The sequence below is a fragment of the Eretmochelys imbricata genome, chromosome 17 (assembly GCF_965152235.1).
Source record: "Eretmochelys imbricata isolate rEreImb1 chromosome 17, rEreImb1.hap1, whole genome shotgun sequence".
In the NCBI taxonomy this organism is placed as follows: domain Eukaryota; kingdom Metazoa; phylum Chordata; order Testudines; family Cheloniidae; genus Eretmochelys; species Eretmochelys imbricata.
Genome location: NC_135588.1, coordinates 26,430,366 through 26,501,766, shown reverse-complemented (window position 1 = coordinate 26,501,766; position 71,401 = coordinate 26,430,366). Strand labels below are relative to the sequence as shown.

The following is a 71,401-nucleotide window of genomic DNA, read 5'->3' as shown; positions in this document are numbered from 1 at the left end:
AGTATCTAAAAGGTCTTGGAGGATGATTCCATGAGGTACTAATTATATGCAGTGATCGGTAATAAATGTTTGATTTTTTAGTAATTTTCATGAACCAATCTCTACAAACTCAGTAGGAGCGAATCTGGATTGCCGGAGTCTTTACCACTAGGTGCTTGTAAAGAATGATTTTCGTTCTTTGAGTAATTTGCACAAACCGATCTGTTCCAACGCACCAAGAGAGAATGCAATTGTTTTTCCGGTGGATGATTCCATGGGAAATTCATCAGAAGACGGGTGAGGAAGGAATTTTCTCTTTCCTACTAATTTTCACGAACCGATTTTATTCACAATCACCAGGAGTTAATTATCAAAGGATTTGGGAGGATGATTCCAAGTGTCATTAATTACTAACATTGGTCAGGAAGAACTGTCTCATTTGGAGTAATTTTCATCAAATCATGAACTGATAGCTACCAAATCCCAAGAAGCGAATCTGAAAGGCTTTTGGGGGATGATTCTATTTGTCACTGATTTATTGCATTTAACAGTTATAACTTTCTCATTTTTAGCAATTTTCACGATCAATCGCCACCAAATGCTGAAGAGAGAATAGACTTGTGTTTTGGTCGATGTTTCCATGAGAAATAGATCAGGATACCAGATCAGGCATGTCTTTCTCATCTGGAGTAATTTTCACGAACTGCTCTGTACCATTGGACGAGAAGTCATTCCTAGGGTCTCTCAGGAAGATTTCTTCTCCAATTTATCTGTCGCGCACATCCAGGATGAATTCCTCATTTTGAGTATATTTCAGGAACTGATTTCTTCCAAGTCAACAGGAGCGAATTGGAATGTACAAAGGAGGCTCATTATGTGAGGAATGAATGACTACCACGAAGCCGTTCAGAATTGATTATTTTTCGGAATTTTCGAGACTCGACCTATCACCAGAAATCACCAGAAGCAAATCTGAAAGGATTTTGGAGGATCATGCCAGATGGAGTTAATGACTAGCAGTGATCAGTAATTACTGTTGAATTTTTGTAATTTTCATGAACCCATCTCTACCAAAGGATCAGGAGAGAATCCGAATGGCTTTTCGAGGAAGCGTGCATGAGACATCAATGGCTACATCTGATTCGTATTGAAGGTCTCCTTTTTAGCAATTTACACTACCCATCTCTACCAAGTGACCAGCAGAGTATCTATAAGATCTTTGGAGGATGATTCCATGAGGCACTAATTACTTGCACTTTTCCGGTATACCTGGCTCCTTTGTAGTAAGTTTCACTGACCGATATTCACCAAATCCTCAGGCGAGAATCCTTATGATTTCTCGGATGACTCAATGAGAACTAGATTAGAGGCCCTGAGAAGGCATTAGTTTCTCATTGTTCAGGAAATTTCAGGAATGGAGCTGCAGCTTGGAGCAGAAGTGAATCCTACGGGCTCTTCAGAGGATTCTTTGAGAAGGTTATCAGTCGCACACATCGATGATGAATTTCTCATCTTTAGAAATTTTCACGAACCGATTACTTCCACATCATCCTCAGAGACTGGAAAAGAGTGTTGTGTGAAAGCAGAATAAATTGTATTGAAATTATAAGTCTTTAAAGATATGCTGTTTGAAGGCTTTCTTGAAATAGAGTTGTCAGGAAGAGAAATATTAAGGCCTGTGAGTCCATGGGTCCTCAAACTAATTAAGTTAGAGCTCCCCCTGAGGTAGGAGACTGGTAAAAGTTCGTGTGAAAATAAGATATGTATGTAAAGTTCTCAGTTTCCGCTTCCTTTTGTCTCCTATGTTAAACTGGTTTAGAGTAGCTATATAAATAAGTTAGCTTGAGTTTTGGAGGAGACTCACATCTGTCTGGGTGCATTGGCAATGCGTTTTGCTAATATACAGAGTGGTCTGACAAATTCAGTGAGTCTGGAATCTGACTTTGACAGTTGGAAGATGATTGCTGGAGTCTTTATCACTAGTACTTGTTAAGAATGATTTCCTCATATTTAGTCATTTTCACGAAGAGAGCTTTACCAAATCCTGAAGAGAGAATACAATTGTTTTTTGCTGCATGATTGCATGAGAAATATAGCAGGAGACCTGAGGAGGAATAACTTTCTGATAGGAATTTTCACAAACTGATCTGTAACATAGCGTGAGAAGTGAATCCTCGTGGCTTTCAGGAAGATTCCCTCTCAAATTTATCTGTCGCACAGGTCAAAGATGAATTTCTCTATTTTAGTATATTTCAAGAAACGATTTCTTCCAAATCACCAGCAGGGAATCGAAAAGCGTTTTGGTGAATCATTCGAGGAGAAATTGATCACTAGTACTTGTCAATAATGTCTGTCTCATTCTGAGTAATTTTCTTGAACAGATCTCTACCAAATGATCAGGCGAGATTACGTATGTCTTTTCGAGGAAGAGTGCATGAGACATCAACGGCTCCATCTGAATAGTAATCAATGTCTCCTTTTTAGCAATTTACACTACCCATCTGTATGTCTGACGTGTTCTGTGTGTGTGTGCGTCGGTGTTGTGCTGTGTGTGTTGTCTTGGGTGGCCACACAGGGTAATGCACAAAGCATTCCTCTCCTGGAGGAAGAGTGACACGACGTGGCCACTCAGGAGTAACACACAAACAATCCCCCGCCTCCCCCCCCAACCCCCCCACCCGGAGCAACAGTGATGTGTGTGGCCAATTCTGGTCATGCACAAAGCATTTCCCTCATGGAGCAACAGTGACACTGGGTGGCCAGTCAGTGTCATGCACAAATCATTTCCCTCCTGGACCAACAGTGACACTGGGTGGCCACTTGGAGTAATGCAGAAAGCATTTCCCTGACGGAGCAATGGTGACACTGCGTGGCCAATTCAGGTAGTGCTCAAATCATTTCCCTCCTGCAGCAACAGTGACACCGGGCAGCCCCTTGGAGTAATACACAAATCATTTTCTCACGGAGCACCAGTTGCACAAACTGAGTTGAATAATAATAATAATAATAAAAATAAAAAAAAATAGACAGGTAGATTTTCAGTGATTAGAAGGGAGAGCAAACAGAAGAAGGCCGATTGCTAAGCAGCTCCAAATAGGCACGCATACTGAGCCTAAGATCTTCAAGAGACTGGATTCAAGAAGTAATTTCATATCCTACATTCTTTCGGCAACTTGAAGAGTTTCTGTAGCTTAGATTTCCCGTTGTTTCTCTTTACAGACGAGACTCCTATTTTTGGCTGGACTTCCCCCTTCTCATTTCCTTTGTCTCTTCTGGTACTTTCAGCAGCCTTTCTACTGCCCTGCATGATTTTCGTCCGCTCCGACTTTTCCATGGCTCCCGAGACCTCCCTTGTGGGAATGCACACCTACCCGTGTCCTGTGAAGGGACACGGCACGAGGAGAGAAGAGGAGAGAAGAGAAAGGGAGAGTTGGCGAACACAGGAGAGAAAACAGAGAAACAGGAGAGCAAGGCGAGCAACTCACCACCTGGAGTCATCCTCTTGGATCCAAGCAGCCCGGAGCAGCAAGGACAAAAGTGGCAGCAGCTCTTCACACCCCCACCCCCAGGTCCCCGTGCGGAAGGGGCAGCTGTGTGACTGCTGCTGCTCTCAGTGGGGTTTGCATGGCTCAGGCCAGACACCTGGGCTGGGGACCCCCCCCCCATATCACTGGGAGAGCGTCTGGGCCCAGGGTGTTCACATCCCGTCCTCACCCCTCCCTCAGCCCAGCCTGGCTCCTCCCCTGGAACAAAGCAGTGGCCTCCATCGGCCTGGCTGCTGCCAGAGGCCCAGGTGCTGCCGCTGTCCCAGGCTGAGCTGCCGGTGCTGGGACAGGGACCTTCCCCCTTCTGGCCGGCGGGGGCTGGAAGGGCCTCAGAGAGCGGGCAGGGCGATGCCTCCTGATGGGAAGGAGGGCTGGGCTCCTGGGGCCGCTGCTGCCCACACAACAAGCCCCAGAGCCACCCTGCCCGGCGCCCCTCCTGGGCTGGGTCCTGTCTGCCAAACCGCAGCCTGGGCCAGCTCCACTGGGGCCTGGTCGGGGCCTCTCCCAGCTCGGCGCCTGCGCCGGGAGCCGGGGTCCTTTTCCAGAAGGCCGGGCACTTCCGCCGTCTGGCCGGGACGGGAGCTGCTTCCCCGCCAGCAGGGACGCAGGGCTTGCTCTGCCCCTTGGGAAGACGGCAGCTGCTTCCCTCAGGCTCTGGGGCCACCTGCAGAGCCTTCCTCCGCAACATCCGCAGGAGCCTGGCCATCCTGGAACCGAGCGGGGAGTAGGTGTGAGTCTGGGTTCAAGGCAGCCTTCCACTCATGGGCCTTTTCTGTCCCTCCTCCTCCCTGCTCCAACCACAGCCGCCCCCTCTGCCCCCACAGGAGTGCAGGGAGTGCCATCTACACACACGGGCAGGAGTTCATTGCATGATCTGCTCCCAACGTTCCCCCTTGTAATCCCTGCTGCTGCAATATCCAGGAAGTCTCATCCTTTTTGAGCAGTGGGGTCAGTCCCAAACACCACTGGTTCCTCTGGACAAGCAGCCTGCTCCTATCATCCCAGACCACTCTCCCACCCGGCTAGAGAAGGAAGAGAACCCAGGAGCCCGAACTTCTCCTGGGAAACCATTCCCCACATCAAAGTCACAAAGAGCCAAGGCACAGGAAGCCCAGGGCCCTCCTCGTTCCCCATTGATTTCCAGGCTCAGCAGCTCACAGGGTCTGGCCCAGCTCCGAGACTCTCAGCCTGGGGAACAGTGTCCCACAAGGGAAGGACTAGGAGCCCCATTGCTGGAACCTTTCCAAACACACTGGAGACGGCTCTGGAGAAGCCCCTGCCTGGCCTAAGAGTGAGGGGCTCTTGGGGGCTGTTTGCAAAGGAAATCCCCCTTTGGAGATAGTCTCTCCCCTCTTTTCTGCCTCTCCCCAGACAGACAGGGGAAGCCACCGAGGAACCCGAATGCCACTCACTTGCTCTCAGTGATGGGATAATGGATGGCGGATGTTCAGGGTCAGCAGACGTCCCTCGCCCTCCTCCTCACTCTCCAAGCCCAAGGCAGGCTGGAGAGGGTGGTGACCTCAGGAGTTACCCTGCCCAGCCAGCAGGCAGGGTGATGACACGAGGGCGATCGACTGGCTGTGAAAACAAGAGTCTGTCTGATTGCCAAGGGACGGAGAAACTCAGCCAGCAGCAGGGGGGTGCAGAACACGGCCCTAGGGCGGAGGTGACAGCGCCTCCAGGATCCTGACATCCCAGCACTTTACACACCTTCCTGGAGCCTCCCAAGCCCACTGGACTGTAGCCATGGGACCCCAACCCTACTGATGGCAAACGGGCCTCAGCTACCGGCTCAGGGTCACACTGAGTGTCAGAGCCATGGATGGACCCCTTCACTAACCACGGCCGCACACTCCCTCCCACAGCTGGCAATTGCAACCAGGCCCTAATGTCTGGTCCCCCTGCCTTTGAGAGGGAGTGTCACTCCTGCTTCCATTGCTGCCTTTTGATCTGTGGGACTTTGGGCAAGTTGCTCCCCCTCTCTATGGCTCTCTGGGACTCACATCCCTGAATGGGCTTTAAAAAAGACAATGGTTCAAGTTTGGCCCCAACTAGTTCTTATTTCTCGAGACTAGCCATTTTAGCAAAGTTTACAATTCTTGACATTCAACACCTGGAAACATCCTCTTCTCCTTCGCAGATGGCCTTAACATCCTTTATCTCACCCAGGCTCCCTGCTGCCTGGAGTTAGAGAATTGACCCTGTTCCCATTGGACCTACCCAAGGTGTCACACAGCAAAGCGGTGACGGAGCCAGAAAGAGAAGACAACAGTCCTGACTCCTGTTCTAACAGACAACAACCCCACCCCACCCCGGAGGCAGGGATAAAGCCCAGGAAATCAGGTGTGAACATTTTCATGGAAACCGTTTTCTGTCAGAAAATCCATTCCGACGAAACCACTTTGTTTCTTGAAATCATAAGAAGTAGGATGAAATTTCTTTGCAAAAATATTTGTTTGCAAAACAAGACCATCTCCTGTTTGTCACAGTGCATTAAACTGTCTCGTCATACACAGAGGGGAGACACTATGATCTAGCAAAAAGAAAAAGGAGTACTTGTGGCACCTTAGAGACTAACGAATTTATTTGAGCATAAGCTTTCGTGAGCTACAGCTCACTTCATCGGATGCATCTGTAGCTCACGACAGCTGTAGCTCACGAAAGCTTATGCTCAAATAAATTGGTTAGTCTCTAAGGTGCCACAAGGACTCCTTTTCTTTTTGCGAATACAGACTAACACGGCTGCTACTCTGAAACCAACTATGATCTAGAAAATTAGACGAGATGCTTCAGTCTGAGCTAAGTAGTTGCTGCTCTTCACAATTTCAAAAGAATAAAATACAAATCCATTTGAATATTAGGTCATAATTGGATATGGCTCAGTGTGATAGGACACCCCTAGTCTGCACTGCTCCGAGTGACACTCTTCAGTGGATCCCCAGCATCCACCCATGGCGAGGTAGGTGGGAGAGGATTGTTATTCGTTCTTGACAGAAGGAGAAACGAAGGCTGAGAAAGGAGCAGGGACTTGTCTTAGCTGATGCAACCAGTCAGCAGCAGAGTTGCTCTCAAATGAGCTACAGACCAACAATTGTTCATAGTGATTATTCAGCAAGTATTTCAAAAGAATTGGAATGTTGGAGAGGATCATGAACTGCTCCAGGACAATGAATGGAGACCAGCATCAACATTGGTCAAACATTTAACTGGTTGTGACTTATTTGCTTGGTCATAAAAGAGAACAACAAAGACTAGAGTTTCCTCCCTGTCAATAGCCCCCTCCTCAGCCAATCAAGGTTGAGACTTTGAGGGGTGGGAGGCTAAGGGTTCTCATCAAATAGCCCAAAGAATGGCCCTGGTTACCACCGAGGGGATCACTCTCAGAGCACTATTCCAGTTTCACCTCTCTGTGTGGGCCTCCCACAACCCCCCTCCCCTCCCCCATCCAGCCCCCGCTCCACACACAGAGCTCCTGGTTGTGGGAGGAGAGCAGAGGAAAAGGAAAAAGGAAGCAAGAAGAGAAAGGTAGGAGGGACAGAGAAAAAGGAGAAACCCCAGTGATTCTAAGGGACAAAGTCCTAGGTCGGAAATAAAATACTGCCCCCACAATCTAATGTTTTCCTTTCCCAAAAATCAGCCGGCACCTGATGGATCAGACTGAACAGGTTCCAAACCTCTCCGAGGCTCTTACCTTCTATATAGGGACGTCTGCTTTCGAGTAAAACCACTAAAAGAAAAGGAGAAAACTCCAAAGAGGGTCCTCCTTGCGCTCACGTACGTGAAAGTGAATGCTCTCTCAGTCCTCCAAGAGAGACCTCGAGAAGGAGACGTGCTGAAGCAAAGCCACAGGGATCTCCGAGGTTGCCCCTGTCCTGCACCCCTGTCCTGCCTGGTTGATGTCAAGATCTCTCTGTGAGGTCATCACCTCCCCACCACCTTTGTCCAATAGGCTGAGGTCCTGCCAAAGGCCCTTGTGATGTCACTGCCACACCCACCCCTCCCCTGCAGTGCTGATGTCCTGCCCCTGTCCAGCCACACTGGATGTTTCAGCTGCTTCCCCTGGATCATCCCACTCAATGACTCTTCCTTGTGAGGTGACACCGACTACACAGTCGAACACAGAGGTTCTTCCCCAGGCTGCAATTAGGTTTTCCAAGTTTCCAAGACTTTATGGCTAGAAGGAACCGTTAGAGCATTTAATCTGATCCCCTGCGTATCCTAAGGCCTCCTGTATGTCAGAAGAGCTGGGCTTTTCTTTTACTCAAACGTTTTCCAGAAAGGCATCTAGTCTTTATTCAAAGAGATCAAGAGATGGAGAAGCCATCATTTCTCTTGGTTCTTTGTGCCAATGACGAACCACCCTCTTACAAATCTGGGTCTTATTGTCATTATACTTTTTCTGATTTCTGCTTCCATCCATGGGGTCTTGTCATGCCTCTGCTACATAAAAAGAGCCATTTACACTCAACATTTTCTCTCCATGAAGTCAAGCAACTCACCTCTCATTCTTCTTTTGTATATACTAAACAGATTGAGCTTTTTTAATGTCTCATTAGAAGGCATCATCCCCATCACTCACTTACGAATCTTTTCTGTACCCTCTCCCATTGTTTTAACATAATATTCAAAATGTGGACACAAGAACTGGATTCAACATTCCAACATCAGTCTCACCAATGCTCTTTCACTTCCCTTTCCATCCTCACTACTCTATCCAGCCAAGAATGGCTTTAACCTTTTTTAACACAGTTTCACACTGACAGATCATGTTGAGCAGCTCGTCCACTATGGCCCCGAAATCCTTTTCAGGGTCAATGCTTTCCAGCGGATTGTCCCCCATTCTGTAGGGTGCCACCTGACTCCTTTGTTACTGGAGCTATGGGGTTGCATTTGGCTTTATTAAAACCTAATTCTTTAGTAAGTGTTTTAGAAGAACTAGCCCATTAGAGAGAGAATCGTGAATTACTCCAAGACAATGAATGGAGAAAAGCGGCAAGAGCAATCAAATACATGTTTGGTTACAGCCTATTTCCTTGGTCTTAAAAGAGGGTAACAAAGACCTGAGCCTCCTCCCTCACAATAGCCCCAACCTCCCCCAGTCAGCATTGAGACTCTGAGAAGCAGAAAGCTGAGAGTTCTCACCAGATGTCCCGGGTCACCACCGGAGGGAGTCACTCTTAGAGCACCATTCCAGCCACACGTCTTTGGGAGGGCCTCCCGCAATGAGAGTTGGAATGCAACCCCCCCCACCTCCCCTCCATCCCCAACTCCACATGCACAGACAGGTCCTGGTGGTGAAAGGAAAGCAGGGGAAAGGGACAAAGATGCAAGAGAAGACGAGAAAAGAGGGAGAGACAGGAAAAGGGAAAACAAAAAGGAGAAACCCCAACTTCCCCAGTAATTCTAAGGGACAAAGTCCTAGGTCGGAAATAAAATACTGCCCCCACAATCGAGTCTTTTCCTTTCCTAAAAATCAGATGGCACGTGATAGATCAGACTGAACAGGTTCCAAAACTCTCCGAGGCTCTTACCTTTTCTATAGGGACGTCTGTTTTCGAGTAAAACCACTACAAGAAAAGGAGAAAACTCCGAAGAGGGTCCTCCTTGCGCTCACAAACGTGCAAGTGAATGCTCTCTCAGTCCTCCAGGAGAGACCTCGAGAAGGAGACGTGCTGAAGCAAAGCCACAGGGATCTCCGAGGTTGCCCCTGTCCTGCACCCCTGTCCTGCCTGGCTGATGTCAAGATCTCTCTGTGAGATCATCGCCTCCCCACCACCTTTGTCCAATAGGCTGAGGTCCTGCCAAAGGCCCTTGTGATGTCACTGCCACACCCACCCCTCCCCTGCAGTGCTGATGTCCTGCCCCTGTCCAGCCACACTGGATGTTTCAGCTGCTTCCCCTGGATCACCCCACGCAATGAGCGTTCATTGTGGGCTCAAGCCAACTACACAGTAAAACATCAGAGGCTTCTCCCCATGCTACGCTCAGTTTTTCATACATGAGCAGACTTTATGGACAGAAGAGACAATTAGAGCATGTCATCTGACCCCCTGCATATCACATGCTTTCTGGAGAGCATAGGAGTTAGTTTTTGACTACACACGTTCCAGAAAGGCATCTCGTCTTCATTAGAAGACATCAAGAGGTGGGGAATTCCCACCACTTCCCTTTCTAGTTTGTTCCTTTGGTGATTCATCCTCACGGTTGAATATGTATGCCCTCTTTCGAATACGAATTGGTCTCTTTTGAGTTTCCAGCCACTGTTATGCTTTTCTCTGCTAGATTAATGAGCCCTTTCATACCCGATATTTTCTCTCCATGAAGTCACTTCAACACTTCAATGACATCACTTCCCAATCTTTTTTATCATCGAAACAGGCTGAGCTCTTTCAATAGCTCACTCGCAGGCATTTTTCTCCAGCCCACAAAACGTTTCATTGCTTTTTGCTGCCCCATCTCCAAGATTTCCAAATCTTTTTTCAAAGGTGGACGCCAAAACTGAATGCAGGACTCCATGATCCGTCTTCCTCATAGTGTGTCACCTCCCTATGCTCCTCACTGCTCTTTTCATATATCTAATGATGGCTTTAGCCCTGTTCACCACAGCATCCGCCTGGGTGCTCATGTGGAATGGCTTGCCCAGCATGGCCCCGAAATCCTCTTCACGCTCAGTGCTTTCCTGGATACACTTCCCCATTCTGTAGGTGTGGCTTGCATGCTTGTCGCTAGCTATAGGACCCTTCCTTTGGTTCTTTTCCAACTTGTTTTCTTTGAATGGCTCCAGCTTCTCAAGGGATGCGATTGCTCTGTGTCACTGCCCTCTCCTCATCATTAATTACCACTCTGCTACTATTTTATCACCCACCAATGTTAGCAGCAGTGATTTTTTTATTTGGGTTGCAGTTCTATTTGGGGGGGAGGGATAGCAGTTCTATTTGAGGGGGAGGGATAGCTCAGTGGTTTGAGCATTGGCCTGCTAAACCCAGGGTTGTGAGTTCAATCCTTGAGGGGGCCATTTGGGTCAAAAATTGGGGATTGGCCCTGCTTTGAGCAGGGGCGTGGACTAGATGACCTCCTGAGGTCCCTTCCAACCCTGATATTCTATGATTCTTTGATATTTATTTTCAAGAATTAGTCCTTGAGAGCCTCTTCGTATCCCTCGTGCTCAGAACCTGCTCCGCACAGCACAGCGAGAAAAGGCCGCCCAGCCCAGCTGTGCCCTAGGGGCTAAGCACAGAACAAACATAGGGACCTTCTGTCATCCACAGCTTCTGAACAACATGTGGGGGCCATCAGCTTACAGATACACTCTAGACCAGTAGCGTAGACAGGCCCCAAATGTATCTAAGTGTCCCGCCTTGAAAAACAGGAGAGAAAAAAACATAATCTTGAGTAACTTTATTTTATAGTCGTGGAAACTGAGGCACACAGAAGCAAAGAGATTCGCTTATGGTCAAAAAGCCAGGAAGAGAAAACGGCAGATCTGCTGATAGTCAGTCCTGGGCCCTAGCCGTGTTTGTCCTGGCCTCTCTGCTTCAGCTCCAGTAACAACCCGAGTCGAGGTTTTCTTCTTCTCTGTGTCCTTTAACTTCACGTCACTGGAGAAGAAAGATTTTTTCTGACCAGCTGGCTCTAATGCTTGGAGATGTCTTTCCAGAAGTTGTGCTCTGGCTCAGTCCCACGTAGTAGGTTTTCTGGAGGAAGCACCCGGTGACGTTCTAGGGCTTGTGTTACACAGAAGATGGACAGAATGGTCCTTTCTAACCTTCAATTATTTCTTTCGCTAGGAGGATAACGCTGGACATTTTCTCTCATTCGCTTTCCTTTGGAATAATTTCAATCCAGTCCAAAGGATTTCCTCTTCCATTGCGTCTTCAGCTCCTTTCCTAGCAAACAGTTACTGTTCGAGCACAGGTTTCCAGTTTCAGGCTGCCCCAGGGTGAGATGGCCATGAAAGGGGTAGTAGCTCAAGTGAACCTATCCCCAGGTGAAGGGAATAAGTGCAGGGGTCACATGAGAAGGAGCAGCATGTAACTAGGTTCCAAGCCTGTTGGACGATATAAGAACAGCCTGTGCTCGGCCAGGAGAGAGACCCACAATGGGAGCAGGCCTGGGAGGGGCTTGGATAGTCCTTTCAAGTCAGTTTCGGTACACAGTAGGGCATGGAACAGCCAAGCTGCTAGGGTTGGGAGCTGAGCCTATCGTTGTCACTATCATTGACCCCATTTTAGAGGTGTGGAAACTGAGGTCCAGAGAGGGGTCTGGCCTTAAACCTGAATCTGAGCCCAGGTTTACTATGTGGTGTAGAATCTGTCGACTGTGTGGTTCTTCCATCTTCCTCAGAGACACCTGGTGCCGACTGCTGCTGGAGACAGGATTCTGGTGTAGTTGGGCCCTGGATTTGATCCAGCCTGGATCAGCATCACTATGTTCCAGTGACAAAATTGAGGCAGCAGAATGAGTAGCCCCATTATAGACACTAAACCAAAGCAAAATCGGAGGTGGATTTAAGCAACTTTTTACACATCAGTTTCATTCCTCTCCTCAGACAGACAAGGTTTAATTTCTGCCTACGTTCCCCACCCCTCCAAATCACCCAAAACAAGCCAATCTGCTTTGGGTCGGCACCGGTCCATGTCCGTCATGCCAGTGGCCGACCGCTAGTACAGCCGTAATACCACCGGACCCCCAAAAAACCCCCCTCAACAGCGCACCACCCCACCAGAAATGCCCCAAGCATCACTAGCCAACAGCGGTGGTGCTGTGCACGCCACTCCCTCCCCCCACAACCCCCAAACCCAGCCTGGCCACTCCCCAGTCCTCCCCGGCCCCAACTTGGCCCAAGCTATGCTGCAGCTTTGCAACACCCTGTCACCCACTGCCTGCGTCCCCCCTCCCCCATGCAGGTGCAACACCACCACCAGAAATGCACCAACAGAAAGATCACTGACCACAGCCCACTGTTATCAGCTCACCCAACCCCCTGAGCAGTCCAGGCAGGAGGCAGGCAGTGGGGAGAGAGTAGGCACTGCAGGGCACGGACACACACACACACACATGCATGCAACACTCTCACCGCGAGTACCTCACTTAGGGAAGACGAACCCAACCCACAGCTGACTGAGCTGGATTCCAGGTTCCCTCCTTCATCTGTAATGCCCTATCGGGCTGACCTGTCTCACTGGCCTCTCCCCCATTGGCCCTGGGCACTGTCAGTCTCAGAGTCCTGGTTTCTTCCCCTCTCCTTGCTTTGGGTGTTGGGAGAGGGATTGGGCAACAGGGAGCCAATCATGTTCTCCGGCAGGACATTTGGGGAAAAAAAAAGAAGCAGCCAAAAAAGCCCCCAAAGAAGCCATGTGAAAAATGCCCTGTTGGGGTTAAGCCACATCTTAGATCCCTGTGACACTGTCTGCAGGGAGCCATGGCTGCAGTGAATCCTCTGAAAAGCTTCTGAGATGAAGCAACTTGCTCCATCTGTCTGAGTTTTTATAAGGATCCCGTGTTTTTAGATTGCGGGCACAGTTTCTGCCAAGCCTGCATCGCCCAGTGCTGGGAGGGATCGGATACAGCTGTCTCCTGTCCTCAGTGCAGAGAGACCTTTCCCCAGAGGACCCTCAGGCCGAACAGACAACTGGGGAACTTTGTAGAAATTGCCAAGCAGCTGAGTTTCCAAACAGCAGCAGGAGAAGTTGGTGCAAGGTGCACCAGGAGCCTTTCAAACTCTTCTGTAACCAGGACCAAATGCTCATCTGTGTGATCTGCAGAGAGTCCCGGGCTCACAGTACTCACAGCGTGGTCCCCACAGAGGAGGCTGCCCAGGCCTACAAGGTAGGAATCTGCTGTGCAGGGTAATTACTTCGGTTTGGGCATGTTTGCAATTTTTATTACAATAGCTCCTAAAGGCACCGAGATCAGGGCCCTTGTTGTGCGAGGCTCTGTACAAACACACAGAGAGTCTAAACCAGTGGTCCCCAAATTTTTCCCCTCAGGCTCTCCCTTACCCTGGCTTGGCCCCCCACCCGCAGCTGCGGTTAGGAGCTGTGAGTGGGGCCACAGTCAGAGGCTGGGGCCACAGCTGTGGGGGTGTCTTGGTGTTGGAAGTGGGGCTGAGCTGGGAGTCGGGGGCTCAAACTGGGTTTGGCAGCAGAGCCAGGGTCAAGACTGGGGCTGGGAGTGGAGCTGGGGTAGGAGCCAGGGCCAAGGGGGCCATAGCAGATCTGAGGGGCACTCCCTTCCTGCCCCTTGTGGGGGCTGGTCTTGGCCCTGCCATGCTCCCTCAAATGTTCCTCTATGCTCCAGTTTGGGGACCACTGATGTAAACAGTCAAGGTAGACAAAGGCTGGGGATTCTGAAAGGTACTTAAGGTGTCTATACCCCAGATTTAAGTGGATAAATCTGGAGTTTAGGCACCTAAATGCCAAAAGTTTTAGGCTCCACTGCAATCCCCAGAATTCCTGTAGGAGCCCAAAAAGAAAAGGAGTACTTGTGGCACCTTAGAGACTAACCAATTTATCTGAGCATAAGCTTTCGTGAGCTACAGCTCACTTCATCGGATGCATAAAAGTGGAAAATGCAGTGAGGATGTTTTTATACACACAGAGCATGAAAAAATGGGTGTTTATCACTTCAAAAGGTTTTCTCCCCCGACCCCACTCTCCTGCTGGTAATAGCTTATCTAAAGTGATCACTCTCCTTACAATGTGTATGATAATCCACTTTTATGCATCCGATGAAGTGAGCTGTAGCTCACGAAAGCTTATGCTCAAATAAATTGGTTAGTCTCTAAGGTGCCACAAGTACTCCTTTTCTTTTTGCGAATACAGACTAACACGGCTGCTACTCTGAAACCTGTCATTATGGAGGAGCCCAGACTCACTCAGTGCCTGTGTATTCAGGGTACAACTTCTTTCAGTGCCTGTGTTTCTGTCTCTGGGCATGTGCACAGCTGCCCCCCATGGCATCTGGCTGCCTGTCTCCTGGCCACACCCAGAGCAATCCATGAGCTGGGGAAAACCAGGCATTCTGCTTCTCTCCTCTACGGGGCCTGATCTGGTGGGCATGCTCGGAGACAAGTCAAAGGAGTGGGAGTGAAACAGAGGCACAGAAGCGGCAGTGACTTAACCAAGCTCACAAAGCAGCTCAGTAGGAGAGCCAGGAATTAAACCCTGGCCTCCCCATGCCCATCCTAGTACCCTAGCCACTCGACCACACCGCCTCTCATCACTCCTGTCATGCAGTTCTCTACCATCACATTACCAACATCTCAGCACAGCTGCAGACTGGAGGCGTAGCGCCCCAGCTTGAGCATTTCACAGCTGATGACCGCTGCTTTCAGGCGAGCCACAGGAAAATAACACATGGTCAGCAGTGTTCTCAAGGAGTTTGTTCTCTGCTACTTTCTGACGCATAAGGTGCCCTGAAAGATTTCTGTTTAAGAAACAAAGGTTAATCTGCGTAACTTTTTCCTCAAGGAAAAACCAGGATGATGAATTCCCATTTTCCCGGGTTTGCTGAAGGATGGTCACTTTGCTGCTCCTGAAGCAGAAATCATGGGCGACGGGTATGACGGGCCAGGGGAGGCACAGCCCTGCGTGGCCCCCTCCACCCCCAGACTCCCTCTTGCTTCCTGCCGGGGATCTGCAGCTCTTCCCCCATGGCTGGTCCGGGGGGGCCTCTGGCAGAAGGGGCCGGACTGGGGGTTAGCCTCCCTGAACCAGTGGCTCACGTCCTGCCCATACAACCTTTGAAGTTTTGCAACATTCTAGGGCCCATGAAGCCCAAGTGGACTGGAACCTTAAAAAGCCTGTTGGACAGAGCAATCCCCTCGGGGCAGAATCCGCTGTGCTGTACGCCACTCTAGCTGTAAGGACGAAGTGGGCTGTAGTAGTGCCACAATAAGATTAAAGGAAGAAAATGGCTGATTCCCAGGACCATGTTGAACAAGCCCTTTCCCCCATGCCGAACAATCGAGCACAATATTTATGCACCTTGTGAGTGTGTTGGATTTTTAACCAGGAGTCTCTTTCTCCCAAGAGTTCATTAGGCACCGGAGTTTAATGTACTATTTTTTTTTTAAAGTGTGTTAAACATTCTTACCAAAACTCCCTTCCCTTTAAGTTGCTCAGCTTTAAGTCTCTGATGTCCAGCTTTCTTCATATAGTTTTCTCTGTCATTGCCTGGGAGCAAGGCACCCTACCCTACACTGCTGCAAAATGGATACGACTTCAACCCTTTGCCCTGCAGCACTTGGAGGATTTGCTGGAGGCAAAGGGCTGTTCTAGACAGAGTCCCTAGGTCTCTATATTAGGTCTGGTGCCCCCAAAGGCCTCTCTCTTTCCTGGCAGCATGACATATACAGCATAGAAGGAAAGTAAGCAGGGCTGAGAATGGGGCCTGAGATGCCCAGCTGCCATGAAATGAACGGGAGCTGTGCTTTTAAATCCTCTCTGTGGCTCTGCAACACCTCACCCCCGGGGAATTATAGAAGAAGATCCTTCGAGCACATTTTCAAGAGCACCAACTGACTTTAGAGCCGAAGTCCCATTTGCAAAGGAGATTTAGGCCCGAATCCCCAAATGCACTTGGGTGTTGTGATGCTCAGCACTGCAATGCCTAACTTTTAGACACCTAGAAAATCACTAAGGACATAAGAACGGCTGCACTGGGTCAGACCAATGGTCCATGTAGCCCAGTATCGTGTCTTCCAACAGTGGCCAATGCCAGGTGCCCCAGAGGGAATGAACAGAACCCGGCAGTTATCAAAGGATTAATTCCCTGTTGCCCAGTCCCAGCATCTGACAATCAGACAAGCCCTTACGGTTGCCGGCCTGTAATTGCCAGGATTTCCTCTGCAGCCTTTTTAAAAAAGCTGGCTTTCCATCAGCTATCCTCCAGTCATCTGGTACAGTTTGGAACAACAAATCCTGAATTAGGCATTTGGGGGGAGAGAGGCATCCACAAAAGCCAGCATGCTAGCTGGGGAGACTAGCCCTCCGGAGATACTGATGAGAGGGGTGTGTCCTAAGCCCCAACTCCCTCAGAGTTTGGTGTAGGAATGGGCCTGTCTCTGATCCAGACCTGGGAACCCCTCTCCTGGAGTCGAGTTGCTTAGCTACCTAAGCTGTTTCATGCAAGATGGAGTTCTGCACCTGTGTTGCTCCGCACAACGTGGCCGGGGAAGAATCATAGAATATCAGGGTTGGAAGCGACCTCAGGAGGTCATCTAGTCCAACCCCCTGCTCAAAGCAGGACCAATCGCCAATTAAATCATCCCAGCCAGGGCTTTGTCAAGCCTGACCTTAAAAACCTCTAAGGAAGGAGATTCTACCACCTCCCTAGGTAACGCATTCCAGTGTTTCACCACCCTCCTAGTGAAAAAGTTTTTCCTAATATCCAACCTAAACCTCCCCCACTGCAACTTGAGACCATTACTCCTTGTCCTGTCCTCTTCTACCACTGAGAATAGTCTAGAACCATCCTCTCTGGAACCACCTCTCAGGTAGTTGAAAGCAGCTATCAAATCCCCCCCTCATTCTTCTCTTCTGCAGACTAAACAATCCCAGTTCCCTCAGCCTCTCCTCATAAGTCATGTGTTCCAGACCCCTAATCATTTTTGTTGCCCTTCGCTGGACTCTCTCCAATTTATCCACATCCTTCTTGTAGTGTGGGGCCCAAAACTGGACACAGTACTCCAGATGAGGCCTCACCAATGTTGAATAGAGGGGAACGATCACGTCCCTCGATCTGCTCACTATGCCCCTACTTATACATCCCAAAATGCCATTGGCCTTCTTGGCAACAAGGGCACACTGCTGACTCATATCCAGCTTCTCGTCCACTGTCACCCCTAGGTTGAAGACTTTCTTCATAACCGTTAGCCTGGGGGTAGGGCACTCACCTTGTATGTGGGAGACTCCAGTTCAAGTTCTCCCTCTGCCTGGTGAGGAGAAGAGATTTGAGTCTCCCACCTCTCAAGAGTCAGTTGTGACATTGCCATGAGCACCGTCCTAGAGCAACTTGAGAGGGAGATGGAAAATCAATGGTAGGTGAGAACCCAACTTCATGAGACTTCTTTGAAAATCCCAGCTTCAGATAATGAAATCAGCACTGCAATGTATATAAATTGCACAGAGGACAGACTCCTTAGCAGGTTGACCTTCCCCCCCACCCCCAACATTGTTTTACTTGCCTCAGGAACAAATTCAAACCCAGTTGAACACACTGAAGCAAGAGAGAGGAGAACTTCTGGAGTGGAAACAGGATGCAGAGACGCAAAGCCAGGAATATCTGGTAGGTCCCCATTGTTATGGTCCAGAAGTTACATCAATCAGGGGTGATATTTCTCTCTGTGGGGAGAGTGTCAGCCCTTGTCTACACGCAGCACTGCTTTGATTTAGCTATGGCTACATCTACACGGCACACCGCTGGGGGCACCCTGTAGGGTATGTGTAGCTACACAGCACAGTGAGAAACAGGCTGTGTCCACACCGTCATGTGTAGCTACATGTGTGAATAAAAGACTCAGGGGGAGGCAGCAGAGCAGCCGGAGCCTTCCTCCACTCCCTGGAGCCTTTTCCTGTGGTGGGGAAAGGCTCTGGCACTGGGGAAGCAGCGGGACACTCAGTGTAGATGGGGGAGGCCCTGCTTGGGGGCGTATAGAGCCCTGTGTGTAGGGTTTATACCCAGACGGTTCAGGCATATCGCGACTCTACTTGCTTAAGCCATGCCTCGCCATCTACACTGCTATTTATGCCCATGTTAGCGGGTGCATATAGTGTACGTCCTCTACACACCACCACAACATTTGTGTAGTACAGATGTACCTTAAATCACTTTTTAATGTAATGTCTTTATTCTGGTGCAAGGCCCTCACAGGCAAACATTTTGAACCTAGTTTAATTTGACCCTAGTGTGGTGTGTAGGGTTCACCTTGTCCAGTTAAACTGAGATAAAATGTGCTAACTGGGAGCAAGGTCAAGTTCAGATCAGGGTTAGCTGTGATGTAATGGGGACCGAGAGACTTTGTCCGTTGGACCATATGAACTGGAACCATAAACTCACTGAATGTTAAATCTCACAAAATGAGGGTCAGTCCATCCTCATGATTGTATCCACTCATTATATTCCACACCTGAACATAGCTATTATATGAACAACGTACCCTCATGTCTCAATGTCTGTACTTTGACCCCTTAACCTCTTACCCCCAATCGGGGATATTGCAGAGTATGTATTCCTTACGCCACTCGATCTGAAACCGAACTTTGCTCCTCTTGATAATCCGTACATTATTTCCTGGTATCCAGAAACGTCTACTCCGGGGGTTCTCAAACTGGGGGTCGGGTCCCCTCAGGAGGTCGCAAGGTTATTACATGGGGGTCGTGAGCTGTCAACCTCCACCCCAAACCCCGCTTTTCCTCCAGCATTTATAATGATGTTAAAAATATTCAAAAGTGTTTTTAATTTATTAGGGGGGTCGCACTCAGAGGCTTGCTATGTGAAAGGGGTCGCCAGTAAAAAAGTTTGAGAACCACTGTTCTACTCTGTACCGTTCACGGTTTTTTTTTTTTAAACATCATCTTGATAACCTCAAGCACTTTGTCTCTTGTTGAGACACCCTTGCAGGGTGTGATCATGTTTATCTTTGTTTATCATCCCTCTGGGCTCATTCCTCCACTGGCTTCCAGTTTCAACTCAAAACACTGATCTTATTCCCCACACATCCAGCTACAAACACTGATTTCAGGGGAGATTTTCAAAGGCACGTATGGTGATTAGGTGCCTAATTCACATGGACTGTCAGTAGGACTTAGGCACCCAGTGGCTGTTTTGTATCTCAGAAATCTTCCTCCTGAATCTCCACCAGGCACAACTGGTTTCCTCTGGGACAGTGTAATTAACAGAATGCCAGATGAAACATGCAAAAGCTGGAGAAGAAGCATTTTGCATGGTGTGTTTTGTAACTGGTGTTTTATGTGGATAACCAGCAGAACCCTTTCCTTCTTCAGTCTTCTCCACAACTCTCTGCCAACGTATTTCTGATTCTGAGTCAGACCTCCCCCCTTCCAACCTTTCTGCTATTGGAAGATTCTAGATGATCAACAGAATATATTAAGCCACTCAGACCTGAAAACTCATCATTTTAGAGAGATTGGGTGACATTTTCAGAAGTGCCTAAGTGATTTTGGAGCCTAGGGTTAACAATTTTGCAGGTGGTTAAGGGCCAGATTCTCAAAGGTATTTAGGAGCTTAAAATGCAGGGAGAGCTGTCCCATTTTCAAAAGTCACTTTCAAAGAAACTTAGGCTCCTTAGCATCCAAAGTGACCTTTTGAAAATGGGAACTGGAGGCGTAAGTCCCGAAGGCACTTCGGAACATGTTGTTCATTCAGGCCAGCTGAGAGACTGTCAGGCATATTCTCCTGAAATCTCAACCATGTGTTTGTAGTAGGTTGATATGAAAAGAGGGCTCTAAGAACTGTTCCTATCAGGGACATGGGGAGAGTCTGGGATGTCCAACTTTCTCATTTGTGAAAACCGGATGCTGAGCACCGGAACCTGCCCTGTGCCCTGCCGCCACTTTCCCTCGAGGCCCCGCCCCCCACTCCTCTTTCCCTCTCCCACTGTCGCTTGCTGCTCTCTCCACCTCCCTCCCCCTGCCAGCTGAGCAGAGCTCTAGGGGTGTGGTGGAGGTGACTGGGGCAGGGTGGGAGAGGGAGAGCCACGCTCCAGGGGTGGAGGGGTGATTGGAGCAGGATGGGGGAGATGCTGGTACTTTTCTCCTCCCCATGGAGCCATCCCTAAGTGCTCCTCCAGGCTCCAGCAGCAGCTGCTGCTCTTCTCGCCCTCTGGTGGTGGAAGCCAGTTACTGTGGGTAACCGGACTTCTCATGTCCAGTCAGCAGTGCTGACTGGACACTGCCAGGTTTCCCTTTTGACTGGACTTCCCAGTTGAAAACTGGACATCTGGCAACCCTTGTCCTTGATCTGTCCTTTCCTGTTCGTGTCCCTTCATTATAGGGAAAGATAGAAGCTGAGAGGCAGAAGATCATGTCTGAATTTGAGCAACTGCGGCAGTTCCTGGACGAGCAAGAGCGACTCCTGCTGGCCCAACTGGAAGAGCTGGACAAGGAAATTGTGAAGATACAGGATGAAAATGTCACCAAACTGTCTGAGAAGATTTCCCGTCTCGGTGACTTGATCAGTGAGATAGAAGAGAAGTGTCAGCAGCCAACAAGTGAATTCCTGCAGGTGAGACAGTTAGAGACACCCAGATCCCTGCCCAGGGAAGGGAGAGATTCTGATTGATTAGCTTTGGAGTTTATTAAGTTCTTGGAGAGGTCCTACTCCACAATGGAGACTGTCAGTGTGTCCTTTAGCGAAGCGAGGGAAAACAAAATGTGACATTTCTAATACTTCCAATGTGGAAACAGTTTTGCTATTTTAAAGGCAGATGTTTCAGGCCTTTTTGAGACATCCTGTGTAAGCCCCTTCATTTTCAGTTTAAACCAATTTTTACCAAAAAATTTCTGGGTTTTACAAAAAAGTATTATTCAGGTTTTTCTGATTTTCATTGTACTTTTGTATCATTCAAATATACGCAAAAAAACTTGTTTTATTAAGAAAATACAATGCATTGCATGAGATCTCTGTATTCCGATAATACATTAGTCTGTGTGTACATGCAAAGCTGCCTGCTGAAGTAAGAACGTATTGTTCTAGAAGATGCACACAATAAACCAACAGGCACGCACGCAAGCTCTGAAGTGTGTGTGCGTCTGAACCTACTGATAAATCACACGCCCACCAAGTACACATTTCAAACTGTTAGTAGACAATGGGTTAAAGATTTGACGCACTAAAATGGGAAGTAAATGAAAATGTACATCAGAATACATTTCAGAACACAAGGAAGTATTCAAAAGGGCTAAAGAAACAACAACAGGAGAGAAGGATGAAGTTGAGTGTATGCGCTGCAAATGGTATGGCCCAATTATCAAATGTGAATATTTATAGACTAATTGTTCTAATCAAAGCTTTTGATACGGTCTCCCACAGCTTTCTTGCCAGCAAGTTAAAGAAGTATGGGCTGGATGAATGGACTATAAGGTAGATAGAAAGCTGACTAGATTGTCGGGCTCAACAGGTAGTGATCGATGGCTCCATATCTAGTTGGCAGCCAGTGTCAAGCAGAGTGCCCCAAGGGTCCGTCCTGGGGCCGGTTTTGTTCAATATCTTCATAAATGATCTGGAGGATGGTGTGGATTGCACCCTCAGCAATTGCACCTGCAGATGACACTAAACTGGGAGGAGGAGTAGATACGCTGGAGGGTAGGGATAGGATACAGAGGGACCTAGACAAATTAGAGGATTGGGCCAAAAGAAATCTGATGAGGTTCAACAAGGACAAGTGCACTTAGGACAGAAGAATCCCATGCACTGCTACAAACTAGGGACTGAATGGCTAGGCAGCAGTTCTGCAGAAAAGGACCTAGGGGTGACAGTGGATGAGAAGCTGGATATGAGTCAACAGTCTGCCCTTGTTGCCAAGAAGGCCAATGGCATTTTGGGATGTATAAGTAGGGACATAGCGAGCAGATCGAGGGATGTGATCATTCCCATCTATTCGGCATTGGTGAGACCTCACCTGGAGTACCATGTCCAGTTTTGGGCCCCCCGCTACAAGAAGGATGTGGAAAAATTGGAAAGAGTCCAGCGGAGGGCTACAAAAATGATTAGGGGCTGGAGCACATGACTTATGAGAAGAGGCTGAGGGAACTGGGATTGTTTAGTCTGCAGAAGAGCAGAATGGGGGAGGATTTTTTGATAGCTGCTTTCAATTACCTGAAAGGGGGTTCCAAAGAGGATGGATCTAGACTGTTCTCAGTGGTAACCAGATGCCAGAACAAGGAGTAATGGTCTGAAGTTGCAGTGGGGGAAGTTTAGGTTGGATAGTAGGAAAAACTTTTTCAATAGGAGGGTGGTGAAGCACTGGAATGGGTTACCTAGGGAGGTGGTGGAATCTTCTTCCTTAGAGGCTTTTAGGGTCAGGCTTGACAAAGCCCTGGCTGGGATGATTTAGCTGGGGAGTGGTCCTGCTTTGAGCAGGGGCTTGGACTAGATGACCTCCTGAGGTCCCTTCCAACCCTGATATTCTATGATTCTACACCAGTAACCTGTTTGTTCAAATGAAACGTTTTATTTGGGGATTTCAGATATATTGTTTTCTTAAACTCAGGGGGACCCTTGTGCTTTGAGTTCTGTTTTAGTTCTGCAGCAAACCATAGGGATGAACAGAATTCAAAGTATTCATCTACTGAATACTTTTTCTCCCTGTCTTTCCATCCACCAAAACAAACCCCGATATTTAACCAGAAAACTTAATAGTTTTCTGCACTGATTTGCACCTGTTTTTATTGTGGTAATAAACACTGATAAAATCCCAGGAAAAATTAACTAAAATAAAAACAGAAAATGAAGGGCCCTAATGATATGAAAGCAATAAAAAGCACAACTCCACTTTCTAGGAAGTGGGAGATTAGGAAAGCAAAGTTCTTTGCAGGGCCTATTAAGAAAGGAGAATGAATCCAGCTTCCAGAACTGCTGAGCAGAACTGCATACATGGAGAAAGGCAAATGCTCTGGACACAGCAGTTGCATGTGGCAGTCAGGGATTCATGCGTCTGATCAGTCTGTTTGAGCAAATGCCATTGGCACAGGCAAAATAGAATTTAGAAGGAGAAAACCCACAATCATGGTGTGTGCTTAGGGGTCCCATTCCATCAAAATCTGTGAATGGACTTTTGAAGTTGCTAACTGCAGAGAACTGCATCTCGAGCTCAACTAGGGATGGCAAAGCAAGTCCCCTGCAGAGCAGGAGCGATCCGCATCTTGTGGCACTTGGGACTGAACTCTTTCTCTTTTCTAGGACATCAAAAGCACCTGGAGCAGGTACGTGACTCCTTCCCACTCCCCCTCACGCGTCGTGATGCTAGAAGGGGATTTCCCCCCAGGGTCAGATTTTGCAGGGCATTTAGTCACCTGAGACGTAGCTAGGTACTTGGTGGGGTTTTCCAAAGCAGCTAAGCAAGTTAGGCACCTCCCATTGTGATCAGTGGCAGTTGGGAGCCTGACTTGGTTAGGTGCTTTTGAAAATCCCAGGAGGCACCTTTAAAAATCAAGCCTTAAGTGACTTGCCCAAGGTCATGCAGGGAGGCTGTGGCAGAGCAGGGAGTGGAACATAGGTTTCCAGAGTCCTACAGCAACCCCTTAACCACTGGAGCATCCTTTCCCGTGAGATTAGGCCCTTCTCTCTGAGGGGCAGCTTGTGGACCCCTTACTCTCTAATTCCCATTGGAGGAGCTAGGCATTTAAAAACTCCAGTGAGGAGATGAATTGTCTCACCAGTGGGAGTTAGAGGCTCTCATTGAGCCCACAAGAGAGCAGCCTCTGGTAGCTCATTCTCAAGAAAGAAAAGATTTAGGGTGTTTCCCCTTTCCCCCCCCAGGTGTGAGAAGGTGAAGTTCGAGAAACCAATGGCTGTGTCACAGGATGTGAGCGAGAGAGTTGGCGTCTCTTTCCAAAGAAATATTTGTCTACAGGAGGCTCTGAAGAAATTCAAAGGTAACTTAACAGTTATTTGGGCTCATGATATGGTGATGGCACATCGAGATGTGCCTCTGACTGTGGAAGGAGTTGGACTCTGGCCTATTAGTTCTCAGCTCGTCACAGCTAGACGTCTGTGGGTGGGATGGGGAGGGCTCAGGGCTGATGCCAGTTCGCCAGGCCTCCACTTGGATTGTCTCAGACCCAAACATGGGTGTCAAAATTGGCCACTCAGCATTTCAGAGACACACAATCGCCAGATGTTTTCGAAAATGTTGAATTTCACCTCCATGGCTGGGATTTTCCGAGGGACCTAAGGGATTTAGGCCCCATCTCTCTCTGACGGTCAATGGGAGTTGGCCACCACGTGGCCTGAGCCCTTTTGAAAATCCCAGACTCTGTACCTCAAGTTCCTCCATCTTGAAAAAGGAGGAAATAATGGCCAACCTACCTTGTTGTGCTAATTAGTGAATGCCACCGAGTGCTTTGAGATCGTTGGAATAAGGCAGGAGATGGACGATATATTTTGGACGATGATTTCACTTTAGTTTGGTCTCATTGGAAAGGTCTCCCCATTCCAATCTGCCTCTTGTTCTGTGGTATTTTCCTTTGGGCTGTCTCTCAGAATTACAGCACGGTTCCATGCCGTGCTGCGACAGCCATGTCAGCCCCAGGATATTAGACAGGGTGGGGGAGGTCATAGCTTTTATTGGACCAACTCCTGTTGGTGACAGAGACAAGCTTTCGAGCTACACGGACCTGAAGAAGAGCTCTGAGTAAGCTCCAAAGCTTGTCTCTCTCAATCACGGTTACATTAATTAACGGTAGAAATGTCACCAGAGTCAAGACAACATGAAATCACCTCTCTTCCAATCCTTCCTTTCTCTTGAGACCCGGCCCTATGAACTGAGCTCAAATGCAGAGAGAAGGGGTATGGGCTAGATTCACAAAAGGACTTGGGGTGGGGGTGGGGGGGTCTACTTGCCATTTTAGGCACCTCAGTCCCAGAATCAGACCACACTGGGATTCACAAAGACCCCCACTCAGCTGCAACCAAACCTTGTAGGTGCCTAAAATTACTCATCACCTCTATTTTTGCGGTAAAAGTCCCCTAGTCACCTATGTTTCTGCCTCTGTGCATTCGCACTGCAGTTCCAGTCCAGCTACCAAGACACCTAAGCCCCAGAGAGATACACGAACTGGGAAAAGAAAGGGGTTCCTCCTCCTAACTCACCTACAGGGCCACAATCTGAAATGCCTGCTCTGAGCACGCTTACTGACTCAGGCCCTATATGTGAACTTACCCAAAAGAACCAGGCTCTAGGGAAAGAGGAGCTCCCTTATAATGTATAGCTCTGTGATTAGGGTACTGACCTGGGATGTGGGAGATCCCCAGTTCCAATCCTCTGTCCCCCCGAGGGGAAGAAGGGATTCCAACAGGGGTCTGATATAGGCCTCTCTGTTGCCCCTTTTGAATCTGATCCACTGTGTAGAAATAATTGAGCAGCGGGACAGGCTTCTGGGCGTCCCTCCCAAGAGCATGCTCTAACCACCTGGGACGTTCTCACGATTTCTCTCTGCCTCTGGCCCAATGAATTATTAATTATCCCCAGTGGAACCTCTCCCACAGGAGAGCATGTGGGCACCCCACATCAGACAATCGTGCAGCCCAGAGATTAGGGCGCTCCTTGAGAGGCGGTAGATCCCATTTCAAATCCCTGCTCCCTCAAGGCTTGACTTGAACCAGGGGCATTTCCCACTGGCTGGCGTAAGCAGGGAGTCGCCTAGCATGCTGACTTTTATGAAGCTCATTCCAAGGCGCATCTCTCTCCCCATTCATGGTGCAGATTGCCTGGGAGCCTGACTCTGGCTTTGTGAATCACAGTGACTTTCTAGGTGCCTAAGCGTTGGGTGTTGTGATGCTAAGCGTCAGCTTGTCTAAGTTTCTTTGTGAATCCAGCCCCATTTTCATGAGGCTATTTTCCTACAAGAAAGGGGCAAATCACCTCTCCTCTGATCTTTTCTTCCTCTAGAGACCCTGCCCTATCAACTGAACTTTTTGATCTCCAAGGCAGAGAAAGAGGGTAAGTTTCCATAAGGATATTTTCCTACAACAATTATTAATTAAAATCTCCTGATTAATTTTTTAGAAGACACTTCTGAATTCAAACAGGAGAGGTTTCCACCAATACAGAGTCTTGGATTCCAAGGTTAGAAGGAACCATTATATCATAACGGCCAGACTGGGTCAGACCAAAGGTCCATCTAGCCCAGTATCCTGTCTTCCAACAGTGGCCAATGCCAGGTGCCCCAGAGGGAATGAACAGAACAGGGAATCCTCTAGCCCATCGCCCATTCCCATTCAGTGATGTATGAACGTGCACATACTATTTACAATTGGAAAGTAGGGTACATTTTTTAGGTCCAATAATCAGCCTTTAGGGCACACTCAGGTCACATTTTTCTGCTTCTCTCGGCAATTATAAGGACTAGAAATTTGCTCTATTTTTATTTTTTATATGAAAGACAAGCTTCACTACTGGAAAACATCATTAACACAGAGTGCAGGTTGACCATCAGTGCCTTGTACTCTCCCAGAACGTGAAAGGAACCCATATTTCTACCTCTGAAAACTGGGAAATAAAGAGTTAAGGAAGTGTCTCCCACCAGTTCCTATGCTATACTTCCCTCTCACCCTAGTGTCAGGAGCATGGACTCATGTGCTGGGCTCTATCCATCCCCAGCTGGTAGAAGGTCCCTTGCGGGGAGACCATGCTAAGGCCAGTACTGAACCAGGCAGAGAATCAGGACTGCAGCGGCAGTCAAAAAAGCAAACAGAATGTTGGGAATCTTTAGGAAAGGGATGGATAATAAGACAGAAAATATCATATTGCCTGTATATAAATCCCTGGTACGCCCACATCTTGAATACTGCGTGCAGATGTGGTTGCCCCATCTCAAAAAAGATATATTGGAAAAGGTTCAGAAAAGGGCAACAAAAACTATTAGGGGTATGGAACAGCTGCCATATGAGGAGAGATTAATGAGATTGGGACTTTTCAGCTTGGAAAAGGGGCGACTAAGGGGGGATATGATAGAGGTCTATAAAATCATGACGAGTGTGGAGAAAGTAAATAAAGAAGTGTTGTTTACTTCTTCTCATAACATAAAAACTAGGGGTCACCAAATGAAATTTCAGAGTAGCAGCCATGTTAGTCTGTATCCGCAAAAAGAAAAGGAGTGCTTTTGGCACCTTAGAGACTAACAAATTTATTTGAGCATAAGCTACAGCTCACTTTGAGCTGTAGATCACGAAAGCTTATGCTCAAATAAATTTGTTAGTCTCTAAGGTGCCACAAGTATGCCTTTTCTTTTTTCAAATGAAATTAATAGGCAATAGGTTTAAAACAAACAAAAGGAAGTATTTCTTCACGCAACACACAGTCAACCTGTGGAACTCCTTGCCAGAGGATGTTGTGAAGGCCAAGACTAACAGGGTTCAAAAAAGAACAAGATAAATTCATGGAGGATAGGTCCAGGAATGGCTGTTAGCCAGGATAGGCCGGGATGGTGTCCCTAGCCTCTGTTTGCCAGAAGCTGGGAATGGGCAACAGGGGCTGGATCATTGGATGATCGCCTGTTCTGTTCATTCCCTCTGAAGCACCTAGCATTGGCCACTGTCAGAAGACAGGTCCATCAGTGGCTATTAGTATCCTATCTTCCATGAATTTAGCCATCATTCAAGGAGTATTGTCTCTCCCTGGGGGTTGGTGCTCCCTGTGGTACTGGGAACTGTCCCTTTAAGTGGTTTGGCTTCCCAGACAGGAAGGAGGAGCATAGCAGAAGCTCTGTGATACAGAACCCTGGATAAAGAGGGTTTCATTCAAACATCATGCTCCCAGCACGATTACTGAACACCACACTTGCAACCGTGTTGTGTCCCCATCCTTGTCCCATGAGCACCACTGGAAGCTGGGCAAGGGGCTCTCTTCGGATCTCACAGTTACCTATCTGGCCCCCCACAACTGCATCTGAATACCTGGCATCTTTTATGCCCATTTGACAAAAAGGGAAGCTGGACTGCAGAGAGAGGAAGGGACATGCCTGAGGTCACACGGCATGTCAGTAGCAGAGTGAGGAATAGAGCCCAGAAGTCCTGGCTTCTAACCTCTACACCATGCTCCCTCCCCGAAATGCGTGTAGTGCATTGGATGACTGTTACACATCCCTCGGGTGTGGACATTTAGTGCCACCGAGAAGTCGAATTCCCAGTGCACCAGAGAGCCCAGTGTCTCTCTAGCAGGGCTGCTCGCTACTTTCTCCTGGTCCAAGTGGGTGGAGGGGTTCTCACCCCATGTGCTGTACTCTTGGGCTGGGGACTTTCCACCAGGAGATGAGGGATGAATAGGGCAGCATGGAAATGCATGAAAAGCTGAAGCTGGTGTCCCTGTTAACATCCTCTGCCTGCTGTCTGCTGCCTCCCCTGCTCTGTTCTGTTGCTGGATGTGGAGCACCCCCAGCAAGGGCGAGGGATCGGGGGAGGAGACCGAGATCCCCTCTGCCACGGATCCACAGGATTCGTGCTGCAGCCCCCGCTTTGGAACAGTCTCTGGGAGGAGCCCCTTCGATGGGCCAGACCCCCAACATCAGCCCCCTCTTCCTCCAGGGTAAGCCACGTGGCTTCACCGACTCCTTAGGCTGGACCTCTGGGCCTTCAGCTCTCCTGCCTCACAACATGAGCTGTGTTCAGTGCGTCCACCTGAGACCGACCCCTGCGGGAGCCCTCTGTGATCTCAGGGAGCAGCACAGCTCTGCAAGCACCTGCAATGGCACTCAGCCACCACCGTCACTGTCAAGCCCCTGGGGTTATTAGTCCCCTGCTCTGCACCACAGCACAGGAAGACCTTGGTTAGCTCAGAGAAATGAAGGTTACAGTATAGTCCATTCTGGGGAGCCGGTGCCCAGCCCTGCAGTTCAAACCCCGTGGTTCAAGCTCTGTCTCCCTGTCCATCTGATCTGCTTTCTCAGACTCCCAGGTGTGCCCCCCACCATAGGTGCCGATTCTGTAGGTGCTCCGGGGCTGGAGCACCCATGGAAAAAAAATAGTGGGTGCTCAGCACCCACCGGCAGGATCAGATCCTCCCCCTCCTCCCCTCCCACCCGCTGGTGGCCCTGCCAATCAGCTCCTTCCCCTCCCTCCCAGTGCCTCCTACCTACCATGATCAACTGTTTGGGCAGGGGGAGGAGCAGGGGCAGGAAGAGGTGGGGTAGGGTGGAGACTTGGGGGAAGGGGTGGAGTGAGGGTGGGGCCTGGGGCAGAGCAAGGGTCAAGCACCCCCAGGAAGTCCACTTCTCTGCCCCCCTACTGCTTCCTGCAGCCAGCACGTAACTTCTGCTTCACCCCTCCCCCACCTCTAGTCCTTTGTTCCCAAGCCGGGGCAATGCAGCTCAGCCACAGAGGCGGGGAAGGCCGTAGCTCTCCGGGTTGCTGATCGTTATGTTTCCATGTCCGGGCAATTGGATTTGCCATTGTCTGCTGAGGACCTCAGGCCCCAGACAGTGACATGGGCAGCTTAGCCTGCCCTGAGAGCAAACACTCCCATATCACCCACTGGGTAACAATGCTGCATATTGGGAAACTGAGGCACATATAGGTTTCATTAAAAAATTGCAAAAAATCCCAGTTTCTCACACCCTCCTAACAATACCTCCTTGATGCCTGGCGGGAACCATGGGGAATTTCCTGCTCAGCTTCAGCCAACAGGCAGCTCCCCAGGACTGACACTCAGGGCCCACCCCAGCCAGCCCATGGCTACTGGGGAGCCTGAGAAATGGTCCTAGCCTCCCCCAGGGCTGAGCTCTGCCTGTAAGGGTCTGTCTGCACTGCAGAGTGAACCCTGGGGCTCAGCACCCAGGTTAGCCTGGGCTGGGTGCAAGGAGCCATGCTGCTGAGCCTGACCTCACTTACTGGGTCCTCATGGGTGCTGCTGTGGCTCTAGGACTCTGGGAGCACATCCCCTGGCTGACCAGCTATTCTGAGTTTCTTTCCCAGTGATTCGTGGGGTACCCAGTCTGTCTTTCACGGGGGAATTGGGGAAGGCACTGGAGGGCTATTTTCCCTCAGGTCAAGCTGGCAGTGGCATTCGGGGGGAGGCTTTTCACCTTCCTCCGCAGCATGTGGCTGCGGGTGATGTGCCAGGATTATCTGGGGGTATCTCACCGAATCATTTCCTTGCATTGCGGGGGCCTCGGGCACTGGTGACCCTCGGTGCCTCCTCTTCTCTGCCTGTGGCACATCATAGCACGGTCGGCTGTAGGCTGTCAGGCTTTGGGCTAATGTTGGTTGTTGCGTTAGGTGGGCGCTGGGTGGAGTTGGTGGCCTGTGATATACGGGGGTCCGATTAGATGACCTGATGGTCCCTTCTGGCCTCAGACTCTCTCACTCTCAGCACTGGAGTGGTTTAGCCTGCACAGAGGTGCCGACTTCCCCAGTTCCCAAGGGGGTGCTTGACCCTTGCTCTGCCCCGGGCCCCACCCCCACTCCACCCCTTCCGCCAAGCACCCACCTCTGCCCCATCTCTTCCTGCCCGGCTCCATTCTGCCCCCTTCCCCTGCCTCTTTCTGCCCCCACTCCTCCCTCTTTCCCGCCCCCCCAGAACCTCCTGCCCACCGCTGAACAATGGATCCGTGGCAGGAGGAAAGCGCTGGGAGGGAGGGGGAGGAGCTGATCAGCGGGTGGGAGGTGCTTTGGGTACTTAACACTCTCCTCCTGCCTCTCTCTCCTCTCGTGCAGTGCAGGCCACTCCGGATCCAGACCTGGGGATTCCCTGTTCCGTCGTGTCCACAGATGAGAGTGTGATACAGAAATACCAAGAAACGGGATATTTAGTGACACAGAACAGGTTTTACCCTGCTGCCTGTGTGCTGGGCTATAAGGGCTTCACCTCAGGGAGGTGTTACTGGCAAGTGGAGGTGGGGAACAAACGTAATTGGGTTTTGGGCATTGCCAAAGAGTCTGTGATACATGAGGGAGCGAAAAGCCGTACACCAGAGGAGGGGATCTGGGCTTTGCAGAGTACAGAGAATGAGTACTCGGCCCTCACCTCCCCTGAGACTGCTCTGGCCCTACCTCATAGCCCCAGTAACACTGGGGTTTATCTGGATTATGAAGGGGAGGAAGTTACATTTTATGACGTTACATCTTCTGGCAGAGAGACGATCTTTACTTTCACATAGAATCATAGAATCATAGAATATCAGGGTTGGAAGGGACCCCTGAAGGTCATCTAGTCCAACCCCCTGCTCGAAGCAGGACCAATTCCCATCCTCTTTCCCTGGGAAGATCATCCCCTTCTTTGGGAGCCGGCGTGTAGAATTTGAGTTCACTGGTAAGCATACCGTTATGTGTTCACTGGCCGACATATTGTTAATCCCTGTGACAGAGGAGTAGGGATCACTCAATATGAGATATCTAAAGTAGAGCAAAGACATAGGTAATATATAAATTACAGCTATCACACTTTGCCATTCTAATCACAGTCTTGCCAGCCTGAAGCATTCAAAAAGTGTGTCAGGCTCCCCAGAATCATGAGATTGGCTGAAACATCTTTTTAAATATTGTGTCATTTTCTTTGCCTTCTGGTTTCCCAGCTTTTGGGGTGTTCTTGTTTCCAATTTTCAATCTTTGCTACACAAATGTGAAGGCTGGAAATGTATCTGTAGTATAATCTGAGGGTGCCTTGCAATCTACCTACTCCAGCTGCTGGGACTTTAAGAAAAACACCAAGTGCTGCGAGACTCACAATAAAATGATGAGAGAGGACAAGACTGACTTGCTTAGCATTATACTGGTGACAGGAGTTTCCCGACCCTCTTACATGCCTGTCTCTGTAACTCTGTGATCCTCCAGGCACACAAAAACTGGCCAACCAGGAGCCACTCTCAGGGTCACAGCAGAGCCCGTCTGTCTTAGGGCAGGTCTACACTTAAAATACTGCAGCAGAACAAATGCACCGGTGCTGCTCCGCCGCTGAAATGCTTAAGTGAAGACTCTCCTATGCCAACAGGAGAGCTTCTCCCATCAGTGTAGTTAATCCACCTCTGAGAGGCGGTAGCTATGTCCAGGGGAGAAGCTCTCCCGTCAACGTACCGCTGTCTACCCCAGGAGTTCAGTCGGTATGACTGCGTTCACTGAGGGGTGTGGATTTTTCACAGCCCTGAACGATATGGTTCTACCAATGGACGTTTATAGTGTAGACCTGGCCTAAGTTCTGACTCATTTCAGGTCATCCATCAAAGTCCTCTGCTCTTTACTTCTGAATATAAAAACCATAGTGGTGTTTCCCTCTCCCTCCAATTCCCCAGCTCAATGCTCCTATTTTGCTCTGTTTAGTTATTTGGATGCTGTAGATTCAGATGAGTAAATTCACAGCATAAAGTTTATTTCAATCTTCTGGTCTTGGACTTTGTCACAAGGGTACTAGATCTGCACGGCTCTGCCCTGAAAGGCTAGACAGACCCACCAGCAAATGCCTTGAAGGGGCTTGAAGAAAAGCAGCTGGGTAACTTTAAGCGAAAGCTCGAAAAGCAAAGCTTGAGGAAAGAGTAAATAAAATCAAAGCATCAAGCGATGCTTTCCTCGGGCAAGAAAAGAAGCAACAACATCCTCACTGTGAAAGAAATCTGTTGGCAACTTCCAGCTGCCGAGGAACAGAAGGAAACTGGCAATAAAGTAGCCAGCTCATATGATCAACTGCAGTAATATTATGGGCTGGAACCTGGCCGCACCATGGTGCTGCAGCAGCGTTTCTTTCCCAAACCAAATTATCCCTTTTTCTTTAAGTTCACATTCGCAGTCTGAGGGGCTAGAAACCTGATCCACCACCTGAGGACAGTGGGAAGGGTCAGGGGTACAAATCTGGAGTCATTTGGTCAAGGGGTGCGTGAGATGCAGCCCTTCCCAACACGAGCTGTTTCCAAAACTGAGCTAGGCTGGAATACCAGCAGAATCCTGGCCAGGGCTGGGTGAGGGAGACTCCCAGCACACCCTGGAGCCAGCCCGGGGCTGGAAGGCAGAAGAACTCAATCTCTTCTGCAGCTGTTTCTCAGCAGTTTGTCTTGGCTGAGGCCTCGCACCCTGGGGGAGGTACCTGTGCTTTGCAGATGTGGTAAGAGGCTGCAGAAGGTGAACTCAGACAAAGCTGGGACGATGTTTCATGGATTCCAAGGCCCGAAGGGGCCTCTGTGATCTTCTAGACTGATTTTCTCGTCTCCTGTGTCACACAGGCCACGGAACTTACCCCAAATAATTCCTAGAGCATCATTTTGATTTTTTTTTTTCTGAATTTGATTTAAAACTTGTTAGTGACAGAGACTCTGCCTCGCCCCTTGTCAAATTGCTCCAGTGCTTAATTACTCTCACCATTAGAAACGTACACCTTCGTGCCAGGTCTCCGTCAAATACAGCAGACCCACACCTCAATCACTGAACCCCGCGGCCTTTGGAAATGAACCTCCCAGCTCAAGTAGCCCCACAGGCCAGTGGTGCATGGCCCAGCTGCACAACACTGAAACAAGGTTGTAGTTGATTCAGGCTTGGAGCATGGCCTAGACACCCAGCCTGGGACTGGGGGCAGGTGAGGTAGCTGAGAATAGGTCGGCTCTGTGCATGTCCCAGGCACACAGCAGTGCGAACAGGCTGGGAGAGCCGACAGCCGGCCAACTTGGGGCATGGCAGACACACAGCGCTGAGAACGTGCAGAATTGGGGCATGACACGGACATAGCACTGACTGGGGCGGGGGGAGCTGCAAACAGTCATGCCTAGTGCTTGGCAGAGACACGTGGTGCTGGAAGTGGGGTAGGAGCAGCCACGCTCTGTGCATGGTGCAGACATGCAGCGCTGATAACACAGAATCAGCTGAGACTGGGGTGGCTGATGAGAATGGGCAGGCTCGGTGAATGACACAGACTCTGTACCTCAGTTTCCCCATCTGTAAGCTAGCTGGGCTCTTCCAGGGCAGGGCAAGGCAACCTCCTTTGGCTTGCTTGGAGGACAAGAAATAAGTTTGTGTTGTACAGGGCTCTGGCGGGGGTTCCACGTTCACAATCGCCCCCTGTTGGGAAGTGAGGGGAGGGCGCGGTGGGGTGCATCAGAAAGGAGGACACTGCAGGGTTGTGCTTGGCGAGACGAATTTTGGATGATCTTCATGTGGCCTTCACTCAGAGTAGCGAGGAAGGGAAATTGCATCTTGTTGCAACATTGTATCCCTCTGCAGAGCCATCCTTGTAACCAGACGGGTCCCCAGCGGTGCTCCAGTCACTGCTCTTTTCCCACCATGGTTACATTACATGTTCTGGGCCCAGGTGGCTGCTTCTCCGAGGCCCCCTCAATCTGTCCCAGGATGCCCCCTCCTGCAGCTGGAATAGACAAGGGAGCTGGGAGACTCTGTGTAACCCCTTACCTGTACAAGGCAGGGGTCCCAGTACCAGTTCCCTTCACATACACTTTCCTGGGCCATTGGTCTTGTGCCCTGACCTGGGCTGAATCTCATAGATTCATAGATTCATAGATATTTAGGTCAGAAGGGACCATTATGATCATCTAGTCTGACCTCCTGCACAACGCAGGCCACAGAATTTCACCCACCACTCCTACAAAAAAAACCTCACACCTATGTCTGTGCTATTGAAGTCCTCAAATTGTAGTTTAAAGACCTCAAGGAGCAGAGAATCCTCCAGCAAGTGACCCGTGCCCCATGCTACAGAGGAAGGCGAAAAACCTCCAGGGCCTCTTCCAATCTGCCCTGGAGGAAAATTCCTTCCCGACCCCAAATATGGCGATCAGCTAAACCCTGAGCATATGGGCAAGATTCATCAGCCAGATACTACAGAAAATTCTTTCCCAGGTAACTTGGATCTTACCCCATCTAAAACCCATCACAGGCCATTGGGCCTATTTACCATGAATATTTAATTACCAAAACCATGTTATCCCATCATACCATCTCCTCCATAAACTTATCGAGTTTAATCTTAAAGCAAGATAGATCTTTTGCCCCCACTACTTCCCTCGGAAGGCTATTCCAAAACTTCACTCCTCTGATGGTTAGAAACCTTTGTCTAATTTCTAATCTAAATTTCCTAGTGGCCAGTTTATATCCATTTGTTCTTGTGTCCACATTGGTACTGAGTTTAAATAATTCCTCTCCCTCTCTGGTATTTATCCCTCTGATATATTTATAGAGAGCAATCATATCTCCCCTCAGCCTTCTTTTAGTTAGGCTAAACAAGCCAAGCTCCCTGAGTCTCCTTTCATAAGACAAGTTTTCCATTCCTCGGATCATCCTAGTAGCCCTTCTCTGTACCTGTTCCAGTTTGAATTCATCCTTCTTAAACCTGGGAGACCAGAACTGCACACAGTACTCCAGGTGAGGTCTCACCAGTGCCTTATATAACGGTACTAAAACCTCCTTATCCCTACTGGAAATACCTCTCCTGATGCATCCCAAGACGACATTAGCTTTTTTCACAGCCATATCACATTGGCAGCTCATAGTCATCCTATGATCAACCAATACTCCAAGGTCCTTTTCCTCCTCCGTTACTTCTAGTTGATGCGTCCCTAGCTTATAACTAAAATTCTTGTTATTAATCCCTAAATGCATGACCTTACACTTCTCACTATTAAATTTCATCCTATTCCTATTACTCCAGTTTACAAGGTCATCCAGATCCTCCTGTAGGGTATCCCTGTCCTTCTCTAAATTAGCAATACCTCCCAGCTTTGTATCATCTGCAAACTTTATTAGCACACTCCCACTTTTTGTGCCCAGGTCAGTAATAAAAAGATTAAATAAGATTGGTCCCAAAACCGATCCCTGAGGAACTCCACTGGTAACCTCCCTCCAACTTGACAGTTCACCTTTCAGTAGGACCCGTTGTAGTCTCCCCTTTAACCAATTCCCTATCCACCTTTCAATATTCCTATTGATGCTCATCTTATCCAATTTAACTAATAATTCCCCATGTGGCACCGTATCAAACGCCTTACTAAAATCTAAGTAAATTAGATCCACTGCGTTTCCTTTATCTAAAAAATCTGTTACTTTCTCAAAGAAGGAGATCAGGTTGGTTTGGCACGATCTACCTTTTGTAAAACCATGTTGTATTTTGTCCCAATTACCATTGACTTCAATGTCCTTAACTACCTTCTCCTTCAAAATTTTTTCCAAGACCTTGCATACTACAGATGTCAAACTAACAGGCCTATAATTACTTGGATCACTTTTTTTCCCTTTCTTAAAAATAGGAACTATGTTAGCAATCCTCCAATCATACGGTACAACCCCTGAGTTTACAGACTGTGTTGGGGTGATTTCCTGCTGGTGGCCAGCCTAGGAGCTCTCTCTGCACAATGCAGGCACAAGGCAGGGCAAGCTGCCCTCATGCCGCCTGCCAGTGTTACCTCTTTCTAAAGGGGAAAAAGGAGCTCTGTCTGCACGGTCCATTGAGTCCCTGACCTCTCCGCTGAGCCTCGCACAGAGGGGCATGATCAGTGGAGAGTTTGCTGGTTACCTCGGCGTGTGATGGAGATGTCTACACCCCGAGAACCAGGCTGAGATCCCAGCGCATTTCATGCAGCCCCCTGAGCAGCTCCCCAATGGACTTTCAGCCACTGGCCACATGGGCAGGATTTGGGTTATTAAACTGAAACAGACCAGCCAGAAAGAAGCATCTTTACTTGGTCCCAACCCCAAGGCTTTGACACTCACTTTGTTTCTCCCCAGAACAAGGGGTTGGGGGATGGCTGAATCTTTCTCAGGTGCCTCTCTGAAGGGAATCCAGAGAGAACTAGGTCAGATGTAAGTCGAGCAGGGGAAAAGAGGGGAGGTGGGCAGTGGGGCCAGGAAGATGAGCCCAGGAAACTCCTGTTTACAGATTGGCCTTAAGATGTTTGTTTGGGCCTGCGGAGCTATGTCTTGCTGCCCCATGGCTGTTCACTATTGCCTAGTCTTTCTAAGGCTGCTCTGCAGAGGGATGGACTAATGATTTTGCATCTGCCCACACAGTGCTCACTAGGGCCTCACTGGTGTAACTGTTCTCTCTTTTCCCCTGGCTTTCTAATGAGTTTGTCTTTTAAAAATGCTAGCATCCTAATGGGGATTTTCTGAGCTGTAGCTGACACTAGAGATTGACAACATTAGCTCCAGCATTTAGTCAAGCTTGTCCCTGTGAATTTCACACCACTCCTAGGGCATGCTGGGTTACAATTCTTACCATAGCCTGCAGGGGCTGTAACTTTAACTATGGCCTGATTCCAGCTCAGCAAATGTGAGTCTCTTCCAGGGTGTAGGGAAAGCCCAGTGTTTACTGCATACGGAGTTTGCGTCCCCAGCAGAGGTTGCATGGGATCCAGGAACAGCTCACCCTCACCTTAACCTGTCTACCGATCAGAAAAGTGTCAGACATGAACACACACGACAGGGCCTGCCCAACAATTCTGAGAGATTTAATTCTGCTGTGTGCACTGGGCTCTGAAGGATTCCTGGCAGGGAAACATCACTGGGAGATGGAGGTGGGGAATAGGGAAAGCTGGACCATTGGTGTGGCCAGAACATCAGTGAAGAGAAAGAGATGGTTCTGTGTAAAACCTGAAGAGGGCATCTGGGCTCTGAGATTCTGCTGGAAGCAATTCCAGGCTCTCACCTACCCACGGACCTCTGTGACTCTGAGCATAAGACTCACAAAGATCAGGGTTTATCAGGGCAAGTGGCACTTTACGATGCTGATAACAAGACCCCAATCTTCATGTTCAATTATTCTTTCACTGAGAAAATCTTCCCTTTCTTTTCTCTTCAGCCTCCGAGATCATATCTTAAAACTGTGCCCCTGAAAGCCAATAAATGGATTTCATTGGGTGTCATTTTTTCCCTACTGTTTACACAAGTCTCCAAGTTACTAAACTGGAAAGAGAAAGGATTTGAGCAACGTTAAAAGAAAGACTCAGATTCACAAAGGGACTTAAACAACTAAGGCCTGGTCTACACTACAGAGTTAGGTCGAAGTCTGGCAGCTTAAACGCCGACCTAATAATGTCAGCGTCCAGACTACAGTGTACCTCCCACCGACCTAACTCGCCTGCTGCGTCGACTGAATAACTCCCCCTCCAAGAGAGGTGCGGCGCTTACGTCGACATAGTTAGGTCAACGCAGTGTATACGCTGCATTGCCTACATCAGCTTAAGTGGCCTCCAGGAGGTGTCCAACAATGCCCCATTGTGACCCACTCTGGTCACTGTTTTGAACTCCGCTGCCCATCAGCCAGGGTCACAGGAACAAGCCCCTCCTGTTTAAGGACTGGGAGTTTTTGAAATTCCATTTCCTCTTTGCTCTGCATGGAGAGCTCACCTAGCAACTGCCCAGCTGAGCAGGCTCCAGGCTCCCAATGCTCTGCTGCCGGCACCGCTCAGGGGGTGGTGGAGCTCCTGGGTCTGTGGGGAGGAGAGGCTGTGCAGGCCCGGCTCCGATCCAGCCTAGAAATGTGGACGTCTATGAGCAGATTGCTCGGAGCGTGGGGGAGAAGGGCTAGAAGAGGGTCCCGCAGCACTGCCATGTGACAGCCACGGGCTGCGCCAGGCGTACCAGGAGGCGAGGGAGGGAAGCAGTCGATCTGATGTGGCTCCACAGACATGCTGCTTTGACAAGCAGCTGCGCGCTGTCCTCTGCGGTGATGCCGTGCCACCCCCGAGCCCCATGGGTACCGGAGGAGTTGGAGTCATGGGCCACCGCAGCCAACCCTGAGGATGAGAATGGGAGACAGGCGAACAGGGGGTTGATTTTCAGATTCAGGGCTTAAATTCAGCTGGAGCTGTCCGGAGTGGAGCTCTAGTAAATATTTTCAACCCCGATGGAGTTTTTATCGCATATTGGAGGAGGGCATGGGGGGCTCCGCGAAATACACTACAAGAATGTAAACCCTGATCAGATTAAACTCTGTGTTCTAATCTGTAATGGACCGAGACTAATAAGAAATAACACCGCCTTCATTCTGGGGTTTACAAACACTTGCCCTGAGGTTTAATGCTGTAGAACATGTTTCCCAATCACAGAGGTACTTTATTTGTGTCCAGATTTAAAATAGAAATGTCACACTCCTAGCAAATGGTGACAGGAATGCCCCCGTCTGTCATAACGCGCTGCCCCTGGACCAGAGCATGAGGAAAGGGAGAGGTAGCACTACTGTGATAGGGGAACCCCCATCATCGCGCTCTGTTACCCCTGGGCCAGGAGATGGGGAAAGGTGACAGGTAGCAAATTGCGATGGGAATGCTCCCTCTGGACGGCAGGATGGGGAAAGGCAAAGGCAGCAAATTGTTTCATGGCAGTAAAAGGGAGAATAGAGATGTCAGTAGCAACTACAGGTTGCAAATTGTGCAGGCAGCAGTTCGTAGTGTTGAACTAACAACTTAAAATGCCTTGTTCAAAAATTTTAAGTAACACTTAACTTTCAAATGCCTGAACAGCAAATGTAACTTTTCTTGTCTGCAGAGTGAACATTGGCATTTTTATCTGTTTGAATAATCAAAGTGGTGCTTTCCGTGCCTTCTGGGCTGCAAAGATTTGAACTGCTTCCTGCTGAAGGTCCACCGTCTGGGCCAGCTCATGCTCTATTGAGATGGTTGCAAGGCCGACCAGCCTCTCCTGTGTCATTGTGGAGCACAGATGTGTTTTTATTAACTGCAGCTTGGAGAAGCTGCGTTCTCCACTGGCAACTGCTACAGGAAGTGTTAGAAGTATGCGCAGAGCAACAAAAGCATTTGGAAAGAGGTGGGTCATCTTCTTTGTGCACATATATTCCAGGACAGCCTTTGGAGTTGATCCTGCTGAAATGTATCTTGAAAGGGCTTTCAGTTCATCACCTAAATCACTCGCATCAATATCGCGCATGTCATCATGTGTCAACACTGTCTTTAGTGCCCTGCATTGCTGGTGTAGGTCTTCTTCAGGTACAGTGAGGAGTTTTGGAATATTATACAACATCCCAAACTTACTGCTGTGTTCCTTGAGCTGCATGAAATGTTCTTCAACTGACTGTATTGCACAATCTAGCACCTGGTTAAAGAATTCAACTTTGAATTGTTGTTTGGGGTCTCTGATGGGATTATCCCGTGCCTCGTCATCAAAATGTCTTCTTCTGCGGTGACTCTTGTATCCTTGAATGGGTGGGAAAAAAGCTTCAGTGTCAAGTTCCTCTAACAACTTCTCTGCACTTTTCAAACATTTTGAAATCCCTCATCTGAGCAGTAAAACTGTAGGTATGACTTTGCTTTGTCCAGTTGTTCCATTGCTCCAGATATGTCAAGGTCAACACCTTGGAGTTGAAGGGTTCATGTAGCGTTCATGCACCTGGAAACAGTCATGGCACACCCTGACTGTTGTGTAGGAGCAATGCACACATTGCTCTGTTCTGTCCAAGGACATGGACCATGAAAACATGGACCATCTGGGAAGTCAAAATAAGGACATCAGCCGTGGGAAGCTTCCTCGGCCGAAGCTCAAGGCCTGAGAATAAAGATTGTAGTAGATAGAGGCTAGTAAATAGGAATATTAATCAAAGTCATATTATTTCCTTTGTTGATGCCTTTTGCGGTCGGTTGGGGTATGTGATGCGCAGGGGGGGGAGAGAAATAAAAGAGGTGGGAAAGCTGACAGGGGCGATCCCATCAGCAGACCAGCCTGCTTGCTTGCCTAAAGCCGTGTCCTGTCTTATATTGAACCGCCACAGGAGTCTCTTGCTTACAACATTTATTTCAAACATTATGTCATGCCACAACACTAAGCTACACAGAAATTTGAAGTTATGTATGTTTCTGGTGATTCCATTTCCCTCTGCCACTGTTCTCCCACAAACAGTTCCTGTCATAGCATTATCCTCCAGAATAGCAACTATGGCATCATCTATCTTCCGAATTTGGTGTTTGATAGGCTTTATCGCCTCCACTCGACTTTCCTATTGTGTGGCTGTCACGGAGTCCCTGGGTGATGCTCTGGAACTGCTCCCTACGAAGCCAGTCAGGACTCTGGGGAAGTCTCCTTTCTGGGAGCAGACTGTCTGCAGGACACACAGCTCACACAGCTTCCACCTTCCTGCATCTGACCTCAGAGCATTCAGCATCCTCTGCCACTCCGTGCGCTTCCCACAGCGAGTCCGCCCAGGCAGGCTCCTGGGGAAGCCAGAGGGTCCTGCACTCCAACTCCGCAGTCAGATGTGACTCTCAGCCAGCCAGTAAAACAGAGGTTTATTAGACGACAGGAACATGGTCTAACACAGAGCTTGTAGGTGCAGAGAACAGGACCCCTCAGCTGGGTCCATTTTGGGGGGCAGTGAGCCAGACAACCACGTCTGTACTTCACTCCATGTCCCCAGCCAGCCTCAAAACTGAAACTCTCTCCAGCCCCTCCTCTTCTGGGCTTTGTCCATTTCCCGGGCCAGGAGGTCACCTGATTCCTTTGTTCTCCAACCCTTTAGTTCTCACCTTGCAGGGGGGAAGGGCCCAGGCCATCAGTTGCCAGGAAACAGGGTGTTGGCCATTCTCTGTGTCCAGACCGCTGCACATACCTGCCCTCTAGGGCTCTGCAACGATCATATGCCCTTATCCCACCACCTAGATACTTAAGAACTGCCTAGGGGAAACTGAGGCTCCCCCACAATATTCAGAGGAAACACTACAAATAGTCCCGCTTCATCACAGTGGCACACTGTGGTTTCAGTATCAGAGAGGATGTTCCCAGATGTTGCTTCAAAATTTGCCATCGATGAGTTGATGCCGAGAAAAATACATAGACGCTTTGAATTACATTAAAAAATTCAGCAGCCTCACTAGAAGCTGATGCTGCATCACTGACCACCAAGTTCAATGAATAAGAACTGCATGGGACAAAAAAAGCTTGAGGGTTTTACTCTCGGATCCGTGTCTGTACTCCTCTGTTCTTTCCTCTCATGTTGGCACCATTATCGTAGCCCTGACCTCTCATGTCAGCTATCGCAATTCCCGTATCTTCCAGCTTTTTAAGAAGCACATCTGTCATACCAGCTCCTGTGGTATCATCAATGTCAATAAATTCTAGAAAATGCTCTCTGACAGTCACCATTGCAGGGACATTTTCACTAGGTTCTGTTGTTGTTACAAAACGCACCATTAAAGTCATTTGTTCTGTATGGCTGATGTCAGGTGTGCAGTCCAGAATAACAGAGTAATATCTTGCTGACTTCAGATCTGCCACCATCTTCTGTTTGACTTTTGTTGCCAGTAACTGTATGATCTCATGTTGAATTGTTTTTCCAAGGTAGTGGTGTGTACACGTTTCTTGGGTGGTGACTCTTCTTAGCTGCTCCTGGAATACAGCATCAAACTCAGCCATCAGCTCCACAATTTTAAGATCAGTTAAGGTTAATTTCCATTGTTTGGCACATACAGCTGATCTGAAGTGCCACGCAGTGCTAGGTTTTGGGTAGCAAGCATTCTCACAATGGCAATGAGCCTTTTCACAACATTTTGCCAGTAAAGACATTCTGATGCAATCTTCTCTTGATGCTGATCATCTATGGTGGCCTTTAACCTTAGTCTCATCTCATGCTCTTTCCACCTATGGAATGCTCTCTGGTGATTTGCTGCCTTCTCATGGCATGCCAGATTTCTAGCCAGATTTTTCCAGTCCTTTGTTTCTGCAGAACCCAATGTGGCTGGAACATTAGACGGGAAGAGTTTGCAACAAAACCAGTATGCAGCATTCTGGGTTTTTGAGTACATAAGCCATGGCCTCTCCACTTTGTCACCATTGGGGATTTCACACCAGTAAAGTGTTGGATGGCAACTTCTCTTTTCATTGTCTTTGGGGAACATGAAGTTTTTCACTTGTTGAGGCCAATGCAGTACAAGGAAGTCCCTCGGGTTACTGCTCAAGTGGGTCCACAGTCCTGGATCATCTAGACTTAAGGAACTTAAGCAGGAGCTGTTTCTTGTGCCTCCACCACACTCTTCTCTGATCTACACTTTTCTTCAGGAATGTGCATGGTTACATCCATTTGAGATGGAGATATGGATGCTGCAGTAGCTGCCAGGTCACCTGCACTCTGACTAACTGGAAGATCAGGCATCTCCTCACCACTCACATCCTCACTGGGGCCGGAAGGCTCACCGTGAACATTTGTGTCTGTGTATCTCAGGAGAGCTCCTTCCTGCTTAGATAGAAAAACTTCCTTCACTTTCTTTCTTTTTCTGAGTGCTGCCCCAGAGGGGCGTTTTCTTCTTTCACTCATGACTGCTGTTCTGTGCCAGCTATAGTGGCTCTCAACACTCTGTTGAAGGGGACAAATAAGCAGGCTGGTAACAGGCCTGAGTGAGGGAAGATATCAGCATCTTAAGGGCCTAACTGGCTCCTACTGCTTCAGTTGACTGCTTGTTCTCCCCAGGTGGGTTCAGGGAAGCAGCAGGAAACAGGAAGCTGCCTGAGAAGCTGGGGTTAATCAGTCCAGGCTCCTGGGGGTGCTAGAGAGGTACATAAGAGGCTCCTTCTCCTCTTTCTCCCTGCAGCTCCTGCTGCTTTCTGCTATTCCCTCTCACCTTTTCTCCTGCCTGCCTGTTAGGTCTCTCGTGCCCTCCTTCCTCCAGCACAGCACTCCCCCATCTCTGGGCATCTCGAGCAGAGAATACAGATGCACCAGCAGCAGACACAGTTTTCTACGCTCTGGGTCCTAGTGGTGCCTCCCCACAGCCTGGCACCTGAGGCGGCTGCCTCAGTTCCCCTCATGGTCAGGCCAGCCCTGCACCCTGCCCACCTCCCATCCAGGGCTTAATTTGTCCCCCAGCTTGCGGGGTCTGAGGAAGGCTGCTGTGCAAAGTGATATTTGGATGTTTGTTAATCACTTTTCGCTGCCTCCCAGCTCGCTAGCAAGTCTCCTGCTGTGAGACGTGTTATTAACAAACGTACAAACATCACTTTTCACAGCAGCAGACTTACTCGCTAGCAAGTCTTTAAAAAAGCAACCAAAAAAGCAAAAGAAACAACAATTAAACAGAGACAAGAACATGCAAAGCACCTTACTTGTGTTTCTATTTGGTGTAGGTCCAGTAAAGAATAGAGGCAACTGTACATTATTTTTATTATTGAGTATGAAAACAACCCTACATCAATAAATTGCAATGATTTGGGCATGGATAAGGGCAGATTTATTTATTCCTAAAGTTAATTAAGTATTTTAGACCAAATTGTCAGAGTGGCCACCAGTGGTAGTTGGTGGCCATGCTGTGAGGCCACCAAAACATTTGTTGTGAGAACCCCTGCACCAGAGAGCTAACTGGGGCACGGCTGCATCAGTGGCCATGACCTAAGAGTGCTATTGAATATCTTGATTTATTTTTGGCCTAGCACTTAACTCAGTGGCACTGGTCTGTTTCCATGGCTGCAGCAGATCAATTCCAACATTTCAGGGGATTTTCTAGGTGGCCATCAGGAGAAGGCGGATGATTTTGGTGACAATTGGAAAATGATGAGGGGGAAACAGGTGACAAACCTGAGTGGGCAGAGCACCAGTCCCTGACCCAGAGAAACAGGAGCTTCGCTGCTGACATCCAGGTGCCCGATGGGGAGCTGCAGTCAGTGCCCACAGGGGGGGAGCCAGCCAGGACATGGGCAGAGGGGATCCCTGAGAGGGGGCAGACAGGAGGGACGTTTAAATAGAGCCCAGGGGTGGGTTCATCTGGACCTACAGGTAACCAGAGGAACCCAGGGGCAAAGCTCTGACAGCTCCATGACCCGAGTGAGGGGAGCAGAGCTGGGAGCCCAGGGCTGGTCGCCAGTGAGCCTGGTGTGGAGAGAAGAGACCAGCTCTGACCACCTGCTCCCTGTGCCAGTCTGTTACCAGAGCGGATCACACACAGAGTGTCCCCGGCTCCCGTCACCCCTGGATCCTCTGGAACTACCTGGAGTCTCCCTAGAAACCCCCCTTCTCCCCCCGCCCCGGGATCTGCACGTCTCCTTTCTGTCCCCACAGTGATCCTGTGGCTTCTAGGCAGGACGCCTACATAGGGCTGGGAGAAGCTGCCCCTCCCCAGGGGAGGTGGGGCCCCAGGGGGCAGGGTCTGGGGCAGGGGGCTGCGTTGATCGCTAGGACCCAGGAGCGGCTGGGGGGCGGCTCTGGGGGGAGCGATCACGGGGCTCAGGCCCGGCCGCAGGAAGTGAGTCTCAGCCGCTGCGGGGACTCTGGCTCCCAGGCTCCCGGCGAGATCCCCGAGCCCCGGCGGCTGGTGCTGGGAGCCCGGGCTGTAGCCGGGAGAGGGGAACCTCCAGCCGGGCCCTGCCCGCTGCTCCCCGGGAGCCTCCCCCAGGGCAGAGCCCCCAGCCCGGCCAGGGCCCCTTCCCGGCCGGGCCCCTGCCCCGGGGGGCTCCGCTCGGAGGGAAGGTAAGAGAGACCCGCCCCCCGTCCCGGGGTGCAGGGGGCGGGTTTGGCCCCGGGCTGCTCCCCACGGAGCTGGCTGCAATTCCCTGCCCCGGGCCCAGGAAAGCTGCCGGAGCTCCCGGTGTGCGGGGCGGGGGGAGCCCGGCCGGGCCGCGCTGGGGCAACACGTGGGGGCAGCCGGGAGGGGTCTGGAGAATCCTAGACTCTCAGGGTTGTCGGGAGCTCCGGAGGGCATCTAGTCCAGCCCCCTGCTCAAAGCAGGCCCGATCCCCAACTAAACCATCCCACCCAGGGCTTTGTGGGGTGTAGATAAGGGGAATTGAAGGGGGGGGCAGGGATGTGTGAGGGGGCAGGAGGCGGGTTGGGGCCGCACTTCTCAAGGGGCCACGCTCGGGGCGGCACTTCTGAAGGGAGGGCACTCCCCCCCCCCCCTTGGGGCGGCAAAAAAACTAGAGCCGGCCCTGGTGCAGGGCGAGTCCAGGGCAACTCATTCATCAGGTGTTGCCACCAGAAGACTCCAGCTCTTGCTAAGCGGGAGGAGGAGGCTGCTGGTGTGTGTCTCTCTGCTCAGGATACAGCTCTGGAGTTGAGCTGCCTGGATCAGAAGCTGCCTCCTGCATTTTGACCTGGGAACCCAAACTGAGAAGCTGCTGCTTATCCAGCAGAGGAGCGACCTTTGTTAAACCCCCTCAGTGCCCCGCTCGGGTGGGGACTTTCTCCGGTGCCTGGAACCAGCCCTGGGGCAGCCCCAGGCTCTGCTGACACCAGCCCCTGAGCCGGAGCCTGCAGGTGAGGGGAGAGACCTGGGGCAAAGTGCTGGGGTGGGTGTAGTATGAGAAACTGCTCCCTGTAGGAATTTGCTACATGTAGCAGACAAGTCCTACTTTGCTAAAAACTGTAGCAAATTTCTACAGATAGATAGCAGTTCCTCACACCCTATAGTGTGAGAAACTGCTATCTGTAGAAATTAGCTAAGTCAGCTAGCTACTCACCTTTCCTGTCTTCTGGGACAGAGGTAGCAAATTGTTAACAGTAGCAGTTACTCATACCTAAGAACATTGTTCTTATGGGCTGACTTGTCGTAATTTGCTGAAACTTGACAGTGGCAAGGGATGGAAGCATAAAGTCGTCGGCTTCCAAACGATCCTGCCTGGTGTACAGATGTATCAATTACCTCTTAATAGAGGATTGTAAAAAATAGGGAGGTCATTGAAACACCACTCATTTTGCAGCGTCACTTGCTGTGCTAACAATGTAGCATCCTGATATTGATATTTCCGTGCAACTGTGGGTTGGATTCATTGTAGTGGGACGCGGGACACATGGAGGATAATTTAAACTCTGGGCTGGTGCGATCTCTGACCGTGACCGTTCATCAGCTGAGCGGGCAGGCCCAGGCAGCAATGCCCTTGTCCTGGTGCCTTGACTGAGAAAGGTTCTGATCCAAGGGAGGGTAGATTCCCGCCAGCTCCTGGGGTAATGTCTCACTGGCGATGAAAGGGCTTGTTCAGACAGAGATTTTGAAATCTGTAGGGTAAAGATGAGCCAGATGGGTTTGTCTTCATGCAGGTGTATTTTAGTCTCTGGGGGCTGGGTAGAAAGGAGAGAGAAATATGTTGGATTTCCTGTTTCCCTTACTGAGGACAATCTATGCTCCCCTGACATTTTTCCTGGCAGAAACAATTCCTATCTATTTGTTACAGGGTCAAAATATGGCTGCCATCACACAGAGCCATTAGTGGTCGTGGAGGTGAGAAGAGGGCCAAGAAGTCCTTTCCCTCCCCAAACACTCCCATGCATGTGGAAGCCGCAATGTTGCTGCTGCCGAAATACCCTGATGGCAAACGGGTGGGGGCAGAAGGCACTGCCAGCTGTCCTGAGCAGCCCAGAGGAGCCATGCACTGTGTGGAGTGTATGCTGCTACACCTATTCTGTACTGGTGAGGGCAACCCTCACTCCCCAGTGCTCCTGGTGGCCCCAGGGCTTCCCCTGGCTTCCACCAGCACAAACACCGCACCTACCACCATGGCTCGAAGATGTATCACCTTCTGCCCCTCTGGAGGGAGGGGGGACGACCGATGACCGGTGAGATTGTTAGGGTGAAGGTGGGCTGTATGGCACCCTAGTAAAAACTGAAAAATATTTCACAACCATTTTATTAGATTTAGCTCATTTTTAAATCCTCACACAAATTAAAGTTTGCTATACAAGCCTACTGTGCAAACTCTGTTAATGAACTTCTCAAATGCAGGGCATTCATTTTTGGAGGCTTCTCATGTGTCAGATACTTCCTTCCTTCAAGGTATGCTCATGATCAGATAGAAGACAACTTCTTTCAGAACACACAATTCTATTCAATGAGGAACAAGAACACTCAGCTGTAGCTCTTGTGACTGAGAGTAGGAAGAGGTGAATTCCTACTTCTTTCATCCCAGGAAACACAGCACAAAAATTGGGTCGAACCATTAGTGATGATGATGATGAAGAAGTTGAAATCAAATCTTCGTTTGTTCATCATGTGATATTCCACTCTGTGTTCATATTCTCTATTCTGTCCTGATCACATGGCAGCCCCGTTGCTGGGAGTGCCTCACTCCACTCAACTGTCGGTGTTTTATAAGACAGGCATCTGTAAAAGCAACGTAGAGGTTGATAGAATCCAAAAGTTGTTGTAGAGATGTAAGAATCAAGTCAATGTACTGTACTTGTCAGCTGGACAGTGCACTTAACATTGGCCCCCAGTTTGTACAATGTGGTAACTCTTGCTTAAAGAGAAAGTGTGATGTGACAGCCATGTTTGTTCGCATAAACTGTGGTGTGTCTCCAGCATTCTTAACACCTCTCTAAATTCTTCTCAAATTAGCTTTGGCAATGACTGGCTTATGAGGCTTTCTGCATGTCGATGCAGTCTAGAGGATTGGTGTTTTGCAGCCTTTTCACATAGTTTGTCAGCATTGGCTTTGCTGGTCAGTCTGGCAAACCAAGCTCCTCCACTTTTACTTTATAAATCCATGGAACACTCACATCTTGAACACTGTGTGCAAAGGTACAGAGAAGGTAACTAAAATGATGAGGAGTATGGAACAGCTTCCATAGGAGGAGAGATTAAAAAGACTGGACTTTTCAGCCTGAAAAAGAGAGGACTAAGAGGGAATATGATAGAGGTCTATAAAATCTTGACTGGTGTGGAGAAAGTGAATAAGCTCCCTCATGTAACCCAGAACAAGGGGTCACCAGTAACATTAATAGGCAGCAGGTTTAAAACAAACAAAAGGAAGGACTTCTTCACACAACGCACAGTCAACCTCTGGAACTGTTTGCCGGGATGGGGGGGCGGGGGGAGAGGTTGTGAAGGCCAAAACTAGAACAGGATTCAAAAGAGACCGAGATCAGTTCATGGAGGATGTGTCCATCAATGGCTATTAGCCAGGATGGGCAGGGATGCAACCCCATGCTCTGAGAGCCTCTAGTTTTCCAGAAACTGGGAGTGGACGGCAGGGGATGGTCACTCAATAATTGCCTGTTCTGTTCATTCCCTTTGAAGCCTCTGGAGTTGGCCACTGACAGAAGACTGAGTACTGGGCTAGATGGACCCTTGGTCTGACCCAGTCTGGCCGTCCTTACGTTCTTGTGCAAAAATTAATTATAATAAAAATGTTTAGTACAGAAACTCCCAACACCAGCCAAAATTGATCACTTGGGCACCGCAGCTCTGTCTGCTGGATACCTCGGCAGAGTAGGTGAGTTCATGTAAATACAGTCTGGTCCTGAAGCCTTCCCCCTACCCCTGGCTCATCACTCGCTGCCAGGGGAGCTCATTCACACCTTGCTTACAAATCATCATTTTAAATGATAAGGTTGGCCAACATTGCCGAAACCAATGTGCCAACGTTGTCAGAAAAAACAATGGCTGTGTGAGGAAGCCAGTCTTTGTTCAGACTTTTCAAACCTATTATACTTTCAGGTACAAGTATTTGATCATACACTGTATGTGTATTTTAAAGTGTGCATTAATGTTTCAATTTCTATTCCAATTTCCAACCAATGACTAAATTGGCAACACTGCGGGTAACTGGTTGATCACTGCGGGGCGGGGAAAGAATGGGCGGGGGGGGGGAGGGGGGGAAGGGAAGTCCCTGTTTCACTGAATTAAGTCTCCTGCAGCACCTTAGTAGGTTACATCAGACAGAGAGGAGCTCCAGTGGCTAGTCATTGGGATACCTGTGCCCTTAAGAACCCAGCCCTGGGAAACCCATGCTGACAGGAGCTGTCTGTGAGAGGAGAAATAAAAAAGACCCTCTCCCCCCCACACACCCTATTTTTGGAAACACTGGTGTCTCAGTCCACCGGGGTAACTCTTACCCCGTCTGCCCCTGCCTCTGCCAGGGTTTTACCCTCTGTCACCTTCTGGCAGCGCCTTACCCCTGGGCTTAACCCCAGCTCCTTCCCCCCCATTCCTGATTTTGCCCTTCAGCCCCTATCCTAACCCTGCTTCCAGCTGCTTGACCCTCCTGACCAATGAATTTTTGCCCCCTGCTCAGAATCTGGCCAACACCTCCCTCCTCCGATTTGCCCCCTTTCCTCCTTTTTAACCCCTGTAAAAACAGTCTGCAGAATCTTATCTTATGGGTAATAAGGGCAGGGTGAAGGGCAGTGACTTCAGCAGATGTTACTGAGTGTGCTCAGTTCACGTCAGCATGCTCAGTGCACCCTAAGTAGCAAATTCCTACAGGGAGCAGTTTCTGCTCCTCCACATGGCAGGAAAGTGACTCTGCACAAAGGGCCCCTTTCAGGGACCTGCTGGCGAGTTTGAAGTACAGGAGGGAGGGGCTCCCCATGTGTCTGTGAGTCCCAGAGCTGCTGTCCTCATGGATACTGCTAGGGTTCAAACCCCTGTTAGCAGTGTCAGTGGCTGATCTCCCTAAGGAGAGCAAAGGCCCACGTCAATGGAGCAGTCACCAGTTCTCCAGGGAGAGGGAAGATGATAAAAAGGGAGAGTGGAGAGACTGGAAGGAGCAGCAGGAAGAGAAGTTCCCAGATCTGCCCAGATCCATTCCCTGCATTATCCCGGGCAGACTGACTCTCCTGAGCACAAGGAAAGGAGCTGAGAGAGGAAAAGCCAGTTGCTGACTGCCTGGAATCACTGCGTTGCTTGTAGAGTGGAGGGACAGGCGCTGCCTTTGGGGACAGTGTCAGAGGGAATCCCCAAAAGTGGCTTTTCTGGTTCTGCTCTTTTTCCAGCATTTGGCTCAGAGACACTGTTACAGGGAGAGTTTCAAAGAGTCCCGGTGGGTTCAGTTCTGCTGGGAGGGGGCTGGCCTGGGTGGTAATAACCTAACTGGGTTTCTTCCCAGCATGGCAAAGTCCAGAGCGTCTGACTCAAGGGAAAGAGTCTGGGGGGGGGGGAATCGGGGTGCGAAATGGACTCAAGCCCCTTTTGAAACCCCCCCATCGCCCCTCTCACCCTGACAGGCTGAGGAATCACGTCCAGATTTTGCTCCAGATCAACCCATCTTCCAGGAGAAAGGGAAGGAAAATGGCCATGATGGAGCCAGCTCAGGTAGGGGATTTTAAGGGAGCTGCTGGGGGGAGGAGAGGAAGGGAGAGGCAGGGAGGAAACAGGGTGTGATAAACCTGCTGTTAGGGGGCTTATTCCTTCACCCACTTACTTCCCTGGTCCTTCTCGCATGAACAGAGACCAACAATACCCGAAGTCCAAAGGTGCAAACAATTCAATGTTTATTGGGGTGAACTTCCAGCAAGCATGCTTCCAGTTTCCTTCTTTAGTGTCCCCCTTCCCAGCTCTGACACCACAGAGCCTTGCCTGTGTCCCTGTTCCCATTCCTGCCCTTAGCCAAACATGATTGCAGTTTCCCCACCCCTCCACACTCACTTCCTGATTGACTGCAGACTAGATAGTAAAACTTGAGTTCTGCTTAGCTATACCTTAACCAATCATTTTCCTGAAATTTAACTAACCAATCCTAACATATTGTAACATGAGTATGTAACCAATTATATCGTGCCACCTTAATTAGTTTACACCCAGCAAAATTAATTATACAGCAGACGAAACAATCTCAGAACCAGACAGAGACCATGCAAATAAACAATAGCAAAGTGGGAACTATAATGACAAAACAATAGAGAAGTGAGGATTTCACATCCCAGCTATTGATAAGTGGGTTCTTGCCAGACAGGATGCTATCAAACTAAGTTTCCTTTTACATTTTGTAGGCACTTCCCTTTCTCTGGAGGCGATGGGCACTATCAGGACAGGATTGTATTCCTAACAGCCCAATAGCACCTTATTTCAATGTGACTAGGTTGAAATGTGAGGAGGTGACCGGTCGCTTCCTGGCTTATGGCTGCCTCTGCTGCTTAGCCAAAGGCCTTAGCCTAAGCACAGGGCCTCAGACTGTCACAGTAAGAGAGACTTCCACCCGCAGACAGTGATTTTGATTCTTTCTTTTATACCACTAGAACTAGCCAAGTGATAAGAATACACCTAAATTCTTAGAGTATCGGCCTTTACAGCCAGGCCTGCATATCTGCATCCTCACACCTGCTGCTTTTCTGAATAGGCCCATTGGCAGCAGGGGAACTTTCCTCATTTATGAAACAGGAAACAGGGCTTGGAACATTTTCCAGACTCCCAGTGCTGGAGCCTGACTCCACTGGCCAGAGGCTGCTGTGAAATACGAAGGGAAGCTGTCGGGATTCCTGTCCCCGGCTCAGAGCTCTGCTTCCCGTATCTGCCTGTGGCTGGCAGGCGTGTGGGAAATGAGAAGACCCTGCCCTGCTCTGTGTGCTGAGGGGACAAGGAGCTCTCACCTTCTCCCACCCCCTGAAGCCACATGGCTGCTGCAGGGTGGGAGAGGGATTCTGCTTCTCTGGCCCTCCCAGAGCTTTTTTTTCTTCCTTTCCCGTGACTAGTGGGATTGTGGCTGGAGCAGCAGGTGCTGAGTGGGGGACTTTTGTTGTTCCAGATGCCGGTGACCTTCGAGGAGGTGGCTGTGTATTTCACCCAGGGGCAGGGGGCTCTCCTGGACCCCGGTCAGAGAGCCCTCTACAGGGACGTCATGCAGGATAACTACGAGACGGTGACCTCGCTGAGTAAGCGATTCCCGTTCCCTCGGTTATTAGAAAGTGTAGGGCCTGCATTTCTGACTCTGGTTACGTTCTTCCCTGGTCAGTTAGATTGGAGGAGATTTTGTTCCATAGTCCACAGTTGCGGCGAGAGAGACTTGCATCTCTGTACCCTCTCCAATGGGACCACAGTGTCAAAACCTAATGGACATGTGAAACCATTCCCACCCACCTCCAGCTTTCAGTGGGGCAGAACTCATGAAGTGTCCTGTCTATTATTTCTCATTCACACACAGCATCTCTGTTCATCTCCCTCCTTGGGTCTAGCTCTCGCCATGGGGAGGGCTCTGGGCTCTGCAGCTTTAGAAGGAGGCAGGGGTTTAACTCTAGAGCTGTGTGTTTGTCAGCAAGGCCCGCAGAATGCACAGATCCTGCAAATTCCTAGTGAGGGTGTGACAATTCCCCTCACCTCCCCAGATGTCTGCCTCTCCCAAGGGGGCTCAGTGACCATGTTCCCGTCCCCTTGGATTCCACGTTCCCCCAGCACAGCATTGGGACATGGAATGCCCTTTGTGACAGACTCTCTCTCAATCCTCCATGCACCCTGATCTGGTCTGATTTCACCCCCTGTGCAGGGTTTCCCATTCCCAAGCCTGAGCGGATCGCCCAGCTGGAACGAGGGGAAGAGTTGTGGGTCCCGGATCTCCAGGCCTCTGAGGAAAGAGAGATCCCGAGAGGCACCCGCACAGGTGAGGACTGACACAGAAACCATGTGGTGAATGAAGGAAAAAGTTGAGAATCCCAAATGTGTGGTGTGAGTAAGCGCCCTCTGTTCTTCCTCATCTCAGCCAGGGCAGGGCCGTAGTCAGCAGATATCGCTCACGCCATTCCACCCACCCTGTGAGCTGCTGGAGCTTCCTTCCCAACTTTCCTTCCCTGTGAGTGTTTGGGTGGGAAGTGGAGTCAAAATCCAATTGCTGATTCTTCACAACTTTAGTGTGTTGGGTTTTCCCTCTGTGCTATTCCTCTTTCTCCCCAGCATGATGACTCCTGTCTGGATTGTCTCTCTCCCAGCAGGTGCGAAGAGAGTGAGTGAGAGTGAAGATGGGAATCATCATGAGGACGTTCCTGGGGAAGTTGATGAATCTATTACAGGTGGTGGAGGACACAAGGATCCCACAGCCCAGCAGAGAAATCCCAATGAAGAGAAACCCTATCGGTGCCTCGACTATGGGAAAGGATTCATTCTGAGATCACACCTTGTGACACATCAGACAATCCACACAGGAGAGAAACCCCTTCAATGCTTGGACCATGGCGAAAGCTTCATTAATCGCTCAGACCTGAATAACCATGGGAGAAGCCACACAGGCGAGAAACCCTCTCAATGCCTCAAGTGCTGGAAATCTTTCTACTCAAAGTCAGCACTAATTAGACATCAAAGAACCCACACAGGAGAGAGACCCCATAAGTGCTTAGACTGTGGGAAAAGTTTCACAAAGAAATCAGGCCTTGTTACACATGGGAGAATCCACACAGGAGAGAGACCCCATAAGTGCTTAGACTGTGGGAAAAGTTTCACAAAGAAATCAGGTCTTGTTACGCATCAGAGAATCCACACCGGTGAGAGATGTTATAAATGCCTCTGCTGTGGAAATGGTTTCCTTTGGAAGTCAGACCTTATAAGACATCAGAGAATCCACACAGGTGAGAGACCCCATAAGTGCTTGGAGTGTGGGAAAAGTTTCATACAGAGATCTGCCCTTGTTTCACATTAGGCAACCCACACAGGAGAGAGACCCCATAAGTGCTTGGACTGTGGGAAAAGTTTCACAGATAAATCAGGCCTTGTTACACATCAGAGAATCCACACAGGAGGAAGATCCCATAAGTGCTTAGACTGTGGGAAAAGTTTCATATGGAGGTCAGGCCTCATTAATCATTGGAGAATCCACACAGGAGAGAGACCCCATAAGTGCTTGGACTGTGGGAAAAGTTTCATATGGAGGTCAGGCCTTGTTAATCATTGGAGAATCCACACAGGAGAGAGACCCCATAAGTGCTTGGACTGTGGGAAAAGTTTCACATGGAGATCATCCCTTGTTCATCATTGGAAAATCCACCCAGGAGAGAGACCCCATAAGTGCTTGGATTGTGGGAAAAGTTTCACACTGAGATCACACCTCATTAAGCATGGGAGAATCCACACAGCATTTAAACTTCTGTGACCCATGGCCAGAAAGGGTGAAGCAACTTGCAGGCTAATTGATCTAGGTTCAACCTTTAGAAACATGCTTCTAAGTGTGTAAATGGTATTTAGGGCCATTGCATGTTCTATAGGCTTGAGCTTTGAAATGTAAACTTGTATTCCTAGAGAATTGGAAGATGGTAACCGTAGTAGTCTCTGTTTACCTGTGTCTTGTTAGAGGTTAACAATGTAATCAAACAGTTCCTCTCTAGGGCTGTATTCTGTTAACTTGGAGATCAAAAGGAAATATTAACATTTAGATAAAAGTTAGGTGTAATAATGTCCTTGTCTGCATGTCTCTTTAAAGTTTGTGGTAAACAGTCCATGAACTACTTAATGGATAATCACCTTCTGTTAATCCCTGTAGTTAATTGCCGGTGATGTTTAGGAATTACAAGGTTATTTCAAAAGCCTATTTTTCACCCCAGGACTGCGTGCCATCGAGAGGCTGCAAAAATCTGTATAAAAACTCTTGGGACCTGATCCTTTTCTCTCAGATCTTCTCAAGCTTTATTCAGAGGGAGTTTGAGTCGTAAGACTGAGATCTCCAGTCCCATCTGGACTGCCTTGATAGTGAACTGCCCTGATTTTGACATTAGACTAGAACGGGGGTGGGCAAACTTTTTGGTCTGAGGGCCACATTGGGGTGTCAAACTGTATCGAGGGCTGGGTAGGGAAGGCTGTGCCCCCCAAATAGCCTGGCCCCTGCCCCCTATCCGCCCCTTCCCACTTCCTGCCCCCTGACTGCTCAGTTAACTCAGTTAACTCAGAACCCCTGACCCATCCACCTCACCCTGCTCCTTGTCCCCTGACCACCCCGACCCAGGACTCCTGCCCCAAATTGCCCTCCCCCGGACCCCACCCCCTATTCAACCCCCCTTTCCTGACTCCCCCCCGAGCCCTAACCACAACCGCACCCCCTGACAGGCCCCCCAGGACCCCACCCCCTATCCAACCCCACCCCGCTTCCTGTCACTGGACTGCCCCAACTCCTATCCACACCCCCACCCCCTGACAGGCCCCCCAGGACCCCACCCCCATCCAACCCCTCTCCTGCTCCCTGTCCCCGGACTGCCCCGACCCCTATCCACACCCCCACCCCCTGACAGGCCCCTCGGGACTCCCATGCGTGTCCAACCCCCCCTGTTCCTCGACCCCTGACCGCCCCACCCCAGAACCTCTGCCCCATCCAACCGTTCCCTGTCCCCTGACCACCCCCCCCGAACGTCTGTTGCCCCCACCATTGCTCCCTTACCATGGCGCTCAAAGCGGGGCCATGCCGGGAGCTTGGGGGCCTGGCAGGATGGTCCCGCAGGCCATAGTTTGCTCACATCTGGACAAGAACCTGATGAAATGATTCGAAAAAGGACCCTTCAATTCTAAAGCACCATCCCTGCAGTGAAACTGCCCTAAGGACTCTATTCATGTCTGTGTGTATAATGATCAAGACTCTCTCTTTTCTTCTTTTAATAAGTGTTACTTTAGTTAATAAGAATTGGCTGTAAGCATGTATTTGGGTAAGAACTGAAGTATTCCTTAACTTCTTGGGTAATGTATCCGATCCTTTGGGGTTGGCTGAACTTTTTAGATGATGAACAAGATTTTCAGTAATCTGCATTATATTTAACTGGGCTGTCTGGGCAGGAGCCCAAGGCTGGGTGTCTTTAATGCAGGGGTAGTCAATAGGCAGACATGGGCCAAATCTAGACAACCAGATGCTTTCGAATGGAACCCTGAAATGTTTTTATTTCTCTATTATCATTACTGTTGTGGTTTCTTTATTATTATTTTCTCTGGAGTGTGGGCTTTGTCTATAGCTTGACAAGGAAATTTTGACCTTGAAAAAAAGAATTGGCTACCTGTGCTTTCAGCGAACTGTGTTTTGGCTTCTGGGTAACCAGTAAGATAGGCATAGAAGGTGTTTTGTTGCTGGTTTGGTGAATCTAAGTATTGGAATATCCACCAGTTTGGGGGATTGTCTGCCCCATGCTTTGCAGTTTGTCCTAATTGATCAAGTTCAGCGTGCTGCTCCCGGAGCATCAGGCATCTGCAAATCTGCACAGGGAAGTAACCTCTGAGATGTTCTCAGTGTGGAAAATGTTCCAAATGAATGTCCACAGTGGACATCAGAGACGCCTCCATTTCCTCATTCCCACACACATCAGGGGCATTTGGCTCCCAAGGACCCAGCTGCCCATCACTCGGGTAAGGATCCAGCAGCAGCGGAGCATCAGCTAGTCAGTGACCCTCTGGCTCTGCCTGGCCTAAGCAAACCACAGACAAAGGAGCAGAAGCCCCGATCAGCCCCTCCTCCCTGCTGCAGCCCTGGCTGCTGAGCTGATGGGCCACAGGTGGGGGAAGGGAGAGAGAGAAACTTGTCCAGCTGCTTCCTCTGCCTGGCTAAAGTTCCCCCCTCTCCCTTCCCCTCCCAGCCGGGATCTCCCTGCCATGGAGATGAGGAGAAGGACTGTCATAACCATACAGCTAAGGGTAGCCTAGAATTCCTCCTTACCTGTAAGGGGTTAAAAAGCTTAAGTAACCTGGCTAGCACCTGACCAAGAAAAAACAATAAGGGGAGAAGATACTTTCAAATCTGAGGGGAGAGAAGGCTTTTTTGTCTGTGTGATGCCTCTGCTGGAGACAGATCAAGGAAGCAAGCAATCCAACTCCTATAGAGTTAGTAAGTAATTTAGCTAGAAGATGCGTTCGATTTTCTTTTCTTTTTGGCTTGTGAAATTCTCTGTGCTGGAGGGAATGTGCATTTCTGTTTTGGGTTTTTTTTTTTGGTAACTTTAAGGTTTTGCCTAGAGGGGGATTCTTTATGTGTTGAAGCTAATTGCCTGTGAGATTATCTTCCATCCTAATCTTACAAGGCTAGTTCTTTGTTTTGTTTTGTTCTTCTAATAAAGTTCTGTTGTTTTTAAAAAAATCTGATTGGGGTTTTTAGGGTCCTAAAAACCCAAGGCTGGTCTGTGCTCATCTTGTTTATTCTCAAGCCTCCCCAGAAAAGGGGGTGTAAGGCTTGGGGGGATATTTTGGGGGAACAGGAACTCCACAGACATGCCGCTTTGACAAGGAGCTGCACGCTATCCTCTGCGGTGATGCCGTGCCACCCCTGAGCCCCATGGGTACCGGAGGAGTTGGAGTCATGGGCCACCGCAGCCAACCCTGAGGATGAGAATGGGAGACAGGCGAGCAGGGGGTCGATTTTCAGATTCAGGCTTAAATGCAGCTGGAGCTGTCTGGAGAAGAGCTCTGGTAAATATCTTCAACCCCCCTGGAGTTTTTATAGCATATTGGAGGAGGGCATGGGGGGCTCTGGGAAATACTCTATAAGAATTTAAGCCCTGATCAGATTAAACTCTGAGTTCTAATCTATACTGGAATGAGACTAATAAAGAAATAACACCGCCTTCATTCTGGGGTTTACATACACACTAACTCCTCACTTAAAGTCGTGCCCAGCTGTGGCCTACCTTATGCTCCTGGGCAGCCTCCTCTATAGGGACCACCCTGTGAGTGCGGTGAGCCTGGGACTCCCTGCAGATCACACAGATGAGCGTTTGGTCCTGGTTACAGAAGAGTTTGAAAGGCTCCTGGTGCACATTGCACAAATCTCCTCCTCGTGCTGCTGCTGGGACATTCAGCTGCTTGGCTATTTCTACAAAGTTCCCCAGTTGTCTGTCCGGCCTTAGGGTCCTCTAGGGAAAGGTCTCTCTGCACTGAGGGCAGGAGATGTCTGCATTTGGTCCCTCCCAGAACTCGGTGATGCAGGCTTGGCAGAAATTGTGCCCACAATCTAAAGACACTGGATCCTTAACAAAACCTCAAGGTATGTCTACACTACGAAATTAGGTCGAATTTGTAGAAGTCGGTTTTGTAGAAAGCGGTTTTATACGGTTGATTGTGTGTGTCCCCAGGCAAGTGCTCTAAGTGCCTGTAGTCGGCGGAGTGTGTCCACAGCACCGAGGCACCGTCGACTTCCGGAGCGTTGCACCGTGGGGGGCTATCCCACCGTTCCCGCAGTCTCCGCCGCCCATCTCAATTCTGGGTAGAAATCCCAGCACCTGATGGGGCTAAAACATTGTCGCAGGTGGTTCTCGGTACATATCATCAGGCCCCCGTTCCCTCCCTCCCTCCGTGAAAGCAAGGGCAGACAATCGTTTCGCGCCTTTTTTCCTGAGTTACCTGTGCAGATGCCATACCACGGCAAGCATGGAGCCCGCTCAGCAAACCGTCACTGTATGTCTCCTGCGTGCTGGCAGACGCGGTACGGCATTGCTACACAGCAGCAGATTATTGCCTTTTGGCAGCAGACAGTGCAGTATGACTGGTAGCCGTCATCGACATAGTCCTGGGTGCTCTTTTAATCGGGAGCCTGAGCAAACATGGGAGTGACTCAGCCAGGTCATTTCCCTTCTAAGTTTCATCTCGTGGCGATTCAGTCCTACAGGCAGTGCACTGTCTTTTAACCTCCAGCCAACAGAAGATGATGGCCAGTAGTCATACTGCAGCATCTTCTGCCGAGCACCCAGGAGATGACGATGGCTAGTGGTCGTACTGCACAGTCTGCTGCCAGCAAGATGTATAAAGATAGATGAAGTGGCTCAAAACAAGAAATAGACCAGATTTGTTTTGTATTCATTTTCTCCTCCCTCCCTCCTTCCCTCCGTGAAATCAATGGCCTGCCAAACCCAGTTTTGAGTTCTATCTTTGAGGTTTTGAGTTCTATCCTTGAGGGGGCCATTCAGTTTCTCGCAAAGCCACCCCCTTTGTTGATTTTAATTCCCTCTGCTGATGAGCTCTGGCCAGCGTGGCAAGCTGCAGGTGACCATGCAAACAGGAAATGAGATTCAAAAGTTCGCAGGCCTTTTCCTGTCTACCTGGCCAGTGCATATGAGTTGAGAGCGCTGTCCAGAGCGGTCACAATAGAGCACTCTGGGATAGCTCCCGGACGCCAATACTGTCTAATTGCGTCCACAGTACCCCAAATTCGACCCGGCAAGGCCGATTTAAGCGCTAATCCCCGTGTTGGGGGTGGAGTAAGGAAATTGATTTTAAGAGCCCTTTAAGTCGAAAAAAAGGGCTTCATCGTGTGGACGGGTGCAGGTTTATATCGATATAACGCAGCTAAATTTGACCTAAACTCCTAGTGTAGACCAGGGCTCAGACAGATGGAGCAAGTAGCTTCATCTCGGAGGCTCTTCAAAGGATTCACGGCTGCAGCCATGGCTCTTTGCAGACAGTGTAACAGGGTAAGTTTCATTTCCTGCCAGACCCAGCAAGCAGCCTTGTAAAGCAGATTGTTAATGTTATGTTGTTACCTTGCTGATCAATTAGAGAACATGCTCATTTAAAGTTGTGCAATGCTCCCTTATAACGTCCTTTGGCAGCTGCCTGCTTTGTCCACTGCTTGCAGGAAGAGCAGCCCGTTGCAGCTAGCTGGTGGGGGCTTGGAACCAGGGTGGACTGGCAGCCCCCCTATCAGCTCCCTGTTCCCCTAAGTTCCTAGTGTGGCAGCCGCCCAGCAGGCTATCAATTGCTAGCAGTTCAGCTGTCCCTCCTCCCACTGCCATATGCTGCTCCTGCCCTCTGCCTTGGAGCTGCTCCCCAGAGCCTCCTGCTTGCTGTGCTGAGGGAGGGGAGGGGAACTAATGTCAGGGTGTCCCCCTGCACCCCACTTACCCCATCTCCATAGAATGTGTGTGTGGTGGTGGGGGAGACACGACAGGGCTCAGGATGGAGGGAGCTTCCTGGATGCAGCTCCCATCTCAACCTGCCGATCTTCTTAAAAAGGCAATGTACTTAGAGTGGGGTCAGAGTACTTAAAGGGGCAAAGTGCATCTCTCTTTCACACACACGGCGTGTGTCTCTGTCTGCCATGCTGTCTCCCTTCCCTCCATTGGTGCTGCCTTGTAGCGTGTGAGGCTACATTAACAGCAATGTGTTAACCCTTGAGGGCTCAGCCGAGTGTTAGTTCATCATTTAGCAGTAAGGCATTCCCTGGGAAATATCCCTTCCTCGTCCACCCTCTAACTTCACCACCTCAACCAAGCTTCACAACCATCATAGCTGTGAACAGCATTAAATTGTTTGTTTAAAACTTAGTGTGTGTGTGTGTGTGTGTGTGTGTGTGTGTACAGTCCTTTGTCTGGTGAAAATAATTTCCCTGGAACCTCCCCTCCCCCCCCCTCTCCATTTACATTCATTCTTATGGGGAAACTGGATTCGCTTAACATCATTTTGCTTACAGTCGCATTTTTCAGGAACATAACTACAACGTTAAGAGAGGAGTTACTACACTCGCTCCAAGGTTTAATGCTGTAGAACACATTTCCCAATCACAAAGGTACTTTATTTGTGTCCAAATTTAAATTAGAAATGTCACACTCATAGCAAATGGTAACAGGAATGCCCCCGTCTGTCATAATGTGCTGCCCCTGGACCAGAGCATGAGGAAAGGGAGAGGTAGCACTACTGTGATAGGGGAACCCATATCATCACACTTTGTTACCCAAAAATCCACACAGTCCGCAGGTCTGTAGGTATCTGAGACATTGGCGGTCGTGTGTCAGCCCCCAGAAATCATTTCTTAAAAATGAAAAGCCAGCAAAAAGGTGGAACTGGAGAAGAAATAGGGAAAAACCCGTTCCACATCCCCTCAGCCACAGCCAGAGAGGGATAGATCCTCATCTTTCCGCAAGTCCTGCTCCACACAGAGACGCTAGCCAACCACCGTCTGATATCTGGAGACTCAGTGGCTCAGTGTGGAGCAGATTTTTGTGTGTCAGAAAAGCTGGTGGCATCTCAGACTGGACCTCGATGAGAGCAAAGAGTCTTCTTCCTACAAACCACAATTTCTGCATTCAGTTTTTTCAAGCGGGTCCATTTGCCTCACAGGTGGCATCCCATAATTCCTCACTGGATCGCCAGGGCCACTCTGAACCTAGCTCCGGGCTCCCATGCTCTGGGTGTCTGTTCCCGATGAAGAGCTGGAAGCAGAAACTTCTCCGATTTTTGCTGCGGTACAGAGAGAGAAGACAATTATTTAGAGGTGGCTTTACCTGTTGGGAACCCCAGCTAGGGAAGGCGGATGGGAATTCAGCTGTGGGTTTCCCCCCGCCATGCCCCCTCATGGACCCCAAACTAAGCTCTGTACAGAAACCCCCAGTCCTGACAATGGGCAGGCCTCCAGGAGAGAGCATAACAACCCTACGCACCATCTCCCGGTGCTCCGGGTACAGGCCTGCACTCCTGTCCCCAGAGTCATGCTAAGGGGCACACAGTGCATGCTGGGACGCTGGCCGAGCTTTGCCCTGGGGGGTGACCTTTGGATGCTGTTTCCGCTCTTTGGGGTTCCCTGGGTTTTGAGCGAAGGCAGCGCGTGTGTCAGAGATTGCCGGGGAGCCGGGGAAGGATGATGGCTGGGGCGGCCCCGCAGATTTCCACAGGCCCAGGAATTGTCAGGCCTAGAGTAAACAGCAATCGGCACTCATCTTCAGTCACTACTCCCCTCCCACTATGATGCACTGGGGCATCTGGGCCCTGTACCCCAGATTTACTCACTGGCTGCCAGAGCGTAGCTGGGTCTCCATGGGCCTGAAACACAAGCAGAGAATGAGGATCAGTGCAGGGGAGCAGGGTAACCCCTCCCCCATGGTGACCCCGACTCCCCCTTCCCCAGAAACAAGGCTCTCCGTGACCCCGATTGCACCACGCTGAGGCCAGCCCTACCCCAGTGACCCCCCGCACAATAAGATGCCCAGTCAACCACAGAGCCCACTCTGCCCCCAGCAGGACCAGGCTACTGTGATCAACGCTGCCCCACCTCTCCTTGGGGGTGGGAGGACCCATTCACCCTTGGCTGGCTGGGCTGCCCCATTCCCGAGCCGCCCTCGCATACATCCCAGCTCCACAGGGACCAACTGTTACCTGCTGATTTTCCCCTCCACAGGGTAACACTTGCTCCTACAGCTCCAGCCAGAATCAGCGCAGCCAGGGCAATGGAGGCCAGGACCCAGAGGGGCAGGGAGCCCTTCTTCCCAGGGGCTGTGGGACGGAGAAGGACTCAGGTCAGCGAGGGGAGTACCCACTGGACCATCCTCCTGGGTCAGCCACAGGCCTTTGCCTTGAACCTCTCCCCAAGGGCCTATACAGAGACCTGGCCTCCAGAGGAGAGGAAAGTCTGAGGCAGGAGGCGGACAGGGATGGGGCACAAGACCGGGCACTCTGCCAGGCACTGCCAGCCATACACGCCACACAGTTGCTGGGCCTTTCACTTGTAATAACATCAGCCTGTGGAACTCACCGTCACTGGATGCCACCATGGCCAGAAAATCAGATTCTCTGAGGGATCGGCCATTTCTGTGGATCACACAAATCCCCAGACTAGAAGATGATGGGCAGGGATATTGACCCTTCTGCTACAGGGGCTCACCCCATCTCTGAAACTCCAAGAGGGCTGTGCCCCCACCCCCCGCCATTCGCCCCACCCTTACTCCAGACAAGCGCAGGCTCTGCCAGGCTGCTGTGCTCTACCCGGCAGGCATAGCGGTGCCTGTCCTCCTCCTGCAGGGAGATCTCAAGAGACGACTGCATGTAGTAGGTGCCGTCAGCGTTGGGCAGGATCCCGCTGGACTCTTTCTCCACCAGGATGTCTTTTCCATCCTGCATCCAGGAGATGTGGATGGGATGTGGGTAAGAACCCCTGGTGTGGCAGGAGAGGGTGATGGAGCCATCGGGGGCATCTCTGCGGGAAACTGAGACCTTGGGGTGCACTGGGAGGAGACACGGGGCGTTAGCCAGACGCCGGGGGCTGGGACCATGTAATAGAACAGGTAAAGGCCCTGCAGAGTGTCTGATAGACTTTAAGGTTAGAAGAGACCATTGTGGTCATCTAGTCTGACCTCCTGCACATTGCAGGCCACAGAACCTCACCCACCTGCTCCTGGAACCGACCCCTAACCTCTGCCTGAGCGACTGGAGTCCTCAAATCATGATTTAAAGATTTCAAGTTACAGAGAATTCACCACTGACACTAGTTTAAAGCAGCAGTGACTCGTGCCCCATGCTGCAGAGGAAGGCAACAACCCCACCCCCCAAGGTCTCTGCCAGTCTCTCCTGGCGGAAAATTCCTTCCTGACCCCAAATCTGGTGATCAATTAGACCCTGAGTATGTGGGTGAGACCCACCAGCCAGATATCTGGGAAAGAATTCTCTGTAGCAACTCATAGCCCTCCCCATCTAATGTCCTGTCTCTGGCCATTGGGGATTTTTGCTACTGACAGTCGCCAATGGGCCACACACCACTGTAGGTGGACCCATCATACGCTCCTTGATTAGGCTCAACAAGCCAACCTCTTTGAGTCTCCTCTCATAAGGTAGGCTCTCCATTCCTCAGATCATCCTAGTAGCCCTTCTCTGCACCTGTTCCAGTTTGAATTTGAGGAATACTCACATGTGAGAGAGACCTGGTCTGCACCCATTTACATTGATTCGTAAATAGAGTTAGTTAATCTGGTGTCAATCCCCTCTGTTCTAATCCTTTCTTATATTGGTGTAGCTGAACTGGATAGTTACCAGCAGAAGCCTGGGCCCAGGTCTCCTTCACTGCGCACGCTCCTGCACTGTAACCCAGCTACATCCAGGCAGGTTTTCACTGGACCCTCCAAACATGCATGTGCGATTTAGGGGGCTAAGAGCCAGTTGGATTTCCAACCCCCCTCGGTGCCTAACCCCGGTGATTTCACAGGGAGTCAGGCGCCTCCCTTTGGAAATCCCAGCAGGTCCCTCTCTGCATCCTCGGGCACTTCAATCCCGCTGCCACACTGCCCCGAGTCCCTGGCCCTTTCCACGCCTCTGCCCTCGACCGAGGAGGTGCTAGCACTGGGCAAAAGAAGCTCAAGGCAAGTGTTTTTTCTTTGTCAAATGACAAAATGCATCCCCCGCCCCATTCCCAGTCTGCTGCCTTCACACGCACAGACGGCTGGGCCTTTTCCGGCTCAAACTTGCCAAAATTAATCAACTCACAACCCAGGGCTGAAACGGTTCAGCCCAAAAAGGAGATGTTGGAGGGAGCTGGAAGCCAACAGGAAAGGGCTTGCAGAATGGAGGCGTCCAGGCAGCCAGAACTGCTAGCACCAGCTAATAAACTGTCTGCACTGGTAACAATTGAGAACAACCCACAGTTCTCGACAAGCTCGTCATTGCTCCATCTCCATGCACTTTACAAAAAAAGGTCAGCTTCATTATCCCCATTGTACAGATGAGGAAACTGAGGCACAGAGATGGGTTGTGACTGGCCCAGGGTGACCCAGCAGGCCAGGGACAGAGCTGGAATAGAACACAGGAGCGCTTCATCACAGTCCATCTGCCCAGCCACACCACCCTTTCCGGAGATACCCAAGCATAGGCGTCGGCTCCGTGGGTGCTCCGGGGCTGGAGCACCGACAGGAAAAAACATGGCGGGTGCTCAGCACCCACCAGCAGCCCTCCCGATCAGCGCCTCCCCCTCCCCCGCAACGCTGTCTGCCCGCCACAGTCAGCTGTTCTGTGTCATGCAGGAGGCTCACGGGGGAGGGGGAGGAGTGAGGGGGCGGCGCACGAGGGGGAAGGGGGCGGAACAGGGTGGGGAGAAGCAGAGGGGTTGGAGTGGGGGGCGGAGCAAGTGTGGGAAGAGGTGGGGCAGGAAGCGGTGGAGTGGGGGGAGGGCCTGGGGCAGAGTGGGGGTCGAGCATCCCCTGGAGCATTGGAAAGTCGGCACCTCTGTACCTAAGTCCCATTGGTGTGACTGTGCCCCTCCCACACCCCATGCTAGCTCCTTGCAGGCTCACTCACCCTGCTGCCGCAGGACCCCACTCCCCTGCTGCACCGGGCTCTGCAGGGTGTCCAGACACTCGTTTCAGGTACCACCGGACCTACTGAGTCCACGTCTTGCCCGTCTCCCAGCTCTGCTTCTGAGGGAAGGCCGGCTGCTCGGCCGCGACCCACGTCCCCGTCTGGTCGTCAAAGCTGATGAAGTCCCTCCCATCGTAGGCATACTGGAACCTCGGGGGTCCACGAGGGCCTGGCCGCTCAGAGCGCAGCCCACGGGAACCTGCTCGGTGTGAAACCCTGGAGGCGGGGGAGGGAGAGAGCTGAGACCGGGCACTGAGATCTGGGAAACGTGTCCATAGGGTGGGGTGGGGTCAGTGACACCGGCCATCTCTGACCGGTGCTGAGCGAGCGACCAGTTCCAGAGGACGCTGAGAAGCAGGAGGGTTCAGAGCAGAGCCATGACCAGGGCCCTCCTCGTTCCCCATTGATTTCCAGGCTCAGCAGCTCACAGGGTCTGGCCCAGCTCCGAGACTCTCAGCCTGGGGAACAGTGTCCCACAAGGGAAGGACTAGGAGCCCCCTTGCTGGAACCTTTCCAAACACACTGGAGACGGCTCTGGAGAAGCCCCTGCCTGGCCTAAGAGTGAGGGGCTCTTGGGGGCTGTTTGCAAAGGAAATCCCCCTTTGGAGATAGTCTCTCCCCCCTTTTCTGCCTCTCCCCACACAGACAGGGGAAGCCACTGAGGAACCCGAATGCCACTCACTTGCTCTCAGTGATGGGATAATGGATGGCGGATGTTCAGGGTCAGCAGACGTCCCTCACCCTCCTCCTCACTCTCCAAGCCCAAGGCAGGCTGGAGAGGATGGTGACCTCAGGAGTTACCCTGCCCAGCCAGCAGGCAGGGTGATGACACGAGGGCGATCGACTGGCTGTGAAAACAAGAGTCTGTCTGATTGCGAAGGGACGGAGCAACTCAGCCAGCAGCAGGGGGCTGCAGAACACGGCCCTAGGGCAGAGGTGATCCTGACATCCCAGCACTTTACACACCTTCCTGGAGCCTCCCAAACCCACTGGACTGTAGCCATGGGACCCCAACCCTACTGATGGCAAACAGGCCTCAGCTACCAGCTCAGGGTCACACTGAGTGTCAGAGCCATGGATGGACCCCTTCACTAACCACGGCCGCACACTCCCTCCCACAGCTGGCAATTGCAACCAGGCCCTAATGTCTGGTCCCCCTGCCTTTGAGAGGGAGTGTCACTCCTGCTTCCATTGCTGCCTATTGATCTGTGGGACTTTGGGCAAGTTGCTCCCACTCTCTATGGCTCTCTGGGACTCACATCCCTGAATGGGCTTTAAAAAAGACAATGGTTCAAGTTTGGCCCCAACTAGTTCTTATTTCTCGAGATTAGCCATTTTAGCAAAGTTTAGAATTCTTGACATTCAACACCTGGAAACATCCCTTTCTCCTTCGCAGACGGCCTTAACATCCCTTATCTCACTCAGGCTCCCTGCTGCCTGGAGTTAGAGAATTGACCCTGTTCCCATTGGACCTACCCAAGGTGTCACACAGCAAAGCGGTGACGGAGCCAGAAAGAGAAGCCAACAGTGATGACTCCTGTTCTAACTATGAGACAACAACCCCCTGGAGGCAGGGATAGAGCCCAGGAAATCAGGTGTGAACATTTTCATGAAAACCGTTTCTGTCAGAAAATCCATTCAGATGAAACCACTTTGTTTCTTGAAATCATAACGAGTAGGATGAAAATTCTTAGCAAAAATATTTGTTTGCAAAACAAGAGTGTCTCCTGTTTGTCACAGTGCATTAAACTGTCTCGTCGTACACAAAGAGGAGACACATGATCTAGCAAATAGAAAAAGGAGGACTTGTGGCACCTTAGAGACTAACGAATTTATTTGAGCATAAGCTTTCGTGAGCTACAGCTCACTTCATCGGATGCATCTGTAGCTCACGACAGCTTCTGCTCATATAAATTGGTTAGTCTCTGAGGTGCCACAAGTCCTCCTGTTCTTTTTGCGAATACAGACTAACACGGCTGCTACTCTGAAAACAACTATGATCTAGAAAATTAGATGAGAAGCTTCAGTCTGAGCTAAGTAGTTGCTGCTCTTCACAATTTCAAAAGAATAAAATACAAATCCAATCGAATATTAGGTCATAATCGGATATGGCTCAGTGTGATAGGACACCCCCTAGTCTGCACTGCTCCGAGTGACACTCTTCAGTGGATCCCCAGCAGCCACCCATGGTGAGGTAGGTGGGAGAGGATTGTTATTCGTCCTTGACAGAAGGAGAAACGAAGGCTGAGAAAGGAGCAGGGACCTGTCTTAGCTGATGCAGCCAGTCAGTAGCAGAGTTGCTCTCAAATGAGCTACAGACCAACAATTTTTCATCGTAATTATTCAACAAGTATTTCAGAAGAATTGGAATGTTCGAGAGGATCATGAACTGCTCCAGGACAATGAATGGAGACCAGCATCAACATTGGTCAAACTTATAACTGGTTGTGACTTATTTGCTTGGTCATAAAAGAGAACAACAAAGACCAGAGTTTTCTCCCTGTCAATAGCCCCCTCCTCAGCCAATCAAGGTTGAGACTTTGGGGGGTGGGAGGCTAAGGGTTCTCATCAAATAGCCCAAAGAATGGCCCTGGTCACCACCGAGGGGATCACTCTCAGAGCCCAATTCCAGTCTCACCTCTCTGTGAGGGCCTCCCACAACCGCCCCCCCTGGCCCTCGCTCCACACACAGAGCTCCTGGTGGTAGGAGGAGAGCAGAGGAAAAGGACAAAGGAAGCAAGAAGAGAAAGGTAGGAGGGATAGAGGAAAAGGGAAAACAAAAAGGAGAAACCCCAATGTCCCCAGTAATTCTAAGGGACAATGTCCTAGGTCGGAAATAAAATGCTGCCCCCACAATCTAGTGTTTTCCTTTCCTAAAAATCAGCCGGCACCTGATGGATCAGACTGAACAGGTTCCAAACCTCTCCGAGGCTCTTACCTTCTATATAGGGACGTCTGCTTTCGAGTAAAACCACTAAAAGAAAAGGAGAAAACTCCGAAGAGGGTCCTCCTTGCGCTCACGTACGTGAAAGTGAATGCTCTCTCAGTCCTCCAAGAGAGACCTCGAGAAGGAGACGTGCTGAAGCAAAGCCACAGGGATCTCCGAGGTTGCCCCTGTCCTGCACCCCTGTCCTGCCTGGCTGATGTCAAGATCTCTCTGTGAGGTCATCGCCTCCCCACCACCTTTGTCCAATAGGCTGAGGTCCTGCCAAAGGCCCTTGTGATGTCACTGCCACACCCACCCCTCCCTTGCAGTGCTGATGTCATGTCCCTGTCCAGCCACATTGGATATTTCAGCTGCTTCCCCTGGATCATCCCACTCAATGAGCGTTCATTGTGTGCTCAAGCCGAACACAGTAAAACATCAGAGGCTTCTCCCCATGCTACACTCAGGTTTTCATAAATGAGCAGGCTTTATGGACAGAAGAGACAATTTGAGCAAGTCATCTGACCCCCTGCATATCACATGCTTTCTGTTGAGCATAGTAGCTAGTTTTTGACTGCAGACGTTCCAGAAAGGCATCTCGTCTTCATTAGAAGACATCAAGAGGTGGGGAATTCCCACCACTTCCCTTTCTAGTTTGTTCCTTTGGTGATTCATCCTCACCATTGAATATGTGTGCCCTCTTTCGAATACGAATTGGTCTCTTTTGAGTTTCCAGCCACTGTTATGCTTTTCTCTGCTAGATTAATGAGCCCTTTCCTACCCGATATTTTCTCTCCATGAAGTCACTTCAACACTTCAATGATGTCACCTCCCGATCTTCTTTATCGTGTCTACACAGGCTGAGCTCTTTCAATAGTTCATTTGCAGGCATTTTTCTCCAGCCCTCAAAATGTTTCATTGCTTTTTGCTGCCCCATCTCCAAGATTTCCAAATCTTTTTTCAAAGGTGGATGCCAAAACTGTATGCAGGATCAGTCTTCCTCATGGTGTGTCACCTCCCTATGCTCCTCACTGCTCTTTTCATGCATCTAATGATGGCTTTAGCCCTGTTCACCACAGCATCACCCTGGGTGCTCATGTTGAATGGCTTGCCTAGCATGGCCCCTAAATCCTCTTCACACTCAGTGCTTTCCTGGATACACTTCCCCATTCTGTAGGTGTGGCCTGCATGCTTTGTTGCTAGCTATAGGACCCTTCATTTGGTTCTTTTCCAACTTGTTTTCTTTGAATGGCTCCAGCTTATCAAGGGATCCAATTGCTCTGTGTCACTGCCCTCTCCTCATTAATTACCACTCTACTACTATTTTATCACCCACCAACGTTAGCAGCAGTGATTTTTTATTTGGGTTGCAGTTCATTGATATTTATTTTCAAGAATTAGTCCTTGACAGCCTCTTCATATCCCTCGTGCCCAGAACCTGCTCCGCACAGCACAGCGAGAAAAGGCCACCCAGCCCAGCTGTGCCCTATAGGGCTAAGCACAGAACAAACGTAGGAGCTTGTGTCATCCATAGCTTCTGAACAACATGTGGGGTCATCAGCTTTCAAAGACACTCTAGTCCTGTAGCGTAGACAGTCCCCAAATGTATCTAAGTGTCCCGCCTTGAAAAACAGGAGAGAAAAAAACAGAACCTTGAGTAGCTTTATTTTATAGTCTTGGAAACTGAGGCACAGAGATGCAAAGAGATTCGCTCATGGTCAAAAAGCCAGGAATAGAAAATGGCAGATCTGCTGATAGTCAGTCCTGGGCCCTAGCCGTGTTTGTCTTGGCCTCTCTGCTTCAGCTCCAGTAACAACCCGAGTCAAGGTTTTCTTCTTCTCCGTGTCCTTTAACTTCATGGCACTGCAGAAGAAAGATTTTTTCTGACTAGCTGGCTCTAATGCTTGGAGATGTCTTTCCAGAAGACGTGATCTGGCTCAGTCTCATGTCGTAGGTTTTCTGGAGGAAGCATTCAGTGCCATTCTAGGGCCTGTGTTACACAGAAGATGGACTGAATGGTCCTTTCTGACCTTATTTTTTTTCTTTTGCTAGGAGGATAAAGCTGGACATTTTCCCTCAATCACTTTCCTTTGGAATAATTTCAATCCAGTCCAAAGGATTTCCTCTTCCATTGTGACTTCAGCACCTTTCCTAGCAAACAGTTACTGTTCGAGCACAGGTTTCCAGTTTCAGGCTGTCCCAGGATGAGATGGCCATGAAAGGGGTAGTAGCTCAAGTGAACCTATCCCCAGGTGAAGGGAATAAGTGCAGGGGCACATGAGAAGGAGCAGCATGTATCTAGGATCCAGGCCTGTTGGGTGATATAAGAACAGCCTGTGCTCAGCCAGGAGAGAGACCCACAATGGGAGCAGGCCTGGGAGGGGCTTGGATATTCCTTTAAAGGCAATTTGGGTACACAGTAGGGGATGGCACAGCCAAGCTGCTAGGGTTGGGAGCTGGGTCTCCTGGCAGTGTCCAGGAACGAAAGCACAGCACCTGCCAGGAAGGGAGTCCCCACAGAGGGACGCCGTAGTCTCCCAGGGAGGGAAAAGGCTCTCACTGCCATTTCTTAACCTCATGGGGTGTTCTCCTGCTCTGCCAACCCCACCCCTATTCCAGGTGCCTGAGGGAGCAGGAACCAGAGACCATCCTGTAGCTGG

The 71,401-nt window shown here is 49.9% G+C and overlaps 1 long non-coding RNA gene and 3 pseudogenes across 1 annotated transcript; 3 read left to right on the top strand and 1 right to left on the bottom strand.

Annotated features, from left to right (window-relative positions):
• The first annotated feature begins 12,945 nt into the window (after window positions 1–12,945).
• Window positions 12,946–32,547, top strand: LOC144276706 (zinc finger protein RFP-like; annotated as a pseudogene).
• A 206-nt stretch (window positions 32,548–32,753) lies between these two features.
• On the top strand, window positions 32,754–49,560 carry LOC144276705 (zinc-binding protein A33-like; annotated as a pseudogene).
• Window positions 49,561–52,641: 3,081 nt separating this feature from the next.
• LOC144276625 (uncharacterized) lies at window positions 52,642–53,813 on the top strand. Its single transcript, XR_013348290.1, has 3 exons — window positions 52,642–52,698; window positions 53,307–53,420; window positions 53,746–53,813. It is a non-coding gene; the product is annotated as an uncharacterized LOC144276625 (long non-coding RNA).
• An 8,052-nt stretch (window positions 53,814–61,865) lies between these two features.
• LOC144276704 (class I histocompatibility antigen, F10 alpha chain-like) lies at window positions 61,866–66,122 on the bottom strand (annotated as a pseudogene).
• Window positions 66,123–71,401: the final 5,279 nt, after the last annotated feature.